At 42.1% G+C, this 70348-nt stretch overlaps 6 protein-coding genes across 21 annotated transcripts; all 6 read right to left on the reverse strand.

The window, feature by feature from the left end:
* Positions 1–13634: 13634 nt before the first annotated feature.
* LOC137372200 (gamma-crystallin S-1-like) lies at positions 13635–16228 on the reverse strand. 4 transcript variants are annotated; one of them, XM_068035803.1, is made up of 4 exons: positions 15235–15243; positions 14893–15135; positions 14294–14316; positions 13635–13905 (listed from the first exon to the last, which is right to left on the reverse strand). In XM_068035803.1, exons 1-4 carry the CDS (start codon positions 15241–15243, stop codon positions 13635–13637), a joined length of 546 nt encoding a protein of 181 aa, XP_067891904.1. The 4 variants fall into 4 exon arrangements, with proteins under 4 accessions (XP_067891904.1, XP_067891905.1, XP_067891906.1 ...); XM_068035804.1 differs by lacking the exons at positions 14294–14316; positions 15235–15243 and adding an exon at positions 16214–16228 and having other exon boundaries at positions 13635–13910; XM_068035805.1 differs by lacking the exon at positions 14294–14316 and having other exon boundaries at positions 13635–13910.
* A 6906-nt stretch (positions 16229–23134) lies between these two features.
* LOC137372199 (gamma-crystallin S-1-like) lies at positions 23135–25727 on the reverse strand. 4 transcript variants are annotated; one of them, XM_068035799.1, is made up of 4 exons: positions 24734–24742; positions 24392–24634; positions 23794–23816; positions 23135–23405 (listed from the first exon to the last, which is right to left on the reverse strand). In XM_068035799.1, the coding sequence occupies exons 1-4, from the start codon at positions 24740–24742 to the stop codon at positions 23135–23137; spliced, it is 546 nt and encodes a 181-aa protein (XP_067891900.1). The 4 variants fall into 4 exon arrangements, with proteins under 4 accessions (XP_067891900.1, XP_067891901.1, XP_067891902.1 ...); XM_068035800.1 differs by lacking the exons at positions 23794–23816; positions 24734–24742 and adding an exon at positions 25713–25727 and having other exon boundaries at positions 23135–23410; XM_068035801.1 differs by lacking the exon at positions 23794–23816 and having other exon boundaries at positions 23135–23410.
* Positions 25728–32633: 6906 nt separating this feature from the next.
* LOC137372202 (gamma-crystallin M2-like) lies at positions 32634–36204 on the reverse strand. Of its 5 annotated transcripts, XM_068035812.1 has the most exons (4): positions 34250–34258; positions 33908–34150; positions 33310–33332; positions 32634–32921 (listed from the first exon to the last, which is right to left on the reverse strand). In XM_068035812.1, exons 1-4 carry the CDS (start codon positions 34256–34258, stop codon positions 32651–32653), a joined length of 546 nt encoding a protein of 181 aa, XP_067891913.1. In that variant the 3' UTR covers positions 32634–32650. The 5 variants fall into 5 exon arrangements, with proteins under 5 accessions (XP_067891913.1, XP_067891911.1, XP_067891910.1 ...); XM_068035810.1 differs by lacking the exons at positions 33310–33332; positions 34250–34258 and adding an exon at positions 36189–36204 and having other exon boundaries at positions 32634–32916; positions 33904–34152; XM_068035809.1 differs by lacking the exons at positions 33310–33332; positions 34250–34258 and adding an exon at positions 35229–35243 and having other exon boundaries at positions 32634–32926.
* A 3929-nt stretch (positions 36205–40133) lies between these two features.
* On the reverse strand, positions 40134–41954 carry LOC137372201 (gamma-crystallin M2-like). Its single transcript, XM_068035807.1, has 3 exons — positions 41806–41954; positions 41464–41706; positions 40134–40482 (listed from the first exon to the last, which is right to left on the reverse strand). The coding sequence occupies exons 1-3, from the start codon at positions 41812–41814 to the stop codon at positions 40207–40209; spliced, it is 528 nt and encodes a 175-aa protein (XP_067891908.1). The 5' UTR covers positions 41815–41954; the 3' UTR covers positions 40134–40206.
* An 8343-nt stretch (positions 41955–50297) lies between these two features.
* On the reverse strand, positions 50298–55142 carry LOC137372204 (gamma-crystallin M2-like). 5 transcript variants are annotated; one of them, XM_068035817.1, is made up of 4 exons: positions 54149–54157; positions 51555–51797; positions 50957–50979; positions 50298–50568 (listed from the first exon to the last, which is right to left on the reverse strand). In XM_068035817.1, exons 1-4 carry the CDS (start codon positions 54155–54157, stop codon positions 50298–50300), a joined length of 546 nt encoding a protein of 181 aa, XP_067891918.1. The 5 variants fall into 5 exon arrangements, with proteins under 5 accessions (XP_067891918.1, XP_067891915.1, XP_067891916.1 ...); XM_068035814.1 differs by lacking the exons at positions 50957–50979; positions 54149–54157 and adding an exon at positions 55128–55142 and having other exon boundaries at positions 50298–50573; XM_068035815.1 differs by lacking the exon at positions 50957–50979 and having other exon boundaries at positions 50298–50573.
* A 9566-nt stretch (positions 55143–64708) lies between these two features.
* Positions 64709–66659, reverse strand: LOC137372205 (gamma-crystallin S-1-like). Of its 2 annotated transcripts, none has more exons than XM_068035820.1 (3): positions 66651–66659; positions 66312–66554; positions 64709–64984 (listed from the first exon to the last, which is right to left on the reverse strand). In XM_068035820.1, the coding sequence occupies exons 1-3, from the start codon at positions 66657–66659 to the stop codon at positions 64709–64711; spliced, it is 528 nt and encodes a 175-aa protein (XP_067891921.1). The 2 variants fall into 2 exon arrangements, with proteins under 2 accessions (XP_067891921.1, XP_067891922.1); XM_068035821.1 differs by having other exon boundaries at positions 64709–64974; positions 66308–66554.
* Positions 66660–70348: the final 3689 nt, after the last annotated feature.

A 70348-nucleotide genomic window follows, 5' to 3' on the forward strand; every position in this document is an offset into this window, starting at 1 on the left:
GTCAAAATGACATAGGGTGTTAGAAGAGTCATGGATGTAAGTGAGAACAGACTGGACCAGGAGAGAAAAGATAGAGTCAAGATAGGAAGAAATAAGTTCAGTGGGGCAGGAACAGGCTGAAACAATGGGTTTACCGGGACAGTCCTGTTTGTGGATTTTAGGAAAGAGGTAGAAGTGGGCTGTCCAGGGTTGTGGAACTGAGGTTGGAATCTGTTTGTTTACTTTTCCACAATTTAGAGGTCAATTTTCCTCCCATTTTCCAAATTTCTGATTTGTCTGGTGGATCAGATCCTGGCTTCGAGCCCCCAGTTTGTTATGGCCACATGGTGAGGGGTGTGGGTAGTTCCCACTGTTCAGCTTCCACCTGACCGCAGCAAGTGTTTGTTGTTGTTAGGGTTTAACCCTTTTGTGTTTTATTTGTCAAATAAACAGACAGAGACAGGTTTTATTGTAGATTTAAAACAGAAGATTAATTCTTTATTGAGCAATATGCTTTATCCCGAAATTGTTGCAACTGCATAAACTCATGCATTCACTCACACACACACACACACACACACACATACACAAGATACAGATAGAGAAGTGTTTTTTTAAAGTGAGGTATGGTATACCTGTTGAATTCTCTCAGAGGTCAAGTTCTCTTTAGGCCTGAGGTGCTTGTAGATTTCGCTCTTGGTTGAAAGTTGAGCTTGAAGGCAGAGAGTCACTTTCAAATCACGGCTGCACAAGTTGAAAATGTAGAATTCACAGCAGGGCCCCCTACATCTTGGCTTGTAGGAATGTTTCCCAGCTCTTAGCTAGACAAGCTTTTCATGGCGCTTCTTACTGGTTTCCCTCTCTTTCTCTTCAGGGAGCAAGCATTAAAGCTCAAAAATTGTTTCACACCTTTTCCTTTGTTGGGAGACAGATTTTCTTCCCTGTGGTGACTGACAATGGCCAGTATCTGGCTACTTCACACCTTCTTTGTTTCAAAAGAACCCATTCAATTCAAAAATGTCCCTTGATGGGTTTAGGATGGGTGCAATTGACACCTCTTAGCTTTGAAGGTATTCTTTTGTTCATACCAACCAGTAGACAGTTTGAATATACAGAGCCAGAATTTGAACCTTCAGTGGCCATTTTGAAGCATCTTGTTCAGTTTTTAAAAACAAAGGTCCATTTTTATGCCTCTTCAGGTTGATCTCTTGTAGTTTCAATCACTGCACTTTATGTGAGCATTACAATAATCAGCAGACTATTATATTGTAATTTACCATCTCCTCTCTCAACCCCTCCACTGCCATTGGTTTTTCACACTGCTTGACTGTTCCAATGCACTCCTGGCTGTCTCCCATCTTCCATTTTTCATAAACATCAACTCATCCAAAGCCCTGCTTCCCATTCCCTAACTCGCACCAAGTCCCATTCACCCATCACCCTTGTGCTCAAAGACCTGCATTGACTCCCAGTCCAGCAAAGCTGCAACTTTAAAACTCTCACCCTTTTTGTAAATTCCTCCATGTCTTTGCCCCTCAAAGTGCTAAAACTCAGATAGCCAGGTGGTGAATGATGGAACTGGAACTTAATCTTTATACACTTACAAGCTGTTATTTACAGACACACATAATATATGGTGCATCTGCAAACCAACAACCACAGTTTCAGCCTGCTCCAATAGATTTGAGCACAGGTGAGTCCCCAATTAATGCCCACCACCTGAATACAAATAAACACCCAATTAATATGCCATTAACACTTATCTCTATAATTTCCTGCAGCCTGGAAATATCCAAGATCTCTGAATCCTCCTATTTCTGGCCGCTTCTGCATACTCCATTTTAATCACTCCATCATTAGGAGCCAGGCCTTCAACTACATAGGCCATAAGCTCTAGAATTCCCTTCCTAAACCGCTCCACCTCTCTACCTCCCTCTCCTCCTTTAAGACACCCTGTAAAAGCTATCTCTTACCCAGCTTTTGGTCATCAGCCCTAATATCATTTATATTGCTTGATGTCAAATTCTGTTTGATAACGTTCCTGTGAAGCACCTTGGAATGGTACTATGTTAAATGTGCTATATGAATGCAGCTTATGGTTGGTATGTATAAGCACCAAAAAGAGTTGCTGAGAATCCAAATAAAATATTAACTTTTTTTTCTTGTACTTGTGCTGGGGAACTGATACTTTTGTTTGTTTCAGGCAACATCATTACTTGTTACTTACAACCAGGTGATCCTCCCCAGTAGTCTGACTATATTGTATATATTTCCACAATTAAATGCTAAGAACCCGAAGGAAAATGCTAGCATCTCACATTGAAATTGAGAATAAAACGTGACAGGTTTCCCAAAGATTAATCCTAAAGATTTTTGAAGAATTCTGAAGAGACTTCAAAACGTTTTAATGGTTGGACCTTATGTTTATGCCTTTGCAACTGGAACTGCAGTGATTTATTTTCGATGATACATTCATTTAGTGAAGTCCGTCTATATTTCTATCAGCTTTACATGTTTGGAATGAGTTACGGTCTGCAAAATAACAGTGGTTTTGCTTCCATGGTAATGGAACATATTGAAACTGGAAGAGTCCTAACGTGCTGAATAATTGTAAGACATGACCTTAAGAATGCTTTACTTTTGCAGAAAATATGCACTTGATTCTATAGACCATACTTATATATGTTCTATCTCCTTGAGTTCAGAAGCAAAAAACTGGAACATAAGAACAGTTGACACAGGTGCAGATAGTCTCTATTTCTGGATTTGATTGGATTAGTATATGACCTGTATTAGAGGGAGCTCACATTTAAGTCAAAGGAATACTGTCAAGTGGAGAGAATAGAAAGCTGAAGTCATAATGACTTTAGATGGTAAGATTGGAACATACCAAGTTCCTTCAAGGAGAATAAAAATCATCTTACCAACCTAATATTCTTCAGTTCCTTTAGATTATGCATTTGACCAGATAAATCAGGGTATTAAAGGCTTAGATTAACCAATGTATCTGAAATTGGAAACAGTCTCAGAAAAAACAGGGAAATTAATCTGACTGTACATCAAAGGCACAATAATTTCTTTCATTTGAAGGTAAATGGGAAAGATACTTTAGAAATAAAATCAGACTCCATCTCATGGCAATGAATGAGCAGGGGATTTGATGCATCTGAAATAATGATACCAGATTTCCAGGGCAATTGGCAGATTAGATATAACGTGCAGATAAGGAGGAAAAATTCATGAAAGTTTAGATGTTCGAATAAAAAGGATACCTGGAAATTTGGGTAAAAGGGACAGATCTTTAAATATATGTGTTGAGGTGGAATTTGGGGCTAAGAATTAACTGTGTTGCCATGGGACTACTGTCATGAATCTCCTATACTTCCTCAGTGTTTAGGTGACTTTGGCAAAGTAAGAGAAGACAATTAGGCTGCTGAAGGAAGAATTTATTGCCAAATTTCACAGAGAAATCATGTTCTCTGAGTATTCCCAGCAGGTGGGTTTCTGACAGCTCTGAGGCCATCAATTGAAAAAATGAACAGACCTGTGTATCACAGTCTGGACTTTTCATCAACACTGTTGTCATGTCCTCAAATTTTCACAAGTAAACTGAATTCTTGAACTGAACTGAAAATTATGTCTTTTCTGCTGCTGAGTGTAGTTTGGGTTTAACCAAATCATGGCACATCACTTACTGGAGAATATATGGGATACCCAGCATAATCTACCATTGCATCCGAAGGCAGAAAAATAACAAATCACTAGACCAAGCTGTGAATAGTACTTGGGCAGATTTATTTGTAGCTAAAACAATGAAGCAAAAATACATCGCAAGGTATTAATACAGTACTATAGCCAAACATGCTGATATAAAGACTGGTATAACTGTTCAAAATGAAGAAAGACAAAGTCCTCAATGTTCACTGACCTTTTAAGCAAGTTCTTGGTAACATCAAATGTGCATTTTCTTTACAACTTTGTTTTTCCAGCTAGATTAATGAGACTCTCTTCTTCCATGGCTAACATAGGAACTAATCTTGCCTCTGAAAGAAACAAAGTTCACAAATCTGGATGGGGAAAACAAAGACTTCAAACCTGTGGAAACACATATGAAATATTTATTTTGTAATGAGAAAAAATATCACATCAAAGGGTGCATTCTCCTCCTCACTGCCCAGTCATAACTCTGGTGGTGTGGTTTGCCTGTCATTAATAGAACCGGTTTGATCGTTGGGTGAGATCTATAAAGAGCAGGCAATTTGCTCTTCCAGATGATGACCCAGGCAAGGAAGATGTAAATCTACCCCTAAGCTTCCATCTTTTGATACAGTACATGAAGTTTCCCCTTCCAAGCTCATGGAATCTGGGGTGTAGTCAGAGGTTGCAACTGGTCTGATTTTACAGTTCTCTACCAATTAGAGAATGTCCTGTAAGTTATAACATGAAAGGGGAATTGGGTAAAAGGAGGGTGGGTTTGTGGTGAAATTGGGCTCGGTAGTGCCTCTTTGTTAGTGGAGGTGCGCGGAAAACATATTTGTAAAGGAGTATGCGCATGGGCACCTAATGTCTGCCAACAGCATGCAGAACAAACTGGTCATGACGCCAATCAACATGTAATGCTGTTTTGATGCCAGTGCTGCTGTTTTCAAGCTCTGCATTTCAGCCCATGACCTCTCTTAATCTCAGCTGATCAGCAGCATGAAGGGCACCCATCAGTGCGATTTAAATTACTTACAGCTTAGTTACTGGTTTATTTCTTCTGGCTGTTGCTGCAATTCTACAAGGTTTGGGTGCTTTCTATTGTTAGTTAAATTTTCAATAGTCTACAGTGAGTGATGTGGTAGATGTTGAAGTACTTTTTCACTGACTTAAAGGTTTCTACACAGACCAGTTGCTCTCAGACACGGGTGGAGATGTAACCCTTCCTCTTGGCTTTGAGCATGACTGGGAGAATGAAGCGAGGCCATGAAGAGCAGGGAAAACTGCTGGAAGAAGACGGAGGAGAAGGGGGAGATGAGCTCTCAGTCAGGGGCCATATCCACAGATGGTGCTCAGAGAGATATTCTCTTACCTAACCCTCATCCATGAACAATGTTTGAGATATCTGTGCTTCAGTAAGGAGGTCCATGCTGAAATCTGCTACCTGCTGCAGTCACGACTGCAACCTCATAGCAGGTCAAGTACTGTTTTGTCTGTGGCTGTCAAGGTGACCGTAACTGTGAACTTGTACGCATCTGGAAGATAGGAGCATAGGAAATAAGAGCAGGAGTAGGTCATTCACCCCCTCGGGCCTGCTCCACCATTCAACTAGATCATGGTTGATCTTCCACTTCAACACCATTTTCCCGCACTATCCCCATATCCTTTGATATCTTTGATATCTAGAAATCTATCAATCTCTGTCTTAAATATAATCAATGACTGAGCCTCCAGAGCACTTTGGGGTAGAGAATTCTGAAGAGTCACGGCTATCTGAGAGAAGAGATTCCTTCTCATCTCAGTCCTAAATGGCCTACCCTTTATTCTGCGTCCCTTGGTTCTAGACCGCGAGCCAGGGGAAACATCCTCCCTGCATCTACCCTGTCGAGCCCTGTAAGAATTTTGTATACCTCAATGAGATCACCTCTCATTCTTCGAAACTCTAGAGAATTTAGGCCCAGTTTCCTTCATCTCTGCTCATAGGACAGTCCTGTCATCCCAGGGAATAGTCTGGTGAACCTCCATTGCACTCCCTCTATGGCAAGTATATCCTTCCTTAGGTAAGGAGACCAAAACTGTACACAAGACTCCAGGTGCAGTCTCACCAAGGCTCTATACAATTGCAGCAAGACTTCTTTACTCCTGTACTCAAATCCTCTTGCAATAAAGGCCAACATACCATTTGCCTTCCTAATTGTTTTCTGCACCTGCATGTTAGCTTTCAATGACTTACGAACAAGGATGTCCAGGTCCCTTTGGACATCAACACTTCCCAATCTCTCACCATTTAAGAAATACTCTGCATTTCTGTTTTTCCGACCAAAGTGGATAACTTCACATTCTTCCACATTATGTTCCATCTGCCATGTTCTTGCCCATTCTCTTAACCTGTCTAAATCTGCTTGAAGCCTTTTTGCATCCTCCTCACAACTCACATTCCAAACTAGTTTTATGTCATCAGAAAACTTGGAAATATTGCTTTTGATCCCCACATACAAATCATTTATATAGATTGTGAATAGATAGGACCCAAGCACTGATCCTTGCGGTACCCCATTAGTCACAGCCTGCCAATGTGAGAATTCCCATTAATTTCTCTGTTTTCTGTTTGTTTACCAATTCTCAAACCATACCAGTATATTACCCCTAATCCCACGTGCTCTAAAATAAAAACAGAAAGTCCTGGAAATACTCAGCAGGTCAGGCAGCATCTGTGGGCAGAGAAGCAGAGTTAATATCTCAGTTCTCTGACCTTTCATCAGAACTGGCAAAGGTTAGATAAGAATTAGGTTGTAAGCAAGTGAAGGGGGTGGAGTGGTTTGGTGGAGAAGAGAACAAAAGGGAAGGTGTGCGATAGAACAGAGGGCAGGAGAGATTAAGTAACAGAGATGTCATGAGACAAAGGCAAAGAGAGTGTTAATGCTCATGGTGAAAGACAAAGAGAGTGTTAATGACAGAATAATGAGTAGCTTTGCCCAAAAGCACATGAAAAACAGGCACATGGTTAAAAAATAAAATAAAATAAAATGATTTAAAATTTTTTTTTTTTTTTTTAAAGTCAGTCATGCTCTGAAAGTGTTGAACTCAAGGTTGAGTCCACAAGGCCTAATCAAAGATCAGATGCTGCTCCTTGAGCTTGCATTGATGTTCATTGGAACACAGCAGCAGGGCAAGGACAGAAATGTGGACATGAGAACACGGGGTGTGTTGAAATGGCAAGCAACTGGAAGCTCGGGGTCATGCTTTTGGACTGAGTGGAGGTGTTCCACAAAGCAGTCACCCAATCTATGTTTGGTCGCCCCAGTGTAGATGAGACAACATTGTGAGCAGCGAATACAGTATATTAAATTGAAGGAAGTATAAGTCAATCGCTGCTTCACCACAAATGAGTATGTTGGGCCTTGGATGGTGAGGAGAGAGTAGGTAAAAGGGCAGGTATTACACTTCCTGCGATTGCATGGGAACTGCCGTGGGAAGGAGACGAGGTGTCGGGGGTGATAGAGAAGTGGAGGGAATGATCCCTTCGGAACACTGACAGGAAACAGGAAGAGAAGATGCGGTTGGACGTGGCAGCAATGGCGGAGGATGATCCTTTGGATATGGAGGCTGGTGGGGTGGAAAGTGAGGATAAGGGGAAACCTTTTACGGTTCTGGGAGGGAGGGGAAGGTGTGAGGGCAGAAATGCGGGAAATGGGACAGACATGGTTGTGGGCCCTGCCAACCACAGTAGGGGTGGGGGGGAGTGGGGAATCTTTGGTTGAGGAAAAAGGAAGACATATCAGATGCGCTGTTGTGGAAGGTTACATCATCAAAACAGTTGTGTCAGAGATGGAGAAACTGGGAGAATGGAATGGAGTCCTTACAGGAAGCAGGAGAAACTGTAGTCAAGGTAGCCATGGGAGTCGGTGAGCTTACAATGAATATTAGTGGACAACCTATCCCCAGAGATGGTGACAGAGAAGTCAAGGAAGGGAAGGGAAGTGTTGGAGATAGACCATGTAAAGGTGAGAGAAGGATGGAAATTGGAAGCAAAGTTTTCCAGATCAGGGTGAGAGCAGGAAGCGGCACCAATACAGTCATCGATGTATCGGAGAAAGGGATGAGGGAGGGGACCACTTTCTACCATAAAGATACATGTGCCAATGTTCACGTGCATGGATACAAGCTAGTGCTTCCCGCTCTCCAGTAGAGTATTTACGTCCAGTTTCCAACAATCAGCATGGCACATAAGCTATTGGTCATTTGCATCTATCAATGGACTGTGAGAGTACAGCACCAATTGCAGTTCCCAACACATCTGTTGTGACATACATTTCCGCATGTGGGCTGAAATCTGCAAGAACTGATGGAGATGCTATTTTCGTCTTTTATGTTTCAAATGCTCTTTGCTGTGCTGCAGTCCATTTCCATTGAGCATCTTTATGCAGTAGCTTCTGAAGAGGCTCCACGATCTTTGCATACTTGGGAACAAATTTATGATAAAAGTTGGTTGTACCGAGGAACAATACCAACTCTTTCACGTTAGACGGTGTAGGAAGAGCATAAAGGGCTTTGACATTGTCGTGTGTTGGCTTTACTCCAGCTGCTCTCACTCTGTAACCTAGAAAATCAATCTTGGGTGCCGCAAATATGTATTTGCCCTTGTTGTGCGTCAAATTACGTTTTGCGAGTCAAATGAGCACTGCTGATAATCGTTGATCATGTTCAGCTTTGTCCCTTCCATGGACAATATCATCACTAGGTTGAGCATTCCCTCAACATCCAACAAGACTGAAGAAATGACCTTCTGGAATTCACAAGATGCTGAGCTTAGTCCTTACGGCATTCTTCAGTACTGAATCATACCTTAATGAGTAACAAACGCTGTAAGATATCGGCTTTGTTCTTTTAGAGGTATCTGAAGATAGCTCTGTCTCATATCAAGCTTTGTGAAGCTCTGTGGAGTCATGAAATGATGCTGACAGTTCTTGGATTGTAGAAAGTGGATACTTGTCTGGTACAATAGCTTTGTAGAGTCCTTAAAATGACCTGGTGCTTTAACTTTTGTGATGGTAAACACATGTTGTACCTCTCGCTCAGGAAAAGGCTCCCCAAAGTGTTGAACCAAATGAAGTCTTTTTCTTTGACGACCTGCACATCTTTGCAAAATGGTTCCACTTTAAGTGTGAGCTACACTATTTCCCTCGAGCTGGACATGGCATTGTGACTCAATGAACATTTCCACAATTTGGGCACAGTTTTACAGGTAACTGACCTTGATGGGACACATTTTGATGAGGTTGCTGAGATCTTCTCATCCGTAACCCTTGCACTGAAGCTGGTTGGGCAAGTTGTGTCTGCAACCCTGTAACTAAGGATTCATGTGTGTGTAACCTCTTTGAATCTAACATGGCAAATTTGATTTGGACTGCCAAGGTTGTGGCTTTTTCCAAGGTTAAATCACGATCCTCTATGAGGAACTGAAGTCTTTTCAATTAATTGGTAATGAATTAGTTTGTCTCTTAGTGTGCCAAATTTACATGTAGATGCCAATTGCTGCAATGCTATTGTTGAATGGCTTACCATGTCCCTGGGATCTCTGGCGGAGTGCGCATCACTCTATCATCACACTTTTCTTTGGTTCAAAGTATTTTTCGAGAGCACTTACTGCAGTATCAAATGTAAACATATCTTCTGTGAGCTACTGGAATATACGCTGGCATTCTTTTCAGAGACAATATGCAAGTATCACTTCTTTGTGGATCGCTGCTACATTTGGACTACCCATCCCAGTAGCGAGCAAGTAGACATCTCACAGGTGAAGCACTTTACCCCTCTAACTGACATTTCTAGCACGAATTAATAAATTAATTTAAAATAAATAAATACTTATTAAATCCTTACTAAATTGTTATAATTAACTATATTTCAGTGCTGTATCTCTAAAAAAAAAAGAACTGGAAGGTGTTAGAGGTGAAGGAAAAGAGAGACCTGCAGATGTATGTACACAAATCTTTGAAGGTGGTAGGCCAGGTTGAGAAGAAAAAAGGGCGGCACAGTGGCGCAGTGGTTAACACCACAGCCTCACAGCTCCAGTGACCCGGGTTCAATTCTGGGTACTGCCTGTGTGGAGTTTGCAAGTTCTCCCTGTGTCTGCGTGGGTCTCCTCCGGGTGCTCCGGTTTCCTCCCACATGCCAAAGACTTGCAGGTTGATAGGTAAATTGGCTATTATAAATTGCCCCTAGTATAGGTAGGTGGTATGGAAATATAGGGACAGGTGGGGATGTGGTAGGAATATGGAATTAGTGTAGGATTAGTATAAATGGGTGGTTGATGGTTGGCACAGACTCGGTGGGCCGAAGGGCATGTTTCAGTGCTGTATAACTAAACTAAACTAAACATTCTTTGATATCACATGGAGTGAAATGAGTTGGCTGAAGACTGGCATCTCTGTAGGTGGGGACTTCAGGTGGAGGCCAAGAAGAATCATTCACTCGGCACTTCTGGCTGACAATAGTTGTGAATGCTTCAGCTTTGTCTTTTACATTTACATGCTGGGCTCCCTGTCATTCAGAATGTGGATGTTCTTGGAGCCTCCTCCTCCTGTTAGTTGTTTAATTGTCCATCACCATTCATGATTGGATGTGGCAGGATTGCAGAGCTTTAATTTGATCTGTTCATTGTGGATTCTCTTAGCTCTCTCTATAGCATTCTGCTTCTGCTGTTCAGCATGCATGTAGTCCTGTGATGTAGCTTCAGTAGGTTGCCTCCTCATTTTTCGGCATGCCTGGTGCTGCTCCTGGCATGCTCTCCTACACTTCGTGCCGCTTCTTTGCTTGAGAGTATTGGTAGAATATGGGATATGCCAGGCCATGAGGTTGCAGATTGTGATGAAATGCATATCTGCTGCTGCTGATGGCCCAAAGTGCCTCTTGGATATCCAGTTTTGAGCTGCAAATCTGGTCTGAATCTATCTCATTTAGCATGGCGGTAGTGCCACACACAACAATGGAGGGTGTCCTCAGTGTGAAGATGGGACTTCATCTTGCCATGCATACAAGAAGTGCGATGATGAAAAATGATGGACTAAAATGAAAGTTATCAAAATTGGCTTTGTCTTTTAAAAAATGGACCTTTCTTTTAAAAAATGAACAATGTGCTCCAAAATGGCCACTGAAGGTAAAAGACTTGGCCTTTAGATATTCAAACTGTCTGAGAGGGACAAAGGAAAATCTTCAAAGTGAAGAGGTGTCAATTACACTAATCCCACACCCATCCTGACATCTTCCTGAATTGAATGGTTCTTCTGAAACAATGAAGGTGTGAAGTGGAAACAGCATAACTGGATTATCATCATCCTGAACCCATCAAAAGACACATTGAATTGAATGGGTTCCTCTGAAACAAAGAAGGTGTGGACTAGCCACATCCTAGGCCATTGTCAGTCACCACAGGGAAGAAAATGCTTGTCTCCCATCAGAGGTGAGATGTAACACATTTTTACCTTGAATAGCAATGCCAGACAGAGAGAGGGAGACCAGAAAGAAGCATCCAAGAAGCTTTTCCAGTTATGAGGCTCGGAGAATTCCAGCAAGCCAGAAGGCACACCCCTGCAAGAGAATTCTACATCTACACTTAAACAGCAGTGAATTAGAAGTGATCCACTGACTTCAACTGAACTTTCAACCAAGAGAGAAACCTACAAACACCTCAGGCCTGCAACCGATGAGAGCTTGACTTCCGAGAGAATTCAACAGCTTTACCCTGATCCCCGAAACCTAGCCCCACTTACCATCACTTACCCTTTTCCTCACTATCTGTCTCTTCTTATATATGTGCACTGGAGAGAAAGCATGAGTGGATGCAGTTGCGAGAATTTCGCGTTAAGGCGTATGTAGTGTGATTGCCTTAAAGCATAACTTACTTTTCAGATCTTAGTATGCTAATGAGCCAAGTACCAAGACATAGTCATGTGACTACATGCCTGTCTTTCACTGCTGCTGCACCACAAAGAGGTAACGTCCTGTAATAGTTGACTGTGTACTGCATATATTAGTTGGCTGTTTAATAAACCTGTTTTGAGATCTTCAATCATCTTCAACTCCATGCATCTCATTTATGTTGCATCAGACAACATAAAAAAGCTCCTCATTGCAGCGTATTGATCAATAAATAAATGATTTTCTGTTTTAACCCTACAAGAATACCAGTCACTTTCCGTTTATTTGACAAATAAAACGCAAAGGGATAAACTCTAATAACAAAAAATGCTTGCTGCGGTCAGGTGGGACTGGAACAGTGGGAACCGCCCAAATCCCTCACCACATTGCCATAGTAATCTCCACAAGGAGAGTAGTGGTCACTCCTACCTATACTGTCATGGACAGATACATCTGCGACAGGTAGATTGGTGAGGACAAGGTTGTAGTGTTCTTCTGTGTTCTTAAGTGTTCATTAAATTAAAACCGTAGACTGTATATTTGGATTCAACATAAACACTATTTATAGTCTCAGTCATCTACATTGCATGATCTCAGGTCCAGGTCTTTTACTCACAAGTGTGTTTGTACTCTCTGCAAGACATGTGTTGAAAGTGCCTCTCAAAATGATGTCTCCTATTAAATATGATGTCATCAGTTGCATCAGAGGTCTGATCTCTTAAAGGTACGGTTTTCTTAAAGGTGAAGTCCTCTTTACACTACATCACAGACATGAAGTAAGATTTTTCTTTATGTTGCCACAAGTCCAGTCTGCCAGATATGTCCTTCAGGACGAGGCTGGTTAACTCAGTACTGGTGTAACCAAGACACTCTTGGTGATGGACATTGAAGTCCTCCATCTACAGTAAATTCTGTGCCTTTGCAACTCTCAGTGTCTCTTCCAAGTTGTGTTCAGCATGGAAGAGCACCATTTCATCTATTGAGAGAAGGCCATAGGCGGTAGATAGGTACTGGTACAAAAGAAAGAAAGATTTGCATTTATATAGCAGCTTTCACAATCTTAGGATGTCTCAAGTCGCTTCAGATGTGTATTTCAAGAAATAGATATATAGACTAATAGCAGAAAAAGATAATTTTCTTTAAAAAAACTGCTTGAGATATTTTTGTCATGTGATATGCTTCCCAGTGTGTTTTTCATTTAATGAGTCACATTCTCTTGGTGTATTCACTGGTTGCTCCTGCCCCACTTCCCCAAGACCACAAGGCCAAACTTCCTCTGACGATCTCCACTGCTCCGGCCCTGATCTTGCATCTTTCTCTAATTTCTCTCCTATCACCCCTCATGCCCTCTCTAAGCTCTTCTTGTCCATGAGAACAACCTCCTGATCCCTTGCCCTATTCTCACTAAATTGCTGAACATCAGACTTCTCTTCTTGGCTCCTATGTCAACTGATATTCTTAATAGTTCTGTCTCATTGGATACTATCTTCCTTTCCTTCGAATGTGCCGTCATCAATCCTGTGTTCAAGAAAACCTCAGTTGAGCTGCAGGTGGGGACTAGGGATGTTGCACATTCCCGCTTTTCCAGTCTACAAATGCACTGGTGGAGCACTGGAGAATATTAGGCCCGGTGAACTGAAGTATACCAGCCTCAGAAAGGTGGAAGTATTCCTTATTGGAAGACGTTCAGGCCTAGAAAGCCTATAGACCCATACAAATGGCATAATCTATTGAGTGCACAAATTCCATGAAGATCAGCAGTGGATGGTGCTATTGGCCCATTCACAGCTTTTCTGGCAGTCTCTTGACCCACACATTTTCTACTTCTCCATTTAATCACTTCAATGATAATCATATAGCTGAGATCATTGTGGTAAAATATTCTGCATGAGACTACCAGATACCAGCACTGTTTTGGACAATTTGTATGAGGATCCAAAAATAAGTGAATTAAACAAGAAGACAATGTAATAGAGAGTATTTTATTATGTTGATAAATGATTCAACAAAATCAGGTCATGTGTTACAATGACAGACTAGAAATCCCTCATACATCTGAAAGACCCGATAGTTGAGTTGTAGCCGCCCCAGTCACTGTATCTCCTGTATTCACCGGGTCTCATGAAGTACTGTCGGCCTCTGTAGTTGGGATGTTCATAGAAGATCCAGTAACCGTCCATCACATGGCTGGAGTGAATATCACGGTAACGGAAACGATCAGAGACGGATGGGCAGTCATCCTGGAATTCCATCATCTGTCCTCCAAAGTCAGGCCTCTCATAAATCTTCATTCTGTAGGAGCCTCCCCTGTACTGTAATAGAAATGAAATGACATTAGTGATAAAACTGCAAATATACATTTGGTATATGTAGAAAAAGAGAAACTTTGTAAAGGAAGGAATCTAATGGGGCCCAATGACGACATCAACAATGAGAGCAAAGCTGAGATGATTTATTCACATCGATTCAATAGGTTAATTATGTTTGAGACTTGTTAACAGCAAGCAGCTTCGGCAATTTTATACTAAATCAGTGAATTATCTGTAATAGTGTACATTGGACTGATATTAGTTGGTGCATGCAGGTGGAGGTTTATCAATATCAATAAAAATCTAAATGTTATTCTAGTTCCCACTGTGATGAGGTTCCTTCTCTGTGTGGAGCAGCTTTATCTTTCCTACAATTAAAGTAAGACGAATGGGGTGGGTGCAAACATGTCTGTCAGCACGTTGTAGCCAGTCATAGAGTCATTCAGCCCATCAAGTCCATGCTGGCTCTCTACAGAGCTATCTAGTCAGTATCACACCCCCATTCGATCCACACCTTAGTCTAGCTGCAGATGAATTTATTACTTCCTACACTGTCAATGCTCCAATTTGGCTTTTGGTTCTGAATATCTGATTAATTATGAACAAATGCATCCAATTATATCTCAGATATTCAGGACTTTGCAATCGGCGACCATCGTACGACACTTAGAACTTCCTTCCCAGTTGATGCAATTATTGACTTAAGAACCAACCTGCATAAGTTAACTGCAGGTACAAAATTACAAGGGCTGATGGTTAATTTCTGGCAGTGCCACAAATGGGTGGTAGTGGATCAGTAAATCAGGCAGGATGTGTGACAGGCAGACAATCCACGACCTGTTAATCACCACCGCTGAAAGTTAAAATCAGTCCTGTGGAAACAGCTGATAACTCTTCACTGCTGATGCACAGAAACTCAAATGTCACTGATCATTTTCGAAGTGTCAGTTTGGGTAGAACATCTAAGCCACCAAAGGTAACTCACATATGGGTAGCTGCGACATGACCTGATGCTGTCATTGAATCCCATCCAGCGCTGGTAGTCAGGATATTCGCCCCTGCTCAGAACATACTGGTATCCCATGTAATTGGGTCTCTCATACAGCACCCACCAGTCACTGTCAACACGGATGGAGTTACAGCGGCTGAAGTAAGAGTGCAGGTCAGCACAGTCACTACTGCACTCATAGTGCTGACCCTGGAAGTTCCTGTCCTCGTAAAAGATAATCTGTGGAAAGACATAGGTTTGTAAATTCATAATTTCTCAAACTTGGCAATACTGGATGAAGAATTCCAATACAATATATAAACTCTGTGTTTTCCTTACCTTTCCCATTTTGAGATCACAGTTAGCTTGTAACTAGCTGAATGTTTCACTGCTTCACACAGCTTGGTATTTATATGTTGGGTAAAATGGCTTTACTGAGCTCTTCTTTTGTTATTTTAATGATTGCAATGGTTTGAAATCAGCATAAAAGCAGCAAAACACATGACATATACACTCATTGTAAAGAAAATGAATTTAAGGCACCTATGTCCCATTGATTGCATTTTGCCTTCATGTCTTTTTAATTGTGTGACAATACATTGGAAGCCATTGTGCTCCCTACACTCTGCTTCCACTGAAATTCTCAAACAGTTGTCATTGCACATTCAACCAGGTATTTTTCCAGCATTTCAGTGTAATGGCTGAAGTTTACTCCAAAACTGGTCAAAATGCAGGTGTACATATCCAGAACAAGTTGCTTTCTACATAATCGACAGAAGTATAACTGTCTGTGTATTTAGATTTGAGAATGTGCTTCAAAGTTCATGAGCTTTTATCACTGCATGTATTTATTTGGTGACATTGCCACTGCAATTTTGAGGGTGGTATTTATTGACACCGGTCACAGCCCATTCACGGTTTCATATTTTAATCAGCGATATTTTGTTATGTACTACCTTTCACTTTGTTATAAATTTCAGTTTTGCTGAAGTCATATCAGAACAGTAAAGAGGATAATAGAAAGGCAGATGGTCGTGTAATCAAAATAATTTGTAGAATGTGCATACTGGGGGAGGGTAGTTGGATTCTTTAGTGGGTACTAAATAAAAAGGAGAAAAGAGACTCTGGGATGACCCTGTTCAAGGGATACAAATCAATTGCAATCTAATACATTTTTGACATAATCACAAATATGCTTACTGTCATGAAGATCCCCACCTGCCAAGAATGAGGCATATTAATTTCATCATCTGAACATTAATTTTTAAACTGTTGCTGGAGTGAAGAAATTACTTTTTAAAAAGCGATAACCAGACACTTGGCTGGAGGACATTTGCATACTAAGAGACAGTGCTTCGAGATATGAAAAAATGCTCACTGTTTCAATTAACAGAGATTGGGCTGGGTAATGATGATCCACATCTTGTCAGGGTAAGAGACAGCACTACACCCTCCAAACAAGAGCTTTGGAATCCACAAAGGCAAGAGTGGTTATGATCGCTGGTCACATGACTAACTGGCTGGTCCAGGCAGTTTGAACTAGACACAGGGCAGTTTGAATTCAGACTGCAGATTGCAACTGAACCTGGAACAAGAGTGCTTATCTCTTGGCTGGCTCTCTCTCTCGCTTTCTCACAAGCCTCCAGACACACTGAAAACACATAAACCTCAAGAGAGAAAAGACTCCGCCATCGAAACAAGTTAAAGCATGCACTGGGCCCCAACGACCAGCAAGACTTACCGGCAACCAAGGTCTTCACATTGAACTCAAAAGACCATAAATAACTACCAGATATTGCCTCAAACATTTCCCATTTATTCCTTCTACTTTTTCTGTCTCTATCTGCGTGTGTGTTTATCGCGTATGCATGCGAGCGTGGTCGCATTGTGTATTCGTAGCCGTTACCCAAACTAGTGTTTAAGATTAATAACTTTCATCTTTCTTGTCTAAATCTAATAAAACCTGTCTGATTTATTTGCCTTACAATTGGAAAACAGTGAACAAGGAGTCACTGAAGGGGAGTTAAAACACGGTGTTTTTAAAATTAAATCCTGTCACAGTGAGACCAGGCAAAGGATGAGAGGGAACACCTGGACCCCCATCTCAACTGGTCATAAACAAAAATAGGATAAAAGCAAAGATCCCAGTGACTGGGAAAGATACAAAGAACAGCAAAGGATGACAAACCAGACAGTAAGTGCTACAAAAAAGAAACTTGTAAGGGATATCAAGATCAAAACAAAAATGTGTCATGTAGTGATTGATTGATTAGTCTGTCCATTGATCAGTATTCACTGTGTTTGATTGCTTAAGCCTATGGTTGGAGCTGAAGAGTTGAAACTGAAACCAAAAGATAGAGAGCTAAAATGTTTTACAAAACAGAGACTGTTCAGGAGAAGACATGTACCTTGTAAGAGGTACCTTGTAAGACCTTGTAAGAACTGAGATATTTTAAAGTCCTGTAAATAAACCAGTTGGTGGTTTAATAGTAGTGTGGTATCTGCATTGCTCTGAGATAAATCAGATGTACGTAATATATCCAGCAATCCGGCGTAAACATAACAAAAACGAGGCTACGAGGATGATTCCGCAGAGTTCATTGTTATCAACTCCAGAACCATTTGTTTCAATGGTGGGAAATCCTCCCATGTGCTAGGAGCGATGGATTTCAGGGTTCAAGATGTACTTGCTCACTACAAGGACAGACAGCCCAGATATAGAAGTGAACCAGAAGAAAATGATACTTGTACATTGTCTAGGAGCAGAAGGCCAGTGTATATTCGAGCAGGTCACAGAAGATACCTCTAAGTTTGATACAGTGGTAAATGCTCTCAAAAAATACTTTGGGCCAGAGGAAAGTGTGATGAAAGAGCAATGCGCATTACGTCAGAGATCCCAGGGACTTGGTGAGCCCATTAAACAAAAGTGACAGCATTGCAGTGATTGGTGGCTACATGTAAATTTGGCACACTAACCAATAAATTAATTTGTGACCAATTGATTGGAAAGACTTCAATTCCGCAAATTAGGGAATGTCTCCTCATGGAGGATGATGATTTGACCTTGGAAAATGTCATCACCTGAGCAGTTCAGATTGAATCTGCCATGTTTTGAAGTGGTTACAAACACATGCACTCTTAGACTCACAGTTACAGATACAGCTTGCCCAACCAGCTGCAGTGCAAGGGTTTGGGACAAGAAGAACTCAGCAACCTCATCAAATTGTGTCCCATTAAGGTAAGTTACCTTCAAAACTGTGCCGAAATTGTGGAAATGCTCATTGAGTCACAATGCCATGTCCAGCTCAAGGGAAAAAGTGTAATTCAAGGCCAAGTATGTTTTCCCCTCTTGTTGGTTCCCTCACCACCTGCCGCATACCCAGTCTAGCAGATATGTCCTTTAGGACTCGGCCAGCTCGGTCAGTAGTGGTGCTACCGAGCCACTCTTGGTGATGGACATTGAAGTCCCCCACCCAGAGTACATTTTGTGCCCTCGCCACACTCAGTGCTTCCTCCAAGTGCTGTTCAACATGGAGGAGTATGACTCATCAGCTGAGGGAGGGCGGTAGGTGGTAATCAGCAGGAGGTTTCCTTGTCCATGTTTGACCTGATGCCATGAGACTTCATGGGGTCCAGAGTCGATGTTGAGGACTCCCAAGGCAACTACCTCCCTACTGTATACCACTGTGCCACCACCTCTGGTGGGTCTGCCCTGCTGGTGGGACAGGACATACCCGGGGATGGTGGTGGCAGTGTCTCGGACATTGTCTGTGAGGTATGATTCCGTGAGTATGACTATGTCAGGCTGTTGCTTGACTAGTCTGTGGGACAGCTCGCTCAACTGTGGCACAAGCCCCCAGATGTTAGTAAGGAGAACTTTGCAGGGTCGACAGGGCTGGGTTTGCCGTTGTCGTTTCCGGTGCCTAGGTCGATGCCGGGTGGTCCGTCCGGTTTCATTCCTTTTTATTGACTTCATAGCGGTTAGATACAAATGAGTGGCTTGCTAGGCCATTTCAGAGGGCATGTAAGAGTCAACCACATTGCTGTGGGTCTGGAGTCACGTGTCGGCCAGACCAGGTAAGGACAGCAGATTTCCTTCCCTAAAGAGCATTAGTGAACCAGATGGGTTTTTCCAACAATCGACAATGGTTTCATGGCCATCATTAGATTAGCTTTTAATTCCAGATTTATTAATTGAATTCAAATTCCACCTTCTGCTGTGGTGGGATTTGAACCCATATCCCCAGAGCAATACCCTGGGTCTCTGGGTTACTAGTCCAGTGACAATACCACTACGCCACTGCCTCCCCCTGAATGATGGGGCCGTAATTGGCCGGGTTGGACTTGTCCTGCTTTTTGTGTATAGGACATGCCTGGGCAATTTTCCACATTGCTGGGTAAATGCCAGTCTTGCAGCTGTACTGGAACAGCTTGGCTAGGGGCCTGGCAAGTTTAGGAGCACAGGTCTTCAGTACTATTGCCGTAATGTTATCAGGGCCCACAGCCTTTGCAGTATCCCGTGCCTTCAGTCGTTTCTTGATATCATGCGGAATGAATTGAATTGGCTGAAGACTGGCATCTGTGATGCTGAGGACTTCAGGAGGAGGCCGAGATGGATCATTAAGTTGACACTTCTGGCTGAAGATTGTTGCAAATGCTTCTGCCTTATCTTTTGCACTGATGTGCTGGGCTCCCCCATCATTGAGGATGGGGATATTTGTGGAGCCACCTATTCCAGTTAGTTGTTTAATTGACCACCACCATTCACAACTGGCATCTCTGAAGCTGGGACTTCAGCTGCAGGCCAAGCAGGATCAATCACTAGGCACTTCTGGCTGATGATAGTTGTAAATGCTCAAGCTTTCTCTTTTGCATTTACTTTCTCAGCTCCCTATCATTCAGAATGGGGATGTTCTTGGAGCCTCCTCCTCCTGTTAGCTGTTTAATTGTCTGCCACCATTCATGACTGGATGTGGCAGGGCTGCAGAGCATTGATTTGATCTGTTCATTGTGGAATCATTTAGCTCTCCCTATAGCATTTTGCTTCTGCTGTTCAGCATGCATGTAATCCTGTGTTGTAACTTCACCAGGTTGGCACCTCATTTTCAGATATGCCTGATGCTGCCCCTGGCATGTTCTCCGACACTATTCGACAGTTACTTGGCTTGAGGGTACTGGTAGAATGAGGGATATGCTGGGCCAAGATGTTACAGATTGTGGTGAAATGCATATGTGCTGCTGCTGATGGCCCAAAGTGCTTCATGGATACCCAGTTTTGAGCTGCTAGATCTGTAATGAGTCTATCCCATTTGGCATGATGGTAGTGCCACACAACACAATGGAGGGTGTCCTCAGTGTGAAGATGGGACTTCATCTTGCCATGTGTACAAGAGGTGCGATGATGAAAAATGATGGACTAAAACAAAAAGTTATAAAAATTGGCTTTGTTTTTACAAAATGGACCTTTATTTTAAAAAGTGAACAATGTGCTCCAAAATGGCCACCGAAGGTAAAAAACTTGACCTTAGCTTATTCAAATTGTCTGACAGGGACAAAGGAAAATCTTCAAAGCTAAGAAGGGGTCAGTTGTACCCATCCCACACCCATCCTGAAATCTTCCTGAGTTGAATGGTTCTTCTGAAACAAAGAAGGTGTGAAGTGGAAACAGCATAAACCTGATTATTATCATCCTGAACCCATCAAAAGACACCATTGAATTGAATGGGGGGGGTTCTTCTAAAATAAAGAAGGAGTGGAGTGGCCACATCCTAGGCAATTGTCAGTCACTACAGGGAAGCAAATGCCTATCTCCCAGCAGAGGTGAAATGTCACGCAATTTTACCTTAAATGGGAGGTCTAGAGAGAGATAGACCAGAAAGAAGCATCCAAGAAGCTTTTCCAGCTAAGGGTCTGGGAGAATTTCAGCAAGCCAGAAGTGACATTCTCTGCTGTAGAATTCTACATCTGCACTTAAACAGCAGTGAATCAGAAGTGATCCACTGGCTTCAACTGAACTTTCAACCGAGAGAAGCCTACAAACACCACAGGCCTGCAACCAATGCGGGCTTGACTTCCGAGAGAACTCAACAAGTTTACCGTGACCCTTGAAACCTAGCCCCACTTACCATCGCTTACCCCTTTTCCTCTCTATCTGTCTCTACTTATGTGTGTGCGCATGAACGAATGTGTGAGTGGATGCAGTTGGGAGAATTTCGGGTTAAGACATATGTTGTGTGATTTCCTTTAAGAGTAATGTACCTTTAAGATCTTAGTATGCTAATGAGCCAAGTGCCAGAATGTAGTCATTTGGCAACATGCCAGTTTCTGCTCCTGTAACACCAAGAGGCAAGGTCCTGTAATAGTTGGCTCTGTACTGTATATATTAGCTGCTTCATAAACCTGTTTTGAGATCTTCAAACAACCTGAACTCCACGTATATTTACGCTGCATCAGACAACATCAAAAAAGATTCTCACTGCAGCGTATTGATCGATAAGTAAATGATTTCCTGTTTTAACCCCACAAGAAAACCAGTAGCTGGCTTTTTTTGACAAATAAAACACAAAGGGATAAACCCAAATAAAGGGATAAACCCCCAGTCAGCTGGGGGTGGAACAGTAACCATACCGATCTCCACAAGGAGATTGGTGGTCACTCCTACCAATGCTGTTGTGGACAGATGCATCTGCGACAGGTATATTGGTGAGGATGAGGCTGTAGTGTTGTTCTGTGTTCTTAAGTCTTCATTAAATTATAATTGTAGGCTTTTTATTCAGATTCAACACAAACACTATTTATTGTCTTACTCATCTATATTGCATGAACTCAGGTCCAGGTCTTTTAATCATGTGTGTGTGTGTGTGCTCTCTGCAAACCATGTGTTGAATGTGCCTCTCAAAATGATGGCTCCTGCATTTGTGGGCTGATCTCTTAAAGGTGTGGTTTTCTTAAAGGTGAAGTCCTCATTACAGTGCATTACAGAGGACAAGTACATTTTTTTCTTTATGTTGCCACAAGTCCAGTCTGCCAGATATGTCATTTGGACTCAGCCAGCTTACTCAGTACTGATGGACATAAGTCCTCCACCTAAAGTACATTCTGTGCCCTTGCAACCCCACAGTGTCTTTTCCAAGTTATGTTCAGCATGGAGGAGTACTAATTCATCTGTTGAGAGAAGGCCATAAGTGGTAGATAGTCACTGCTAATAAAGAAAGAAAGATTTGCATTTATATAGCAGCTTTCACACTCTCAGGATGTCTTAAGGCTCTTCAGATGTGTAATATAAGAAATAGATATATAGACTCACAGCAGAAATAGATAATTTTCTTTAAAAAAAACTGCTTGAGATATTTTTGTCATGTGATATGCTTCCTAGTGTGTTTTTCATTTGATGTGTCACATTCTCTTGACACATTCACTGTGTGGTTGCTCCTGCCCCACTTCCCCTAGGCCACAAGACCAAACATCCTCTGACGATCTCCCCTGCTCTGGTCCTGATCTTGCATCTTTCTCTAATTTCTCTCCTATCACCCCTCATGCCTTCTCCAAGCTCTTCTTGTCCATGGGAACCATCTCCTGATCCCTTGATCCTATTCTCACTAAATTGCTGAGCACCAGACTTCCCTTCTTGGCTCCTATGTTAGCTGATATTCTTAATGGTTCTCTCTCATTGGATTTTGTCTTCCTTTCCTTTGTATCTGTCTTTATCAACCCTGTGTTCAAGAAAACCTCAGATGAGGCAGTGTTGCAGGTGGGGACTATGTATGTTGCAAATTCCTATTTTTCAGTCGACAAATGCACTGGTGGAGCACTGGAGACTGATAGGCCAAGGGAATTGAATCATCACAGCCTCCGGAAGTGGAAGTATTCCTTATCGGAGGACATTCAGGCCAAGAATAGGTGCCTAAAGGCCCCATACAAATGACATAATCTATTGAGTGCACAAACTCCAGCAACACCAGCAGTGGATGGTGCTATTGGCCCATTCACAGCTTTTCTGGCAGTCTCATGGCCCACACATTTTCTGCTTCTCTATTTATTCACTTTAATGATAATCATATAGCTGAAATCATTGTGGTAAAATATTCTGCATGAGACTACCAGATACAAGCACTGTTTTGGACAATTTGTATGAGGATTCAAAAATAAATCAATTGAACAAGAAGACAATGTAATAGAGAGTATTTTATTATGTTCATAAATAATTCAACAAAATCAGGTCATGTGTTACAATGACAGACTAGAAATCCCTCATACATCTGAAAGACCCGATAGTTGAGTTGTAGCCGCCCCAGTCACTGAATCTCCTGTATTCACCGGGTCTCATGAAGTACTGTCGGCCTCTGTAGTTGGGATGTTCATAGAAGATCCAGTAACCGTCCATCACATGGCTGGAGTGAATGTCACGGTAACGGAAACTATCATCGACGGATGGACAGTCATCCTGGAATTCCATCATCTGTCCTCCAAAGTCAGGTCTCTCGTAAATCTTCATTCTGTAGGAGCCTCCCCTGTACTGTAATAGAAATGAAATGACATTAGTGATAAAACTACAAATATACATTTGGTATATGTAGACAAAGAGAAACTTGGTAAAGGAAGGAATCTAATGGGGCCCAATGATGACATCAACAATGAGAGCAAAGCTGAGATGATTTATTCACATCGATTCAATAGGTTAATTATGTTTGAGACTTGTTAACAGCAAGCAGCTTTGGCAATTTTATACTAAATCAGTGAATTATCTATAAGAGTGTACATTGGACTGATATTAGTTGGTGCATGCAGGTGGAGGTTTAGCAATATCAATAAAAATCTAAATGTTATTCTAGTTCCCACTGTGATGAGGTTCCTTCTCTGTGTGGAGCAGCTTTATCTTTCCTACAATTAAAGTAAGACGAATGGGGTGGGTGCAAACATGTCTGTCAGCACGTTGTAGCCAGTCATAGAGTCATTCAGCCCATCAAGTCCATGCTGGCTCTCTACAGAGCTATCTAGTCAGTATCACACCCCCATTCGATCCACACCTTAGTCTAGCTGCAGATGAATTTATTACTTCCTACACTGTCAATGCTCCAATTTGGCTTTTGGTTCTGAATATCTGATTAATTATGAACAAATGCATCCAATTATATCTCAGATATTCAGGACTTTGCAATAGGCGACCATCGTACGACACTTAGAACTTCTTTCCCAGTTGATGCAATTATTGACTTAAGAACCAACCTGCATAAATTAACTGCAGGTACAAAATTACAAGGGCTGATAGTAATTTCTGGCAGTGCCACAAATGGGTGGTAGTGGATCAGTAAATCAGGCAGGATGTGTGACAGGCAGACAATCCACTACCTGTTAATCACCACCGCTGAAAGTTAAAATCAGTCCTGTGGAAACAGCTGATGACTCTTCAGTGCTGATGCACAGAAACTCAAATGTCACTGATCATTTTCTAAGTGTCACTTTGGGTAGAACATCTAAGCCACCAAAGGTAACTCACATATGGGTAGGTGCGACATGACCTGATGCTGTCATTGAATCCCATCCAGCGCTGGTAGTCAGGATATTCGCCCCTGCTCAGAACATACTGGTATCCCATGTAATTGGGTCTCTCATACACCACCCACCAGTCACTGTCAACACGGATGGAGTTACAGCGGCTGAAGAAAGAGTGCAGGTCAGCACAGTCAGTACTGCACTCATAGTGCCGACCCTGGAAGTTCCTGTCCTCGTAAAAGATAATCTGTGGAAAGACATAGGTTTGTAAATTCATAATTTCTCAAACTTGGCAATACTGGATGAAGAATTCCAATACAATATATAAACTCTGTGTTTTCCTTACCTTTCCCATTTTGAGATCACAGTTAGCTTGTAACTAGCTGAATGTTTCATTGCTTCACACATCTTGGTATTTATATGTTGGGTAAAATGGCTTTGCTGAGCTCTTCTTTTGTTATTTTAATGATTGCAATGGTTTGAAATCAGCATAAAAGCAGCAAAACACATGACATATACACTCATTGTAAAGAAAATGAATTTAAGGCACCTATGTCCCATTGATTGCATTTTGCCTTCATGTCTTTTTAATTGTGTGACAATACATTGGAAGCCATTGTGCTCCCTACACTCTGCTTCCACTGAAATTCTCAAACAGTTGTCATTGCACATTCAACCAGGTATTTTTCCAGCATTTCAGTGTCATGGCTGAAGTTTACTCCAAAACTGGTCAAAATGCAGATGTACATATCCAGAACAAGTTGCTTTCTACATAATCGACAGAAGTATAACTGTCTGTGTATTTAGATTTGAGAATGTGCTTCAAAGTTCATAATCTTTTATCACTGCATGTATTTATTTGGTGACATTGCCACTGCAATTTTGAGGGTGGTATTTATTAACACCGGTCACAGCCCATTCACGGTTTCATATTTTAATCAGCGATATTTTGTTATGTACTACCTTTCACTTTGTTATAAATTTCAGTTTTGCTGAAGTCATATCAGAACAGTAAAGAGGATAATAGAAAGGCAGATGGTCGTGTAATCAAAATAATTTGTAGAATGTGCATACTGGGGGAGGGTAGTTGGATTCTTTAGTGGGTACTAAATAAAAAGGAGAAAAGAGACTCTGGGATGACCCTGTTCAAGGGATACAAATCAATTGCAATCTAATACATTTTTGACATAATCACAAATATGCTTACTGTCATGAAGATCCCCACCTGCCAAGAATGAGGCATATTAATTTCATCATCTGAACATTAATTTTTAAACTGTTGCTGGAGTGAAGAAATTACTTTTTAAAAAGCGATAACCAGACACTTGGCTGGAGGACATTTGCATACTAAGAGACAGTGCTTCGAGATATAAAAAAATGCTCACTGTTTCAATTAACAGAGATTGGGCTGGGTAATGATGATCCACATCTTGTCAGGGTAAGAGACAGCACTACACCCCCCAAACAAGAGCTTTGGAATCCACAAAGGCAAGAGTGGTTATGATCGCTGGTCACATGACTAACCGGCTGGTCCAGGCAGTTTGAACTAGACACAGGGCAGTTTGAATTCAGACTGCAGATTGCAACTGAACCTGGAACAAGAGTGCTTCTCTCTTGGCTGGCTCTCTCTCGCTTTCTCACAAGCCTCCAGACACACTGAAAACACATAAACCTCAAGAGAGAAAAGACTCCGCCATCGAAACAAGTTAAAGCATGCACTGGGCCCCAACGACCAGCAAGACTTACCGGCAACCAAAGTCTTCACATTGAACTCAAAAGACCATAAATAACTACCAGATATTGCCTCAAATGTTTCCCATTTATTCCTTCTACTTTTTCTGTCTCTATCTGCGTGTGTGTTTATCGCGTATGCATGCGAGCGTGGTCGCATTGTGTATTCGTAGCCATTACCCAAATTAGTGTTTAAGATTAATAACTTCCATCTTTCTTGTCTAAATCTTATAAAACCTGTCTGATTTATTTGCCTTACAATTGGGAAACAGTGAACAAGGAGTCACTGAAGGGGAGTTAAAATACGATGTTTTTAAAATTAAATCTTGTCACAGTGAGACCAGGCAAAGGATGAGAGGGAACACCTGGACCCCCATCTCAACTGGTCATAAACAAAAATAGAATAAAAGCAAAGATCCCAGTGACTGGGAAAGATACAAAGAACAGCAAAGGATGACAAACCAGACAGTAAGTGCTACAAAAAATAAGCATGAAAAGAAACTTGTAAGGGATATCAAGATCAAAACAAAAATGTGTCATGTAGTGATTGATTGATTAGTCTGTCCATTGATCAGTATTCACTGTGTTTGATTGCTTAAGCCTATGGTTGGAGCTGAAGAGTTGAAACTGAAACCAAAAGATAGAGAGCTAAAATGTTTTACAAAACAGAGACTGTTCAGGAGAAGACATGTACCTTGTAAGAGGTACCTTGTAAGACCTTGTAAGAACTGAGATATTTTAAAGTCCTGTAAATAAACCAGTTGGTGGTTTAATAGTAGTGTGGTATCTGCATTGCTCTGAGATAAATCAGATGTACGTAATATATTCAACAATCCGGCGTAGACATAACAAAAATGTGGCTACGAGGATGATTCCGCAGAGTTCATTGTTATCAACTCCAGAACCATTTGTTTCAATGGTGGGAAATACTCCCATGTGCTAGGAGCGATGGATTTCAGGGTTCAAGATCTACTTGCTCACTACAAGGACAGACAGCCCAGATATAGAAGTGAACCATAAGAAAACGATACTTATACATTGTCTAGGAGCAGAAGGCCAGTGTATATTCGAGCAGGTCACAGAAGATACCTCTAAGTTTGATACAGTGGTAAATGCTCTCAAAAAATACTTTGGGCCAGAGGAAAGTGTGATGAAAGAGCAATGCGCATTACGTCAGAGATCCCAGGGACTTGGTGAGCCCATTAAACAAAAGTGACAGCATTGCAGTGATTGGTGGCTACATGTAAATTTGGCACACTAACCAATAAATTAATTTGTGACCAATTGATTGGAAAGACTTCAATTCCGCGAATTAGGGAATGTCTCCTCATGGAGGATGATGATTTGACCTTGGAAAATGTCATCACCTGAGCAGTCCAGATTGAATCTGCCATGTTAGTTTTGAAGTGGTTACAAACACATGCACTCTTAGACTCACAGTTACAGATACAGCTTGCCCAACCAGCTGCAGTGCAAGGGTTAGGGACAAGAAGAACTCAGCAACCTCATCAAATTGTGTCCCATTAAGGTAAGTTACCTTCAAAACTGTGCCGAAATTATGGAAATGCTCATTGAGTCACAATGCCATGTCCAGCTCAAGGGAAAAAGTGTAATTCAAGGCCAAGTATGTTTTCCCCTCTTGTTGGTTCCCTCACCACCTGCCGCATACCCAGTCTAGCAGATATGTCCTTTAGGACTCGGCCAGCTCGGTCAGTAGTGGTGCCACCGAGCCACTCTTGGTGATGGACATTGAAGTCCCCCACCCAGAGTACATTTTGTGCCCTCGCCACACTCAGTGCTTCCTCCAAGTGCTGTTCAACATGGAGGAGTATGACTCATCAGCTGAGGGAGGGCGGTAGGTGGTAATCAGCAGGAGGTTTCCTTGTCCATGTTTGACCTGATGCCATGAGACTTCATGGGGTCCAGAGTCGATGTTGAGGACTCCCAAGGCAACTACCTCCCTACTGTATACCACTGTGCCACCACCTCTGGTGGGTCTGTCCTGCCGGTGGGACAGGACATACCCAGGGATGGTGATGGCTGTGTCTGGGACATTGTCTGTGAGGTATGATTCCGTGAGTATGACTATGTCAGGCTGTTGCTTGACTAGTCTGTGGGACAGCTCGCTCAACTGTGGCACAAGCCCCCAGATGTTAGTAAGGAGAACTTTGCAGGGTCGACAGGGCTGGGTTTGCCGTTGTCGTTTCCGGTGCCTAGGTCGATGCCGGGTGGTCCGTCCGGTTTCATTCCTTTTTATTGACTTCGTAGCGGTTAGGTACAAATGAGTGGCTTGCTAGGCCATTTCAGAGGGCATGTAAGAGTCAACCACATTGCTGTGGGTCTGGAGTCACGTGTCGGCCAGACCAGGTAAGGACAGAAGATTTCCTTCCCTAAAGAACATTAGTGAACCAGATGGGTTTTTCCAACAATCGACAATGGTTTCATGGCCATCATTAGACTAGATTTTAATTCCAGATTTATTAATTGAATTCAAATTCCACCTTCTGCTGTGTCCCCAGAGCAATACCCTGGGTCTCTGGGTTACTAGTCCAGTGACAATACCACTACGCCACTGCCTCCCCCTGAATGATGGGGCCGTAATTGGCCGGGTTGGACTTGTCCTGCTTTTTGTGTATAGGACATGCCTGGGCAATTTTTCACATTGCTGGGTAAATGCCAGTCTTGCAGCTGTACTGGAACAGCTTGGCTAGGGGCCTGGCAAGTTTAGGAGCACAGGTCTTCAGTACTATTGCCGTAATGTTATCAGGGCCCATAGCCTTTGCAGTATCCCGTGCCTTCAGTCGTTTCTTGATATCATGCGGAATGAATTGAATTGGCTGAAGACTGGCATCTGTGATGCTGAGGACTTCAGGAGGAGGCCGAGATGGATCATTAAGTTGACACTTCTGGCTGAAGATTGTTGCAAATGCTTCTGCCTTATCTTTTGCACTGATGTGCTGGGCTCCCCCATCATTGAGGATGGGGATATTTGTGGAGCCACCTATTCCAGTTAGTTGTTTAATTGACCACCACCATTCACAACTGGCATCTCTGAAGCTGGGACTTCAGCTGCAGGCCAAGAAGGATCATTCACTAGGCACTTCTGGCTGATGATAGTTGTAAATGCTCAAGCTTTCTCTTTTGCATTTACTTTCTCAGCTCCCTATCATTCAGAATGGGGATGTTCTTGGAGCCTCCTCCTCCTGTTAGCTGTTTAATTGTCTGCCACCATTCATGACTGGATGTGGCAGGGCTGCAGAGCATTGATTTGATCTGTTCATTGTGGAATCATTTAGCTCTCCCTATAGCATTTTGCTTCTGCTGTTCAGCATGCATGTAATCCTGTGTTGTAACTTCACCAGGTTGGCACCTCATTTTCAGATATGCCTGATGCTGCCCCTGGCATGTTCTCCTACACTACACGACAGTTACTTGGCTTGAGGGTACTGGTAGAATGAGGGATATGCTGGGCCAAGATGTTACAGATTGTGGTGAAATGCATATGTGCTGCTGCTGATGGCCCAAAGTGCTTCATGGATACCCAGTTTTGAGCTGCTAGATCTGTAATGAGTCTATCCCATTTGGCATGATGGTAGTGCCACACAACACAATGGAGGGTGTCCTCAGTGTGAAGATGGGACTTCATCTTGCCATGTGTACAAGAGGTGCGATGATGAAAAATGATGGACTAAAACAAAAAGTTATAAAAATTGGCTTTGTTTTTACAAAATGGACCTTTATTTTAAAAAGTGAACAATGTGCTCCAAAATGGCCACCGAAGGTAAAAAACTTGACCTTAGCTTATTCAAATTGTCTGACAGGGACAAAGGAAAATCTTCAAAGCTAAGAAGGGGTCAGTTGTACCCATCCCACACCCATCCTGAAATCTTCCTGAGTTGAATGGTTCTTCTGAAACAAAGAAGGTGTGAAGTGGAAACAGCATAAACCTGATTATTATCATCCTGAACCCATCAAAAGACACCATTGAATTGAATGGGGGGGGTTCTTCTAAAATAAAGAAGGAGTGGAGTGGCCACATCCTAGGCAATTGTCAGTCACTACAGGGAAGCAAATGCCTATCTCCCAGCAGAGGTGAAATGTAACGCAATTTTACCTTAAATGGGAGGTCGAGAGAGAGATAGACCAGAAAGAAGCATCCAAGAAGCTTTTCCAGCTAAGGGTCTGGGAGAATTTCAGCAAGCCAGAAGTGACATTCTCTGCTGTAGAATTCTACATCTGCACTTAAACAGCAGTGAATCAGAAGTGATCCACTGGCTTCAACTGAACTTTCAACCGAGAGAAGCCTACAAACACCACAGGCCTGCAACCAATGCGAGCTTGACTTCCGAGAGAACTCAACAAGTTTACCGTGACCCTTGAAACCTAGCCCCACTTACCATCGCTTACCCCTTTTCCTCTCTATCTGTCTCTACTGATGTGTGTGCGCATGAACGAATGTGTGAGTGGATGCAGTTGGGAGAATTTCGGGTTAAGACATATGTTGTGTGATTTCCTTTAAGAGTAATGTACCTTTAAGATCTTAGTATGCTAATGAGCCAAGTGCCAGAATGTAGTCATTTGGCAACATGCCAGTTTCTGCTCCTGTAACACCAAGAGGCAAGGTCCTGTAATAGTTGGCTCTGTACTGTATATATTAGCTGCTTCATAAACCTGTTTTGAGATCTTCAAACAACCTGAACTCCACGTATATTTACGCTGCATCAGACAACATCAAAAAAGATTCTCACTGCAGCGTATTGATCGATAAGTAAATGATTTCCTGTTTTAACCCCACAAGAAAACCAGTAGCTGGCTTTTTTTGACAAATAAAACACAAAGGGATAAACCCAAATAAAGGGATAAACCCCCAGTCAGCTGGGGGTGGAACAGTAACCATAACGATCTCCACAAGGAGATTGCTGGTCACTCCTACCAATGCTGTTGTGGACAGATGCATCTGCGACAGGTAGATTGGTGAGGATGAGGCTGTAGTGTTGTTCTGTGTTCTTAAGTCTTCATTAAATTATAATTGTAGGCTTTTTATTCAGATTCAACACAAACACTATTTATTGTCTTACTCATCTATATTGCATGAACTCAGGTCCAGGTCTTTTAATCATGTGTGTGTGTGTGTGCTCTCTGCAAACCATGTGTTGAATGTGCCTCTCAAAATGATGGCTCCTGCATATATGATGTCATTAGCTGCATCTGTGGGCTGATCTCTTAAAGGTGTGGCTTTCTTAAAGGTGAAGTCCTCATTACAGTGCATTACAGAGGACAAGTACATTTTTTTCTTTATGTTGCCACAAGTCCAGTCTGCCAGATATGTCATTTGGACTCAGCCAGCTTACTCAGTACTGATGGACATAAGTCCTCCACCTATAGTACATTCTGTGCCCTTGCAACCCCACAGTGTCTTTTCCAAGTTGTGTTCAGCATGGAGGCGTACTAATTCATCTGTTGAGAGAAGGCCATAAGTGGTAGATAGTCACTGCTAATAAAGAAAGAAAGATTTGCATTTATATAGCAGCTTTCACACTCTCAGGATGTCTTAAGGCTCTTCAGATGTGTAATATAAGAAATAGATATATAGACTCACAGCAGAAATAGATAATTTTCTTTTAAAAAAACTGCTTGAGATATTTTTGTCATGTGATATGCTTCCTAGTGTGTTTTTCATTTAATGTGTCACATTCTCTTGACACATTCACTGTGTGGTTGCTCCTGCCCCACTTCCCCTAGGCCACAAGACCAAACATCCTCTGACGATCTCCCCTGCTCTGGTCCTGATCTTGCATCTTTCTCTAATTTCTCTCCTATCACCCCTCATGCCTTCTCCAAGCTCTTCTTGTCCATGGGAACCATCTCCTGATCCCTTGATCCTATTCTCACTAAATTGCTGAGCACCAGACTTCCCTTCTTGGCTCCTATGTTAGCTGATATTCTTAATGGTTCTCTCTCATTGGATTTTGTCTTCCTTTCCTTTGTATCTGTCTTTATCAACCCTGTGTTCAAGAAAACCTCAGATGAGGCAGTGTTGCAGGTGGGGACTATGTATGTTGCAAATTCCTATTTTTCAGTCGACAAATGCACTGGTGGAGCACTGGAGACTGATAGGCCAAGGGAATTGAATCATCACAGCCTCCGGAAGTGGAAGTATTCCTTATCGGAGGACATTCAGGCCAAGAATAGGTGCCTAAAGGCCCCATACAAATGACATAATCTATTGAGTGCACAAACTCCAGCAACACCAGCAGTGGATGGTGCTATTGGCCCATTCACAGCTTTTCTGGCAGTCTCATGGCCCACACATTTTCTGCTTCTCCATTTATTCACTTTAATGATAATCATATAACTGAGATCATTGTGGTAAAATATTCTGCATGAGACTACCAGATACCAGCACTGTTTTGGACAATTTGTATGAGGATTCAAAAATAAATCAATTGAACAAGAAGACAATGTAATAGAGAGTATTTTATTATGTTCATAAATAATTCAACAAAATTAGCTCATGTTTTACAATGACAGACTAGAAATCTCTCATTCGTCTGAAAGATCCAATTGTCGAACAAGAGGCACCCCAGTCACTGAATCTCCTGTATTCACCGGGTCTCATGAAGTACTGTCGGCCTCTGTAGTTGGGATGTTCATAGAAGATCCAGTAACCGTCCATCACATGGCAGGAGTGAATGTCACGGTAACGGAAACGATCATAGACGGATGGACAGTCATCCTGGAATTCCATCATCTGTCCTCCAAAGTCAGGTCTCTCGTAAATCTTCATTCTGTAGGAGCCTCCCCTGTACTGTAATAGAAATGAAATGACATTAGTGATAAAACTGCAAATATACATTTGGTATATGTAGAAAAAGAGAAACTTTGTAAAGAAAGGAATCTAATGGGGCCCAATGATGACATCAACAATGAGAGCAAAGCTGAGATGATTTATTCACATCGATTCAATAGGTTAATTATGTTTGAGACTTGTTAACAGCAAGCAGCTTTGGCAATTTTATACTAAATCAGTGAATTATCTATAAGAGTGTACATTGGACTGATATTAGTTGGTGCATGCAGGTGGAGGTTTAGCAATATCAAAAAAAATCTAAATGTTATTCTAGTTCCCACTGTGATGAGGTTCCTTCTCTGTGTGGAGCAGCTTTATCTTTCCTACAATTAAAGTAAGACGAATGGGGTGGGTGCAAACATGTCTGTCAGCACGTTGTAGCCAGTCATAGAGTCATTCAGCCCATCAAGTCCATGCTGGCTCTCTACAGAGCTATCTAGTCAGTATCACACCCCCATTCGATCCACACCTTAGTCTAGCTGCGGATGAATTTATTACTTCCTACACTGTCAATGCTCCAATTTGGCTTTTGGTTCTGAATATCTGATTAATTATGAACAAATGCATCCAATTATCTCTCAGATATTCAGGACTTTGCAATCGGCTACCATCGTACGACACTTAGAACTTCCGTCCCAGTTGATGCAATTATTGACTTAAGAACCAACCCGTATAAATTAACTGCAGGTACAAAATTACAAGGGCTGATAGTAATTTCTGGCAGTGCCACAAATGGGTGGTAGTGGATCAGTAAATCAGGCAGGATGTGTGACAGGCAGACAATCCATGACCTATTAATCACCACCGCTGAAAGTTAAAATCAGTCCTGTGGAAACAGCTGATGACTCTTCACTGCTGATGCACAGAAACTCAAATGTCACTGATCATTTTCGAAGTGTCAGTTTGGGTAGAACATCTAAGCCACCAAAGGTAACTCACATATGGGTAGGTGCGACATGACCTGATGCTGTCATTGAATCCCATCCAGCGCTGGTAGTCAGGATATTCGCCCCTGCTCAGAACATACTGGTATCCCATGTAATTGGGTCTCTCATACACCACCCACCAGTCACTGTCAACACGGATGGAGTTACAGCGGCTGAAGAAAGAGTGCAGGTCAGCACAGTCAGTACTGCACTCATAGTGCCGACCCTGGAAGTTCCTGTCCTCGTAAAAGATAATCTGTGGAAAGACATAGGTTTGTAAATTCATAATTTCTCAAACTTGGCAATACTGGATGAAGAATTCCAATACAATATATAAACTCTGTGTTTTCCTTACCTTTCCCATTTTGAGATCACAGTTAGCTTGTAACTAGCTGAATGTTTCACTGCTTCACACAGCTTGGTATTTATATGTTGGGTAAAATGGCTTTACTGAGCTCTTCTTTTGTTATTTTAATGATTGCAATGGTTTGAAATCAGCATAAAAGCAGCAAAACACATGACATATACACTCATTGTAAAGAAAATGAATTTAAGGCACCTATGTCCCATTGATTGCATTTTGCCTTCATGTCTTTTTAATTGTGTGACAATACATTGGAAGCCATTGTGCTCCCTACACTCTGCTTCCACTGAAATTCTCAAACAGTTGTCATTGCACATTCAACCAGGTATTTTTCCAGCATTTCAGTGTAATGGCTGAAGTTTACTCCAAAACTGGTCAAAATGCTGGTGTACATATCCAGAACAAGTTGCTTTCTACATAATCGACAGAAGTATAACTGTCTGTGTATTTAGATTTGAGAATGTGCTCCAAAGTTCATTAGCTTTTATCACTGCCTGTATTTATTTGGTGACATTGCGACTGCAATTTTGAGGGTGGTATTTATTAACACCGGTCACAGCCCATTCACGGTTTCATATTTTAATCAGCGATATTTTGTTATGTACTATCTTTCACTTTGTTATAAATTTCAGTTTTGCTGAAGTCATATCAGAACAGTGAAGAGGATAATAGAAAGGCAGATGGTCGTGTAATCAAAGTAATTTGTAGAATGTGGATACTGGGGGAGGGTAGTTGGATTCTTTAGTGGGTACTAAATAAAAAGGAGAAAAGAGACTCTGGGATGACCCTGTTCAAGGGATACAAATCAATTGCAATCTAATACATTTTTGACATAATCACAAATATGCTTACTGTCATGAAGATCCCCACCTGCCAAGAATGAGGCATATTAATTTCATCATCTGAACATTAATTTTTAAACTGTTGCTGGAGTGAAGAAATTACTTTTTAAAAAGCGATAACCAGACACTTGGCTGGAGGACATTTGCATACTAAGAGACAATGCTTCGAGATATAAAAAAATGCTCTCTGTTTCAATTAACAGAGATTGGGCTGGGTAATGATGATCCACATCTTGTCAGGGTAAGAGACAGCACTACACCCCCTGAACAAGAGCTTTGGAATCCACAAAGGCAAGAGTGGTTATGATCGCTGGTCACATGACTAACCGGCTGGTCCAGGCTTTTTGAACGAGACACAGGGCAGTTTGAATTCAGACTGCAGATTGCAACTGAACCTGGAACAAGAGTGCTTCTCTCTTGGCTGGCTCTCTCTCTCGCTTTCTCACAAGCCTCCAGACACACTGAAAACACATAAACCTCAAGAGAGAAAAGACTCCGCCATCGAAACAAGTTAAAGCATGCACTGGGCCCCAACGACCAGCAAGACTTACCGGCAACCAAAGTCTTCACATTGAACTCAAAAGACCATAAATAACTACCAGATATTGCCTCAAACATTTCCCATTTATTCCTTCTACTTTTTCTGTCTCTATCTGCGTGTGTGTTTATCGCGTATGCATGCGAGCGTGGTCGCATTGTGTATTCGTAGCCGTTACCCAAACTAGTGTTTAAGATTAATAACTTTCATCTTTCTTGTCTAAATCTAATAAAACCTGTCTGATTTATTTGCCTTACAATTGGAAAACAGTGAACAAGGAGTCACTGAAGGGGAGTTAAAACACGGTGTTTTTAAAATTAAATCCTGTCACAGTGAGACCAGGCAAAGGATGAGAGGGAACCCCTAGACCCCCATCTCAACTGGTCATAAACAAAAATAGAATAAAAGCAAAGATCCCAGTGACTGGGAAAGATACAAAGAACAGCAAAGGATGACAAACCAGACAGTAAGTGCTACAAAAAATAAGCATGAAAAGAAACTTGTAAGGGATATCAAGATCAAAACAAAAATGTGTCATGTAGTGATTGATTGATTAGTCTGTCCATTGATCAGTATTCACTGTGTTTGATTGCTTAAGCCTATGGTTGGAGCTGAAGAGTTGAAACTGAAACCAAAAGATACAGAGCTAAAATGTTTTACAAAACAGAGACTGTTCAGGAGAAGACATGGACCTTGTAAGAGGTACCTTGTAAGACCTTGTAAGAACTGAGATATTTTAAAGTCCTGTAAATAAACCAGTTGGTAGTTTAATAGTAGTGTGGTATCTGCATTGCTCTGAGATAAATCAGATGTACGTAATATATTCAACAATCCGGCGTAGACATAATAAAAATGTGGCTACGAGGATGATTCCGCAGAGTTCATTGTTATCAACTCCAGAACCATTTGTTTCAATGGTGGGAAATACTCCCATGTGCTAGGAGCGATGGATTTCAGGGTTCAAGATGTACTTGCTCACTACAAGGACAGACAGCCCAGATATAGAAGTGAACCATAAGAAAACGATACTTATACATTGTCTAGGAGCAGAAGGCCAGTGTATATTCGAGCAGGTCACAGAAGATACCTCTAAGTTTGATACAGTGGTAAATGCTCTCAAAAAATACTTTGGGCCAGAGGAAAGTGTGATGAAAGAGCAATGCGCATTACGTCAGAGATCCCAGGGACTTGGTGAGCCCATTAAACAAAAGTGACAGCATTGCAGTGATTGGTGGCTACATGTAAATTTGGCACACTAACCAATAAATTAATTTGTGACCAATTGATTGGAAAGACTTCAATTCCGCGAATTAGGGAATGTCTCCTCATGGAGGATGATGATTTGACCTTGGAAAATGTCATCACCTGAGCAGTCCAGATTGACTCTGCCATGTTAGTTTTGAAGTGGTTACAAACACATGCACTCTTAGACTCACAGTTACAGATACAGCTTGCCCAACCAGCTGCAGTGCAAGGGTTAGGGACAAGAAGAACTCAGCAACCTCATCAAATTGTGTCCCATTAAGGTAAGTTACCTTCAAAACTGTGCCGAAATTGTGGAAATGCTCATTGAGTCACAATGCCATGTCCAGCTCAAGGGAAAAAGTGTAATTCAAGGCCAAGTATGTTTTCCCCTCTTGTTGGTTCCCTCACCACCTGCCGCATACCCAGTCTAGCAGATATGTCCTTTAGGACTCGGCCAGCTCGGTCAGTAGTGGTGCTACCGAGCCACTCTTGGTGATGGACTAAAACACAAAGTTATAAAAATTGGCTTTGTTTTTACAAAATGGACCTTTATTTTAAAAAGTGAACAATGTGCTCCAAAATGGCCACCGAAGGTAAAAGACTTGACCTTAGCTTATTCAAATTGTCTGACAGGGACGAAGGAAAATCTTCAAAGCTAAGAAGGGGTCAGTTGTACCCATCCCACACCCATCCTGAAATCTTCCTGAGTTGAATGGTTCTTCTGAAACAAAGAAGGTGTGAAGTGGAAACAGCATAAACCTGATTATTATCATCCTGAACCCATCAAAAGACACCATTGAATTGAATGGGGGGGGTTCTTCTAAAATAAAGAAGGTGTGGAGTGGCCACATCCTCGGCAATTGTCAGTCACTACAGGGAAGCAAATGCCTATCTCCCAGCAGAGGTGAAATGTCACGCAATTTTACCTTAAATGGGAGGTCTAGAGAGAGATAGACCAGAAAGAAGCATCCAAGAAGCTTTTCCAGCTAAGGGTCTGGGAGAATTTCAGCAAGCCAGAAGTGACATTCTCTGCTGTAGAATTCTACATCTGCACTTAAACAGCAGTGAATCAGAAGTGATCCACTGGCTTCAACTGAACTTTTAACCGAGAGAAGCCTACAAACACCACAGGCCTGCAACCAATGCGAGCTTGACTTCCGAGAGAACTCAACAAGTTTACCGTGACCCTTGAAACCTAGCCCCACTTACCATCGCTTACCCCTTTTCCTCTCTATCTGTCTCTACTTATGTGTGTGCGCATGAACGAATGTGTGAGTGGATGCAGTTGGGAGAATTTCGGGTTAAGACATATGTTGTGTGATTTCCTTTAAGAGTAATGTACCTTTAAGATCTTAGTATGCTAATGAGCCAAGTGCTAGAATGTAGTCATTTGGCAACATGCCAGTTTCTGCTCCTGTAACACCAAGAGGCAAGGTCCTGTAATAGTTGGCTCTGTACTGTATATATTAGCTGCTTCATAAACCTGTTTTGAGATCTTCAAACAACCTGAACTCCACGTATATTTACGCTGCATCAGACAACATCAAAAAAGATTCTCACTGCAGCGTATTGATCGATAAGTAAATGATTTCCTGTTTTAACCCCACAAGAAAACCAGTAGCTGGCTTTTTTTGACAAATAAAACACAAAGGGATAAACCCAAATAAAGGGATAAACCCCCAGTCAGCTGGGGGTGGAACAGTAACCATAACGATCTCCACAAGGAGATTGCTGGTCACTCCTACCAATGCTGTTGTGGACAGATGCATCTGCGACAGGTAGATTGGTGAGGATGAGGCTGTAGTGTTGTTCTGTGTTCTTAAGTCTTCATTAAATTATAATTGTAGGCTTTTTATTCAGATTCAACACAAACACTATTTATTGTCTTACTCATCTATATTGCATGAACTCAGGTCCAGGTCTTTTAATCATGTGTGTGTGTGTGTGCTCTCTGCAAACCATGTGTTGAATGTGCCTCTCAAAATGATGGCTCCTGCATTTGTGGGCTGATCTCTTAAAGGTGTGGTTTTCTTAAAGGTGAAGTCCTCATTACAGTGCATTACAGAGGACAAGTACATTTTTTTCTTTATGTTGCCACAAGTCCAGTCTGCCAGATATGTCATTTGGACTCAGCCAGCTTACTCAGTACTGATGGACATAAGTCCTCCACCTAAAGTACATTCTGTGCCCTTGCAACCCCACAGTGTCTTTTCCAAGTTATGTTCAGCATGGAGGAGTACTAATTCATCTGTTGAGAGAAGGCCATAAGTGGTAGATAGTCACTGCTAATAAAGAAAGAAAGATTTGCATTTATATAGCAGCTTTCACACTCTCAGGATGTCTTAAGGCTCTTCAGATGTGTAATATAAGAAATAGATATATAGACTCACAGCAGAAATAGATAATTTTCTTTTAAAAAAACTGCTTGAGATATTTTTGTCATGTGATATGCTTCCTAGTGTGTTTTTCATTTAATGTGTCACATTCTCTTGACACATTCACTGTGTGGTTGCTCCTGCCCCACTTCCCCTAGGCCACAAGACCAAACATCCTCTGACGATCTCCCCTGCTCTGGTCCTGATCTTGCATCTTTCTCTAATTTCTCTCCTATCACCCCTCATGCCTTCTCCAAGCTCTTCTTGTCCATGGGAACCATCTCCTGATCCCTTGATCCTATTCTCACTAAATTGCTGAGCACCAGACTTCCCTTCTTGGCTCCTATGTTAGCTGATATTCTTAATGGTTCTCTCTCATTGGATTTTGTCTTCCTTTCCTTTGTATCTGTCTTTATCAACCCTGTGTTCAAGAAAACCTCAGATGAGGCAGTGTTGCAGGTGGGGACTATGTATGTTGCAAATTCCTATTTTTCAGTCGACAAATGCACTGGTGGAGCACTGGAGATTGATAGGCCAAGGGAATTGAATCATCACAGCCTCCGGAAGTGGAAGTATTCCTTATCGGAGGACATTCAGGCCAAGAATAGGTGCCTAAAGGCCCCATACAAATGACATAATCTATTGAGTGCACAAACTCCAGCAAGATCAGCAGTGGATGGTGCTATTGGCCCATTCACAGCTTTTCTGGCAGTCTCATGGCCCACACATTTTCTGCTTCTCTATTTATTCACTTTAATGATAATCATATAGCTGAAATCATTGTGGTAAAATATTCTGCATGAGACTACCAGATACCAGCACTGTTTTGGACAATTTGTATGAGGATTCAAAAATAAATCAATTGAACAAGAAGACAATGTAATAGAGAGTATTTTATTATGCTCATAAATAATTCAACAAAATTAGCTCATGTTTTACAATGACAGACTAGAAATCTCTCATTCGTCTGAAAGATCCAATTGTCGAACAAGAGGCACCCCAGTCACTGAATCTCCTGTATTCACCGGGTCTCATGAAGTACTGTCGGCCTCTGTAGTTGGGATGTTCATAGAAGATCCAGTAACCGTCCATCACATGGCTGGAGTGAATGTCACGGTAACGGAAACTATCATAGACGGATGGACATTCATCCTGGAATTCCATCATCTGTCCTCCAAAGTCAGGTCTCTCGTAAATCTTCATTCTGTAGGAGCCTCCCCTGTACTGTAATAGAAATGAAATGACATTAGTGATAAAACTACAAATATACATTTGGTATATGTAGAAAAAGAGAAACTTGGTAAAGGAAGGAATCTAATGGGGCCCAATGATGACATCAACAATGAGAGCAAAGCTGAGATGATTTATTCACATCGATTCAATAGGTTAATTATTTTTGAGACTTGTTAACAGCAAGCAGCTTCGGCAATTTTATACTAAATCAGTGAATTATCTGTAAGAGTGTGCATTGGACTGATATTAGTTGGTGCATGCAGGTGGAGGTTTAGCAATATCAATAAAAATCTAAATGTTATTCTAGTTCCCACTGTGATGAGGTTCCTTATCTGTGTGGAGCAGCTTTATCTTTCCTACAATTAAAGTAAGACGAATGGGGTGGGTGCAAACATGTCTGTCAGCACGTTGTAGCCAGTCATAGAGTCATTCAGCCCATCAAGTCCATGCTGACTCTCTACAGAGTTATCTAGTCAGTATCACACCCCCATTCGATCCACACCTTAGTCTAGCTGCAGATAAATTTATTACTTCCTACACTGTCAATGCTCCAATTTGGCTTTTGGTTCTGAATATCTGATTAATTATGAACAAATGCATCCAATTATATCTCAGATATTCAGGACTTTGCAATCGGCTACCATCGTACGACACTTAGAACTTCCTTCCCAGTTGCTGCAATTATTGACTTAAGAACCAACCTGTATAAATTAACTGCAGGTACAAAATTACAAGGGCTGATAGTAATTTCTGGCAGTGCCACAAATGGGTGGTAGTGGAGCAGTAAATCAGGCAGGATGTGTGACAGGCAGACAATCCACTACCTGTTAATCACCACCGCTGAAAGTTAAAATCAGTCCTGTGGAAACAGCTGATAACTCTTCACTGCTGATGCACATAAACTCAAATGTCACTGATCATTTTCTAAGTGTCAGTTTGGGTAGAACATCTAAGCCACCAAAGGTAACTCACATATGGGTAGCTGCGACATGACCTGATGCTGTCATTGAATCCCATCCAGCGCTGGTAGTCAGGATATTCGCTCCTGCTCAGAACATACTGGTATCCCATGTAATTGGGTCTCTCAAACACCACCCACCAGTCACTGTCAACACGGATGGAGTTACAGCGGCTAAAGAAAGAGTGCAGGTCAGCGCAGTCAGTACTGCACTCATAGTGCCGACCCTGGAAGTTCCTGTCCTCATAAAAGATAATCTGTGGAAAGACATAGGTTTGTAAATTCATAATTTCTCAAACTTGGCAATACTGGATGAAGAATTCCAATACAATATATAAACTCTGTGTTTTCCTTACCTTTCCCATTTTGAGATCACAGTTAGTGTTGGAGAATTTTCTGAGCTTTGCTAATTATTTCTTAACTTTGTAAAAATAGAGAAACGGGACGCAGCTTGTAGCTAACCAAACCAATGATCAGGAAATGTAGACAGAGCAACTGACCACAATCATCTGGCTTAGGAAGGGACAGAGCTCATGATGGATTTTGGGGAAGTGAAAGCAGAATATTCGTCACTGACTCTTCCGCTTTTATCATATTTGTGCAACCTAGCCAGAAGTAACGGCCAAATATAGTACCTGGAGTGTGTACGTTAAATAGGGAACAATAGCTTGTTATGCTCGAACTAACGCTCTACTGACATCGGACATTGCAAAGGGCACAGAGCTGCAGGTGGTCTTGTGGTTGTCCTGTGGTTTATGCTTAATTGTGAAACTGCTAGCTCTGCTTCTTTTATACTATATAAGTCCACGGCGACTTGTAGTTGGCGGGAGCAGCACTGGACTGCATTTAGGTAAGGTGTGCACCCCCATGATATCATGCAATAAAAAGTTTGTTCTCAACGTCTGAGTCCGGAGAATTTGTTCAACAATTGGGCACAATCTGGATTTTCTTCAACAGTTAGCTTGTAACGAGCTGAATGTTTCACTGCTTCACACAGCTTGGTATTTATATGTTGGGTAAAATGGCTTTGCTGAGCTCTTCTTTTGTTAGTTTAATGATTGCAATGGTTTGAAATCAGCATAAAAGCAGCAAAACACATGACATCTACACTCATTGTAAAGAAAATGAATTTAAGGCACCTATGTCCCATTGATTGCATTTTGCCTTCATGTCTTTTTAATTGTGTGACAATACATTGGAAGCCATTGTGCTCCCTACACTCTGCTTCCACTGAAATTCTCAAACAGTTGTCATTACACATTCAACCAGGTATTTTTCCAGCATTTCAGTGTAATGGCTGAAGTTTACTCCAAAACTGGTCAAAATGCAGATGTACATATCCAGAACAAGTTGCTTTCTACATAATCGACAGAAGTATAACTGTCTGTGTATTTAGATTTGAGAATGTGCTTCAAAGTTCATAAGCTTTTATCACTGCATGTATTTATTTGGTGACATTGCCACTGCAATTTTGAGGGTGGTATTTATTAACACCGGTCACAGCCCATTCACGGTTTCATATTTTAATCAGCGATATTTTGTTATGTACTACCTTTCACTTTGTTATAAATTTCAGTTTTGCTGAAGTCATATCAGAACAGTAAAGAGGATAATAGAAAGGCAGATGGTCGTGCAATCAAAATAATTTGTAGAATGTGCATACTGGGGGAGGGTAGTTGGATTCTTTAGTGGGTACTAAATAAAAAGGAGAAAAGAGACTCTGGGATGACCCTGTTCAAGGGATACAAATCAATTGCAATCTAATACATTTTTGACATAATCACAAATATGCTTACTGTCATGAAGATCCCCACCTGCCAAGAATGAGGCATATTAATTTCATCATCTGAACATTAATTTTTAAACTGTTGCTGGAGTGAAGAAATTACTTTTTAAAAAGCGATAACCAGACACTTGGCTGGAGGACATTTGCATACTAAGAGGCAGTGCTTCGAGATATAAAAAAATGCTCACTGTTTCAATTAACAGAGATTGGGCTGGGTAATGATGATCCACATCTTGTCAGGGTAAGAGACAGCACTTCACCCCCTGAACAAGAGCTTTGGAATCCACAAAGGCAAGAGTGGTTATGATCGCTGGTCACATGACTAACCGGCTGGTCCAGGCTTTTTGAACGAGACACAGGGCAGTTTGAATTCAGACTACAGATTGCAACTGAACCTGGAACAAGAGTGCTTCTCTCTTGGCTGGCTCTCTCTCGCTTTCTCACAAGCCTCCAGACACACTGAAAACACATAAACCTCAAGAGAGAAAAGACTCCGCCATCGAAACAAGTTAAAGCATGCACTGGGCCCCAACGACCAGCAAGACTTACCGGCAACCAAAGTCTTCATATTGAACTCAAAAGACCATAAATAACTACCAGATATTGCCTCAAACATTTCCCATTTATTCCTTCTACTTTTTCTGTCTCTATCTGCGTGTGTGTTTATCGCGTATGCATGCGAGCGTGGTCGCATTGTGTATTCGTAGCCGTTACCCAAATTAGTGTTTAAGATTAATAACTTCCATCTTTCTTGTCTAAATCTAATAAAACCTGTCTGATTTATTTGCCTTACAATTGGGAAACAGTGAACAAGGAGTCACTGAAGGGGAGTTAAAACACGGTGTTTTTAAAATTAAATCCTGTCACAGTGAGACCAGGCAAAGGATGAGAGGGAACCCCTGGACCCCCATCTCAACTGGTCATAAACAAAAATAGAATAAAAGCAAAGATCCCAGTGACTGGGAAAGATACAAAGAACAGCAAAGGATGACAAACCAGACAGTAAGTGCTGCAAAAAAGAAACTTGTAAGGGACATCAAGATCAAAACTAAAATGTGTCATGTAGTGATTAATTGATTAGTCTGTCCATTGATCAGTATTCACTGTGTTTGATTGCTTAAGCCTATGGTTGGAGCTGAAGAGTTGAAACTGAAACCAAAAGATACAGAGCTAAAATGTTTTACAAAACAGAGACTGTTCAGGAGAAGACATGTACCTTGTGAGAGGTACCTTGTCAGACATTGGAAGAACTGAGATAGTTTAAAGTCCTGTAAATAAACCAGTTGGTGGTTTAATAGTAGTGTGGTATCTGCATTGCTCTGAGATAAATCAGGTGTACGTAATATATCCAGCAATCCGGCGTAAACATAAAAAAAACGTGGCTACGAGGATGATTCCGCAGAGTTCATTGTTATCAACTCCAGAACCATTTGTTTCAATGGTGGGAAATCCTCCCATGTGCTAGGAGCGATGGATTTCAGGGTTCAAGATCTACTTGCTCACTACAAAGACAGACAGCCCAGATATAGAAGTGAACCATAAGAAAACGATACTTGTACATTGTCTAGGAGCAGAAGGCCAGTGTATATTCGAGCAGGTCACAGAAGATACCTCTAAGTTTGATACAGTGGTAAGCGCTATCAAACAATACTTTGGGCCAGGGAAAAGTGTGATGAAAGAGCAATGCGCATTACGTCAGAGATCCCAGGGACTTGGTGAGCCCATTAAACAAAAGTGACAGCATTGCAGTGATTGGTGGCTACATGTAAATTTGGCACACTAACCAATAAATTAATTTGTGACCAATTGATTGTAAAGACTTAAATTCCACGAATTAGGGAATGTCTCCTCATGGAGGATGATGATTTGACCTTGGAAAATGTCATCACCTGAGCAGTCCAGATTGAATCTGCCATGTTAGTTTTGAAGTTGTTACAAACACGTGCACTCTTAGACTCACAGTTACAGATACAGCTTGCCCAACCAGCTGCAGTGCAAGGGTTAGGGACAAGAAGAACTCAGCAACCTCATCAAATTGTGTCCCATTAAGGTAAGTTACCTTCAAAACTGTGCCGAAATTGTGGAAATGCTCATTGAGTCACAATGCCATGTCCAGCTCAAGGGAAAAAGTGTAATTCAAGGCCAAGTATGTTTTCCCCTCTTGTTGGTTCCCTCACCACCTGCCGCATACCCAGTCTAGCAGATATGTCCTTGAGGACTCGGCCAGCTCGGTCAGTAGTGGTGCTACCGAGCCACTCTTGGTGATGGACATTGAAGTCCCCCACCCAGAGTACATTTTGTGCCCTCGCCACACTCAGTGCTTCCTCCAAGTGCAGTTCAACATGGAGGAGTATGACTCATCAGCTGAGGGAGGGCAGTAGGTGGTAATCAGCAGGAGGTTTCCTTGTCCATGTTTGACCTGATGCCATGAGACTTCATGGGGTCCAGAGTCGATGTTGAGGACTCCCAAGGCAACTACCTCCCTACTGTATACCACCTCTGGTGGGTCTGTCCTGCCGATGGGACAGGACATACCCGGGGATGGTGATGGCTGTGTCTGGGACATTGTCTGTGAGGTATGATTCCGTGAGTATGACTATGTCAGTCTGTTGCTTGACTAGTCTGTGGGACAGCTCGCCCAACTGTGGCACAAGCCCCCAGATGTTAGTAAGGAGAACTTTGCAAGGTCGACAGGGCTGGGTTTGCCGTTGTCGTTTCCGGTACCTAGGTCGATGCCGGGTGGTCCGTCCGGTTTCATTCCTTTTTATTGACTTCGTAGCGGTTAGATACAAATGAGTGGCTTGCTAGGCCATTTCAGAGGGCATGTAAGAGTCAACCACATTTGCAGTGGGTCTGGAGTCACGTGTCGGCCAGACCAGGAAAGGACAGCAGATTTCCTTCCCTAAAGAACATTAGTGAACCAGATGGGTTTTTCCAACAATCGACAATGGTTTCATGGCCATCATTAGACAGGCTTTTAATTCCAGATTTATTAATTGAATTCAAATTCCACCTTCTGCTGTGGTGGGATTTGAACCCATATCCCCAGAGCAATACCCTGGGTCTCTGGGTTACTAGTCTAGTGACAATACCACTACGCCACTGCCTCCCCCTGACTGATGGGGCAGTAATTGGCCGGGTTGGACTTGTCCTGCTTTTTGTGTATAGGACATGCCTGGGCAATTTTCCACATTGCTGGGTAAATGCCAGTCTTGCAGCTGTACTGGAACAGCTTGGCTAGGGGCCTGGCAAGTTCAGGAGCACACGTCTGCAGTACTATTGCCGTAATGTTATCAGGGCCCATAGCCTTTGCAGTATCCCGTGCCTTCAGTCGTTTCTTGATATCATGCAGAATGAATTGAATTGGCTGAAGACTGGCATCTGTGATGCTGAGGACTTCAGGAGGAGGCCGAGATGGATCATTAAGTTGACACTTCTGGCTGAAGATTGTTGCAAATGCTTCTGCCTTATCTTTTGCACTGATGTGCTGGGCTCCCCCATCATTGAGGATGGGGATATTTGTGGAGCCACCTATTCCAGTTAGTTGTTTAATTGACCACCACCATTCACAACTGGCATCTCTGAAGCTGGGACTTCAGCTGCAGGCCAAGAAGGATCATTCACTAGGCACTTCTGGCTGATGATAGTTGTAAATGCTCAAGCTTTCTCTTTTGCATTTACTTTCTCAGCTCCCTATCATTCAGAATGGGGATGTTTTTGGAGCCTCCTCCTCCTGTTAGCTGTTTAATTGTCTGCCACCATTCATGACTGGATGTGGCAGGGCTGCAGAGCATTGATTTGATCTGTTCATTGTGGAATCACTTAGCTCTCTCTATAGCATTTTGCTTCTGCAGTTCAGCCTGCATATAATCCTCTGTTGTAACTTCACCAGGTTGGCACCTCATTTTCAGATATGCCTGATGCTGCCCCTGGCATGTTCTCCTACACTACACGACAGTTACTTGGCTTGAGGGTACTGGTAGAATGAGGGATATGCTGGGCCAAGATGTTACAGATTGTGGTGAAATGCATATGTGCTGCTGCTGATGGCCCAAAGTGCTTCATGGATACCCAGTTTTGAGCTGCTAGATCTGTAATGAGTCTATCCCATTTGGCATGATGGTAGTGCCACACAACACAATGGAGGGTGTCCTCAGTGTGAAGATGGGACTTCATCTTGCCATGTGTACAAGAGGTGCGATGATGAAAAATGATGGACTAAAACAAAAAGTTATAAAAATTGGCTTTGTTTTTACAAAATGGACCTTTATTTTAAAAAGTGAACAATGTGCTCCAAAATGGCCACCTGAACGTAAAAGACTTGACCTTAGCTTATTCAAATTGTCTGACAGGGACAAAGGAAAATCTTCAAAGCTAAGAAGGGGTCAGTTGTACCCATCCCACACCCATCCTGAAATCTTCCTGAGTTGAATGGTTCTTCTGAAACAAAGAAGGTGTGAAGTGGAAACAGCATAAACCTGATTATTATCATCCTGAACCCATCAAAAGACACCATTGAATTGAATAGGGGGGGTTCTTCTAAAATAAAGGAGTGGAGTGGCCACATCCTAGGCAATTGTCAGTCACTACAGGGAAGCAAATGCCTATCTCCCAGCAGAGGTGAAATGTAACGCAATTTTACCTTAAATGGGATGTCTAGAGAGAGATAGACCAGAATGAAGCATCCAAGAAGCTTTTCCAGCTAAGGGTCTGGGAGAATTTCAGCAAGCCAGAAGTGACATTCTCTGCTGCAGAATTCTACATCTGCACTTAAACAGCAGTGAATCAGAAGTGATCCACTGACTTCAACTGAACTTTCAACCAAGAGAGAAACCTACAAACACCACAGGCCTGCAACCAATGCGAGCTTGACTTCCGAGAGAGCTCAACAAGTTTACCGTGACCCTTGAAACCTAGCCCCACTTACCATCGCTTACCCCTTTTCCTCTCTATCTGTCTCTACTTATGTGTGTGCGCATGAACGAATGTGTGAGTGGATGCAGTTGGGAGAATTTCGGGTTAAGACATATGTTGTGTGATTTCCTTTAAGAGTAATGTACCTTTAAGATCTTAGTATGCTAATGAGCCAAGTGCCAGAATGTAGTCATTTGGCAACATGCCAGTTTCTGCTCCTGTAACACCAAGAGGCAAGGTCCTGTAATAGTTGGCTCTGTACTGTATATATTAGCTGCTTCATAAACCTGTTTTGAGATCTTCAAACAACCTGAACTCCACGTATATTTACGCTGCATCAGACAACATCAAAAAAGATTCTCACTGCAGCGTATTGATCGATAAGTAAATGATTTCCTGTTTTAACCCCACAAGAAAACCAGTAGCTGGCTTTTTTTGACAAATAAAACACAAAGGGATAAACCCAAATAAAGGGATAAACCCCCAGTCAGCTGGGGGTGGAACAGTAACCATAACGATCTCCACAAGGAGATTGCTGGTCACTCCTACCAATGCTGTTGTGGACAGATGCATCTGCGACAGGTAGATTGGTGAGGATGAGGCTGTAGTGTTGTTCTGTGTTCTTAAGTCTTCATTAAATTATAATTGTAGGCTTTTTATTCAGATTCAACACAAACACTATTTATTGTCTTACTCATCTATATTGCATGAACTCAGGTCCAGGTCTTATACTCATGTGTGTGTGTGTGTGCTCTCTGCAAACCATGTGTTGAATGTGCCTCTCAAAATGATGGCTCCTGCATATATGATGTCATTAGCTGCATCTGTGGGCTGATCTCTTAAAGGTGTGGTTTTCTTAAAGGTGAAGTCCTCATTACAGTGCATTACAGAGGACAAGTACATTTTTTTCTTTATGTTGCCACACGTCCAGTCTGCCAGATATGTCATTTGGACTCAGCCAGCTTACTCAGTACTGATGGACATAAGTCCTCCACCTATAGTACATTCTGTGCCCTTGCAACCCCACAGTGTCTTTTCCAAGTTGTGTTCAGCATGGAGGAGTACTAATTCATCTGTTGAAAGAAGGCCATAAGTGGTAGATAGTCACTGCTAATAAAGAAAGAAAGATTTGCATTTATATAGCAGCTTTCACAATCTCAGGATGTCTTAAGGCTCTTCAGATGTGTAATATAAGAAATAGAAATATAGACTCACAGCAGAAATAGATAATTTTCTTTAAAAAAAACTGCTTGAGATATTTTTGTCATGTGATATGCTTCCTAGTGTGTTTTTCATTTAATGTGTCACATTCTCTTGACACATTCACTGTGTGGTTGCTCCTGCCCCACTTCCCCTAGATCACAAGACCAAACATCCTCTGACGATCTCCCCTGCTCTGGTCCTGATCTTGCATCTTTCTCTAATTTCTCTCCTATCACCCCTCATGCCTTCTCCAAGCTCTTCTTGTCCATGGGAACCATCTCCTGATCCCTTGATCCTATTCTCACTAAATTGCTGAGCACCAGACTTCCCTTCTTGGCTCCTATGTTAGCTGATATTCTTAATGGTTCTCTCTCATTGGATTTTGTCTTCCTTTCCTTTGTATCTGTCTTCATCAACCCTGTGTTCAAGAAAACCTCAGATGAGGCAGTGTTGCAGGTGGGGACTATGTATGTTGCAAATTCCTATTTTTCAGTCGACAAATGCACTGGTGGAGCCCTGGAGACTGATAGGCCAAGGGAATTGAATCATCACAGCCTCCGGAAGTGGAAGTATTCCTTATCGGAGGACATTCAGGCCAAGAATAGGTGCCTAAAGGCCCCATACAAATGACATAATCTATTGAGTGCACAAACTCCAGCAACACCAGCAGTGGATGGTGCTATTGGCCCATTCACAGCTTTTCTGGCAGTCTCCTGGCCCACACATTTTCTGCTTCTCTATTTATTCACTTTAATGATAATCATATAACTGAGATCATTGTGGTAAAATATTCTGCATGAGACTACCAGATACCAGCACTGTTTTGGACAATTTGTATGAGGATTCAAAAATAAATCAATTGAACAAGAAGACAATGTAATAGAGAGTATTTTATTATGTTCATAAATAATTCAACAAAATTAGCTCATGTTTTACAATGAGAGACTAGAAATCTCTCATTCGTCTGAAAGATCCAATTGTCGAACAAGAGGCACCCCAGTCACTGAATCTCCTGTATTCACCGGGTCTCATGAAGTACTGTCGGCCTCTGTAGTTGGGATGTTCATAGAAGATCCAGTAACCGTCCATCACATGGCAGGAGTGAATGTCACGGTAACGGAAACTATCATAGACGGATGGACAGTCATCCTGGAATTCCATCATCTGTCCTCCAAAGTCAGGTCTCTCGTAAATCTTCATTCTGTAGGAGCCTCCCCTGTACTGTAATAGAAATGAAATGACATTAGTGATAAAACTACAAATATACATTTGGTATATGTAGACAAAGAGAAACTTGGTAAAGGAAGGAATCTAATGGGGCCCAATGATGACATCAACAATGAGAGCAAAGCTGAGATGATTTATTCACATCGATTCAATCGGTTAATTATGTTTGAGACTTGTTAACAGCAAGCAGCTTTGGCAATTTTATACTAAATCAGTGAATTATCTATAAGAGTGTACATTGGACTGATATTAGTTGGTGCATGCAGGTGGAGGTTTAGCAATATCAATAAAAATCTAAATGTTATTCTAGTTCCCACTGTGATGAGGTTCCTTCTCTGTGTGGAGCAGCTTTATCTTTCCTACAATTAAAGTAAGACGAATGGGGTGGGTGCAAACATGTCTGTCAGCACGTTGTAGCCAGTCATAGAGTCATTCAGCCCATCAAGTCCATGCTGGCTCTCTACAGAGCTATCTAGTCAGTATCACACCCCCATTCGATCCACACCTTAGTCTAGCTGCAGATAAATTTATTACTTCCTACACTGTCAATGCTCCAATTTGGCTTTTGGTTCTGAATATCTGATTAATTATGAACAAATGCATCCAATTATATCTCAGATATTCAGGACTTTGCAATAGGCTACCATCGTACGACACTTAGAACTTCTTTCCCAGTTGATGCAATTATTGACTTAAGAACCAACCCGTATAAATTAACTGCAGGTACAAAATTACAAGGGCTGATAGTAATTTCTGGCAGTGCCACAAATGGGTGGTAGTGGATCAGTAAATCAGGCAGGATGTGTGACAGGCAGACAATCCATGACCTGTTAATCACCACCGCTGAAAGTTAAAATCAGTCCTGTGGAAACAGCTGATGACTCTTCACTGCTGATGCACATAAACTCAAATGTCACTGATCATTTTCTAAGTGTCACTTTGGGTAGAACATCTAAGCCACCAAAGGTAACTCACATATGGGTAGCTGCGACATGACCTGATGCTGTCATTGAATCCCATCCAGCGCTGGTAGTCAGGATATTCGCCCCTGCTCAGAACATACTGGTATCCCATGTAATTGGGTCTCTCATACACCACCCACCAGTCACTGTCAACACGGATGGAGTTACAGCGGCTGAAGAAAGAGTGCAGGTCAGCGCAGTCAGTACTGCACTCATAGTGCCGACCCTGGAAGTTCCTGTCCTCGTAAAAGATAATCTGTGGAAAGACATAGGTTTGTAAATTCATAATTTCTCAAACTTGGCAATGCTGGATGAAGAATTCCAATACAATATTTTTTTTTTTATTTCCAAAATATACTTTATTCATAAAAATCTGTAAAAATTACATTGCCAAACAGTTTCCAAACAGCACCAAAAAATACAAACATTGCAAGGGAGATCAGTTTCCTTCAATACTGTCATGAGTTTCTTCCCAACCCTTCCATTTCACAATTGTCATGTCAATTACAGTTTTACATTTACAGCAATTCAGAATATTAACGATACAGTTCGAGGGGTTTCCCATTGATCCAGCCCCTCAGTCCAGCTTGGTGGGGGAACCTTACACTGTGGTCTTTCCCCATTGAGCCTTTGCTGCGGCTGCCCCAAGCTTTAGTGCATCCCTCAGCACGTAGTCCTGGACCTTGGAATGTGCCAGTCTGCAACATTCGTTGGTGGACAACTCTTTGCGCTGGAAGACCAGCAAGTTTCGGGCAGACCAAAGGGCGTCTTTCACCGAATTTATCGTCCTCCAGCAGCAGTTGATGTTTGTCTCGGTGTGCGTCCCTGGGAACAGCCCGTAGAGCACAGACTCCTGTGTTACAGAGCTGCTTGGGATGAACCTTGACAAAAACCACTGCATCTCTTTCCACACCTGCTTTGCAAAGGCACATTCCAGGAGGAGGTGGGCGACCGTCTCTTCCCCACCACAGCCAACGCGGGGGCACTGTGCGGAGGGGGCGAGACTTCGGGTGTGCATGAAGGATCTGACGGGGAGGGCCCTTCTCACCACCAGCCAAGCTACGTCTTGGTGCTTGTTTGAAAGTTCTGGTGATGAGGCATTCCGCCAAATGACTTTGACGGTCTGCTCGGGGAACCATCCGACAGGATCCACCGTTTCCTTTTCCCGTAGGGCCTTGAGGACATTCCGTGCAGACCACTGCCTGATGGACCGGTGGTCAAAGGTGTTTTTCCGCAGAAACTGCTCCACGAAGGATAGGTGGTACGGCGCCGCCCAACTGCATGGTGCGTTCCGCGGCAATGTGACCAGGCCCATCCTTCGCAACACCGGGGACAGATAGAACCTCAGCACGTAGTGACACTTGGAGTTTGCGTACTGGGGATCTACACATAGCTTGATGCAGCCGCACACGAAGGTGGTCATCAGGATGAGGGCCACGTTGGGTACATTTTTCCCACCCATGTCCAGAGATTTGAACATCGTGTCCCTCCGGACCCGGTCCATTTTAGATCCCCAGACGAAGCGGAAAATGGCTCGGGTGACTGCCACGGCGCAGGAGTGGGGTATGGACCAGACCTGCGCCACGTAGAGCAACAACGTGAGCGCCTCGCACCTGATGACCAGGTTCTTACCCACAATGGAGAGAGATCGCTGCCCCCACATGCCCAACTTTTGTCGTACCTTGGCTACTCGCTCCTCCCATGTCTTGGTGCACGCCCCGGCACTTCCGAACCATATCCCCAGCACCTTCAGGTAATCTGACCTGACGGTGAAGGGGACAAAGGATCGGTCAGCCCAGTTCCCAAAGAACATGGCCTCGCTCTTGCCGTGGTTAACTTTGGCTCCCGAGGCCAGTTCGAACTGGTCGCAGATGCTCATCAGTCTGCGCACGGACAGCGGATCCGAGCAGAAGACGGCGACGTCATCCATGTACAGGGAGGTTTTGACCTGAGTGCCTCCGCTGCCTGGGATTGTCACCCCTCTTATGCTCGCATCCTTCCTAATAGACTCAGCAAAGGGTTCAATACAGCAAACAAACAAGACCGGGGACAGAGGACAGCCCTGTCTGACTCCAGATTTGATCGGGAAACTTTCAGATTCCCACCCGTTGATTGACACTGCGCTACTGATGTTTGTGTAGAGCAGTTGGATGCAATTGCAGATTCCCTCCCCAAACCCCATTTTGGAAAGCACGTCCATCATGTAGGTGTGCGATATCCTGTCAAAAGCCTTCTCCTGGTCCAGGCCGATGAGGCAGGTGTCCACCCTCCTGTCCCGTACGTAGGCGATCGTATCCCTGAGTAGCGCGAGACTATCAGAGATCTTCCTGCCGGGTACAGTACAGGTCTGATCGGGGTGAATCACCAACTCCAGAGCAGACCTGACTCGACTGGCTATGACTTTGGACAGAATCTTGTAATCAACATTAAGCAGTGAGATGGGCCGCCAATTTCTGATTTCTGCCCTCTCCCCCTTCTGCTTGTAAATGAGGGTGATGATGCCTTTTCTCATGGTCTCTGACATGCTGCCGGCCAGGAGCATACTCTCGTATACTTCCAGCAGGTCCGGGCCGACAATACAATATATAAACTCTGTGTTTTCCTTACCTTTCCCATTTTGAGATCACAGTTAGCTTGTAACTAGCTGAATGTTTCATTGCTTCACACATCTTGGTATTTATATGTTGGGTAAAATGGCTTTGCTGAGCTTTTCTTTTGTTATTTTAATGATTGCAATGGTTTGAAATCAGCATAAAAGCAGCAAAACACATGACATATACACTCATTGTAAAGAAAATGAATTTAAGGCACCTATGTCCCATTGATTGCATTTTGCCTTCATGTCTTTTTAATTGTGTGACAATACATTGGAAGCCATTGTGCTCCCTACACTCTGCTTCCACTGAAATTCTCAAACAGTTGTCATTACACATTCAACCAGGTATTTTTCCAGCATTTCAGTGTCATGGCTGAAGTTTACTCCAAAACTGGTCAAAATGCAGATGTACATATCCAGAACAAGTTGCTTTCTACATAATCGACAGAAGTATAACTGTCTGTGTATTTAGATTTGAGAATGTGCTTCAAAGTTCATAATCTTTTATCACTGCATGTATTTATTTGGTGACATTGCCACTGCAATTTTGAGGGTGGTATTTATTAACACCGGTCACAGCCCATTCACGGTTTCATATTTTAATCAGCGATATTTTGTTATGTACTACCTTTCACTTTGTTATAAATTTCAGTTTTGCTGAAGTCATATCAGAACAGTGAAGAGGATAATAGAAAGGCAGATGGTCGTGTAATCAAAGTAATTTGTAGAATGTGCATACTGGGGGAGGGTAGTTGGATTCTTTAGTGGGTACTAAATAAAAAGGAGAAAAGAGACTCTGGGATGACCCTGTTCAAGGGATACAAATCAATTGCAATCTAATACATTTTTGACATAATCACAAATATGCTTACTGTCATGAAGATCCCCACCTGCCAAGAATGAGGCATATTAATTTCATCATCTGAACATTAATTTTTAAACTGTTGCTGGAGTGAAGAAATTACTTTTTAAAAAGCGATAACCAGACACTTGGCTGGAGGACATTTGCATACTAAGAGACAGTGCTTCGAGATATAAAAAAATGCTCACTGTTTCAATTAACAGAGATTGGGCTGGGTAATGATGATCCACATCTTGTCAGGGTAAGAGACAGCACTACACCCCCCAAACAAGAGCTTTGGAATCCACAAAGGTAAGAGTGGTTATGATCGCTGGTCACATGACTAACCGGCTGGTCCAGGCTTTTTGAACGAGACACAGGGCAGTTTGAATTCAGACTGCAGATTGCAACTGAACCTGGAACAAGAGTGCTTCTCTCTTGGCTGGCTCTCTCTCGCTTTCTCACAAGCCTCCAGACACACTGAAAACACATAAACCTCAAGAGAGAAAAGACTCCGCCATCGAAACAAGTTAAAGCATGCACTGGGCCCCAACGACCAGCAAGACTTACCGGCAACCAAAGTCTTCACATTGAACTCAAAAGACCATAAATAACTACCAGATATTGCCTCAAATGTTTCCCATTTATTCCTTCTACTTTTTCTGTCTCTATCTGCGTGTGTGTTTATCGCGTATGCATGCGAGCGTGGTCGCATTGTGTATTCGTAGCCATTACCCAAATTAGTGTTTAAGATTAATAACTTCCATCTTTCTTGTCTAAATCTTATAAAACCTGTCTGATTTATTTGCCTTACAATTGGAAAACAGTGAACAAGGAGTCACTGAAGGGGAGTTAAAATACGATGTTTTTAAAATTAAATCTTGTCACAGTGAGACCAGGCAAAGGATGAGAGGGAACACCTGGACCCCCATCTCAACTGGTCATAAACAAAAATAGAATAAAAGCAAAGATCCCAGTGACTGGGAAAGATACAAAGAACAGCAAAGGATGACAAACCAGACAGTAAGTGCTACAAAAAATAAGCACGAAAAGAAACTTGTAAGGGATATCAAGATCAAAACAAAAATGTGTCATGTAGTGATTGATTGATTAGTCTGTCCATTGATCAGTATTCACTGTGTTTGATTGCTTAAGCCTATGGTTGGAGCTGAAGAGTTGAAACTGAAACCAAAAGATACAGAGCTAAAATGTTTTACAAAACAGAGACTGTTCAGGAGAAGACATGTACCTTGTAAGAGGTACCTTGTAAGACCTTGTAAGAACTGAGATATTTTAAAGTCCTGTAAATAAACCAGTTGGTGGTTTAATAGTAGTGTGGTATCTGCATTGCTCTGAGATAAATCAGATGTACGTAATATATCCAGCAATCCGGCATAAACATAACAAAAACGTGGCTACGAGGATGATTCCACAGAGTTCATTGTTATCAACTCCAGAACCATTTGTTTCAATGGTGGGAAATACTCCCATGTGCTAGGAGCGATGGATTTCAGGGTTCAAGATCTACTTGCTCACTACAAGGACAGACAGCCCAGATATAGAAGTGAACCAGAAGAAAACGATACTTGTACATTGTCGAGGAGCAGAAGGCCAGTGTATATTCGAGCAGGTCACAGAAGATACCTCTCAGTTTGATACAGTGGTAAGTGCTCTCAAAAAATACTTTGTGCCAGGGGAAAGTGTGATGAAAGAGCAATGCGCATTACGTCAGAGATCCCAGGGACTTGGTGAGCCCATTAAACAAAAGTGACAGCATTGCAGTGATTGGTGGCTACATGTAAATTTGGCACACTAACCAATAAATTAATTGTGACCAATTGATTGGAAAGACTTCAATTCCGCAAATTAGGGAATGTCTCCTCATGGAGGATGATGATTTGACCTTGGAAAATGTCATCACCTGAGCAGTCCAGATTGAACCTGCCATGTTAGTTTTGAAGTGGTTACAAACACATGCACTCTTCGACTCACAGTTACAGATACAGCTTGCCCAACCAGCTGCAGTGCAAGGGTTAGGGACAAGAAGAACTCAGCAACCTCATCAAATTGTGTCCCATTAAGGTAAGTTACCTTCAAAACTGTGCCGAAATTGTGGAAATGCTCATTGAGTCACAATGCCATGTCCAGCTCAAGGGAAATAGTGTAATTCATGTTTGAAGTGGAAACATTTTGCAAAGATGTGCAGGTCGTTGAAGAAAAAGTCTCCATCAGTTCGACATGTGGGGGAGTCTCTTCCTGAGAGTGTGGTACAACATGTATTTACCATCACAAAAAATAAAGCACCAGGTCACTTTAAGGAGAGCTCTGTCAAGATCGCAGGCATTTCAGTGTCACATCTTATCGATATTGGTGCGAAAATATTGTTAAGCCAATATGTTTTGTTGAAAATTGTCTCTAATCCATTGACTGGAGATATGAATTTATATATTTTTTTAAAAAGACAAGCTGCCAGCAAATTCATCCTTTAGATTAAAAGGATCACCAATTTGCTACACTGTATCCTACACTGCAATGCTTGTGAAGGGAGAGATGAACTGTCGGTTAATATCCCAGCAAGAACCAAGACCCAGGAAGTTTAAAGGAACTACCTGTTCTCTCAGGAAGCAGAGAAATACTGCTAATTGCTATGTTTGAATGACTGGTTGACTGTCATGTGACATGCCCCACACCATCTCTGGTTTTAAGCTGGTGCTTTTTTCTGCAGTAGAGGAAAAGCAGCTGGACTCTGACATGAGCAGGCCCTAAGTGGGGCTCCCTCGCTCTCTCTCCATTCCAGCTTGAAAGCTTTCAAATCCGACTTATTGACAGACCACCTTTGAATACTCCTGCTACTATCAGAAATCCTGTTTGAGGAAACCATCTGCATTGCTATCTCCAAGAGACTCACCAAACCAATATCTACCTCCTCAAACTATGGCCTCAGGACCATTGTATTTAGCTGGAAGCCAGCCAAATCAACAAGCCTCAGACTGTATACTTTTTTTTCAATGGACTCTAACTCAACCAATCTACCTTTCCCCACCTTGTAACGTATTTGTGTGCGTGCAAGCCTCCAAAATGTGTTTGAGTGAAAGTTCGCGCATTGTTTATTATTTTATTAGTTCAGTCTAGGTACGATTCAGTTAACCTCTTTCTTCAAGAAAACCTGTCTGATTGGTTCTTGTTATGATCATAGCAAGTAAGTAATCAAACACCTACTGAATTGACCAGTATATCCAGCTATCTATGAGAACAAGGAAATAGTTTCCATGTGAGAAAATTACAAGGTGAATTAGACACAGCTACAAATAGCAAAGGAGTATATCTCAATACCAACTATCTCAGACACTACTTTATAACACTTTTGTTTCTCCTTTAGAACCTAAACTTGAAACAAGCTGCAAGTGCCTGAAATTTGACACTAATGGAGATGCCAAAGAAAAGCTGAGCGAAACAGGAAAATGCTGCTCAAAATGTGTCAGAGGAAGGAGCTTCATTCTGTATCTAGTCTGTTCCCTTGTCAACCTATAAATGTTCAGAAAAAGTAGGTAAAGTAAGCAAAGGGGCCACTCCTTTTTTTGTCATCAGCAAGAATATAAGTGATGAATCCAGACACAATAATACAGATAAATTGAATGCTTTTTATTATCCATTGATATGGTAGCAGCTAAGCAGTTTCATTGTTTCAAGGTTTTCCAACCTGTTAGATTCATTGATCAATGACTCCATGCTGTGTTCTCGCTTGACGTCCCCGGCGAGTTCCACACAGCTCGAGAAATCCATGCGTTGACTGTTAAAAGTCAGAATCCTGGTTTAAAGGCATAATTGGATATTTCAATGACTGAGCTGACATCTCCATGGGGATTTCTCGCACACCTTGGAACATGTCCCATTAAAAGTTGGAAGTGAGCAGAATCATGTCTGGTTTCTGACACACCAACATTTTTTCAGGATTTAATTTCGCACCAACACCTGAACCTGCCCTGGCTTTGGCAATAAAAGTTCTGGCCAATTGCCATGCACTTAAACCGACTGAGAAAGCAATTTGCAATTTGAGTCTGTGCTGACCATCAACCACCCATTTATACTAATCCCATATTCCTACCACATCCCCACCTGTCCCTATATTTCCCTACCACCTACCTATACTAGGGGCAATTTATAATGGCCAATTTACCTAGCAACCTGCAAGTCTTTTGGCATGTGGGAGGAAACCAGAGCACCCGGAGGAAACCCACGTAGACACAGGGAGAACTTGAAAACTCCACACAGGCAGTACCCAGAATTGAACCTAGGTCGCTGGAGCTGTGAGGCTGCGGTGCTAACCACTGTGCCGCCACTGACTTGTGCCTTGTGGATGGTGAACAGGCTTTGGGAAGTCAGGAGGTGAGTTACTCACCACTGAAATTCCAGCCTCTGACCTGCTCATGTAGCCACAGTATTTTATCTGAATGGTCCAGTTAGGATTCTGGTCAATGGTGACCACCAGGATGTTGATGGTGGGAGATTCAGCAATTGTAAAGCTGTTAAATATCAAAGGGAGATATTTATATTCTCTGTTGTTGAAGATGGTCATTGCCTGGCATATGTGTGGCACGAATGTTACTTGCCACTTTTTCCAGGCTTGCTGCATGCAGGCACAGACTGCTTTATTATCTGAGGAGTTATAAATGGTACTGAATACTGTGCAATCATAGGCAAACATCCCCATTTCTGACCTTATGATGGAGGATAGATCATTGATAATGGCGCTGAAGATGGATGGGCCTAAGACACGAACTGAGCAACTCCTGCAGCCATGTCCTGGGGTTGGGATTCTTGGCCTTCGACAATCATAACCACCTTCCTTTGTGCTCGGGACAACTCCAGCCAGTGGCGGCTGTCCCCCTCATTCCCATTGAGTTCAATTTTGCTCGGGCTCCTTGATGTGACACTCAATCAAATGCTGCCTTGATGTCAAAGGCAATCACTCTCACCTCACCTCTGGAATTCATGTTTGTCCAAGTTTGGACCAATGCTGTAATGAGGTCTGGAGTCAAGTGGCCCTGGCAGAATGTAAGCTGATCATCAGTGGTCAGGTTGTTGCTGTTTAAGTGGCGCCTGATAGCACTGTCGATGACTCTTGCCATTACTTTGCTGATGATTGCGAGTAGACTGATGGGGCAGTAATTGGCTGGATTGCATTTGTCCTGCTTTATGTGGACAGAACATACCTGGGAAAACTTCCATATTGTTGGGCGGATGCCAATTTTGTAATTGTACTGGAACAGGATGGCTAGGGATACAGCTACTTCAGGAGCACAAGTTGTCAGCACTATAGCCAGGAAATTGTCAGGGGCCATAGCTTTTGCTGTGTCCATTCTGCTTAGCCATTTCTTGATATCACGTGGGGTGAATTGAGTTGGCTGAAGACGGGCATCTGTGAAGCTGCGAACTTCAGGTGGAGGCCAAGAAGGATCATTCACTTGGCGCTTCTGGCTGATGATAGTTGTAAATGCTGCAGCTTTGTCTTTTGCATTTACTTTCTCAGCTCCCCATCATTCAGAAATGGGGATCTTCTTGGAGCTTCCTCCTCCTGTTAGTTGTTTAATTGTCTGCCACCATTCGTAACTGGTTGTGGCAGAAATGCCGAGCATTGATTTGATCTGTTCATTGTGGATTCTCTTAGCTCTCTCTATAGTATTCTGCTTCTGCTGTTCAGCATACATATAGTCCTGTGTTGTAGCTTCACCAGGTTGGCACCTCATTTTTTGGTATGCCTGGTGCTGCTCCTGGGCATGCTCTCCTACACTTCTCGCCAGTTACTTGGCTTGAGGGTATTGGTAGAATAAGGGATATGCCAGGCCATGAGGTTACAGATTGTGGTGAAATGCATATCTACTGCTGCTGATGGCCCAAAGTGCCTCATGGATACCCAGTTTTGAGCTGCTAGATCTGTTCTGAATCTATCCCATTTAGTATGGTGTTAGTGCCTCACAATACAATGGAGGGTGTCCTCAGTGTGAAGATGGGACTTCATCTTGTCATGCAGTCAAGAAGTGAGATGATGAAAGATTACAGGCTAATATTAAAAAGTTATAAAAATTGACTGTTAAGAAATTGACCTTTCTTTTAAAAATTTAACAATCTGCTCCAAAGTGGCCACCAAAGGTAAAGGACTTGGCGTTTGTATATTCAAATTGTCTGACAGGGACAAAGGAAAATCTTCAAAGCCAAGGGGGGTCAATTGCATCCATCCTACACCCATCCTGAAATCCTGCTGAATTGAATGGTTCTTCTGAAACAAAGAAGGTGTGGACTAGCCACATCCTAGGCCATTGTCGATCACTACAGGGAAGAAAATGCCTGTCTGCCAGCAGAGGCCAGATGTTACACATTTTACCATAAAAGGGAGCTCTAGAGAGCGAAAGAGAGAGACCAGAAAGAAGCATCCAAGAAGCTTTTCCAGCTGGGAGAATTCCAGTAAGCCAGAAGGGACATGCCCTGCTGTAGAATTCTACATCTACACTTAAACAGCAATGAATTAGAAGTGATCCACTGACTTCAGCTGAACTTCAAGAGAAACCTACAAACACCACAGGCTTGCAACCAATAAGAGCTTGTCTTCCAAGAATATTCAACAGGTTTACCGTGACCCCCGAAACCTACCTGTGACTTACCATCGCTTACCCCTTTTCTTCTCTATCTGTCTCTTCTTATGTGTATGCACGCGAACGAATGCATGAGTGGATGCGATTGCAATAATTTCGGATTAAGGCGTATATTGTGTGATTGCCTTTAAGAGTACTGTACCTTTAAGATCTTAGTATGCTAATGAGGCAAGCACTAGGATATAGTCATATGACTACATGTCACTCTCTGCTACTGTAACACCAAGAGGCAAGGTCCTGTAATAGTTGGCTCTATACTGTATATATTAGTTAGCTGTTTAATAAACCTGTTTTGAGATCTTCAATCAACCTGAACTCAATACATCTCATTTATGTTGCATCAGACAGCAGAAAATAGGGTCTTATTGCAGCGAATTGATCAATAAATAAATGATTTTCTGTTTTAACCTGAGAAGAAAACCAGCTGCTGTCTGTTTATTTGACAAAAAAAACACAAAGAGGTTAAACTGTAGTATCATAAATGCTTGCTGCATTCAGACGGAGGTGGAACAGTGGAAACCACCCAAATCCTTCACCATGTAGCTGTAACTATTTCCACAAGGTGATTGGTGGTCACTCCTACCGTCATGCAGGCCCACACCTATTAATTTCGCCACATGGACATTAAAGTTCAAACTGTTGTTGAAATGAAGTAAAGGACTGACTTTTTAAAAAATTGCCAGATCTTGGCTGGACAGATATTCGCATATTAACAGACAGTGCTTGGAAAGGACAAAGGACCATTCCTTGACACATTCAACCCACAATGGACTTTTGATCACCAGACGTTGAAGGTGGGGGAGCTTGCATTTCAGGTTGACTGCTGAGATGGCCGAATACACAAACTGACATGGTCAAACCAGCTAGTCACACGACTAACCTGCTTGGCAACCTGAGTTCTTTGAATTTGTACAAACAGTTTGGACAGAAAGCAGAATGCTCCTGGACTGAGAAGAACTCTCCTGGCTCGCTCGCCACAGCCACTCCTGTCTGCCTGCTCTCATCTCTTTCTAACGGAACTCAAAATCCACTGAAGACACATGAACTCCAAGAGAGAAAAGTTTCCTACATCAAATAAGGTTTAAGAAGAATACTGGGCCCCAACTAAAAACAAGATCTACCTACAATAAAGGGCACTACAGTGAGCTCGAAGAACCGTAAAATATAACCTCGTCGGATATTGCCTCAAACTTTACCACTTTATTTCTTCTGTTTGCTTTCTGTCTCTATCTGCATGTGTATATCGCATGTGCATGCCAGCGTGGATGTGGCGTGTATCTGTAGTCATTAACTGAATGAGAGTTTAAGGTTAAGGTTAATAAAATCTCACCTTTCTTCTTTAAACCTAAGAAAGCCTGTTTGTGCTGGTGTCTTTTCCTTATAATTAGTAAGTGGTGAAAAAGGATTCACTAAGGGGGAGCTGAAAATACGGTGTGTTAAAAATCAAACTTTGGTTACAGTAAGACTGTAAGACAGATGCATCTGCGACAGGTAGATTGGTGAGGAAAAGGCTGCAGTATTGTGCAGTGTTATTAAGTCTTCATTCAATTTTAACGATAGGCTTTATGTTCAGATTCAACACAAATACTATTTATTGTCGTACTCATCCATATGGCATGATCTCAGGTCCAGGTCTTTTACTTGCTGGTGTGTGTGTGTGCTCACTGCAAAAAATGTGATGAATGTGCCTCTCAAAATGATGTCTCCTATAATGATGTCAGCAGTTGGATCAGAGGCCTGATCTCTTAAACGTACGTTTATCTTAAAAGGTGAAGTCCTCATTACACCACATTACAGATGTGAAGTTAGTTTTTTTCTTTATGTTGCCAAAAGTCCAGTCTGCCAGAGATGTCCTTCAGGACTCAGCCAGCTCGCTCAGTACTGTTGCTACCAAGCCACCCTTGGTGATGGACATTGAAGTCCTCCACCTACCGTACATTCTGTGCCCTTGCAACCCTCAGTATCTCTTCCAAGTTGTGTTCAGCATGGGGATTACGAATTCATCAGTTGAGAGAAGGCCATAGGCGGTAGATAGGTACTGGTACTAAAGAAAGCAAGATTTGCATTTATATAGCAGCTTTCACAATCGCAGGATGTCTCAAAGCTGTTCAGATGTGTAATGTAAGTAATAGATATATTGACTCATAGCAGAAATAGATATTTTCCGAAAACAAAAATTGCACGACATACTTTTGTCATGTGATATGCTTCCTAGTGTGTTTTTCGTTGAAAGAGTCACATTCTCTTGACACATTCACTGTGTGGCTGCCCCTGTCCATCTTCCCCGAGCCCACAAGACCAAAAATCCTCTGAAGATCTCCCCTGCTCTGGCCCTGATCTTGTATCTTTCTCTAATTTCTCTCCTATCACCCCTCATGCCCTCTCCAAGCTCTTCTTGTCCATGGGAACCATCTCCTGATCCCTTGATCCTATTCTCACTAAATTGCTGAGCACCAGACTTCCCTTCTTGGCTCCTATGTTAGCTGATATTCTTAATGGTTCTCTCTCATTGGATACTGTTTTCCTTTCCTTCGAATCTGTCTTCATCAACCCAGTGTTCAAGAAAACCTCAAATGAGGTGGTGCTGCAAGTAGGGACTATGTATGTTGCAAATTCCAGTTTATCCAGTCTAAAAATGCACTGGTGGAGCACTGGAGACTGTTAGAACTGGTGCATTGAAGAATACCAGCCACAGAAAGGTGGAGGTATTCCTTATCGGAGGATGTTCAGGCCAACAATAAGTGCCTGCAGCCCCATATCAATGAGATAATCTACTGAGTGCACAAACTCCAGCAAGATCAGCAGTGGATGGTGCTATTGGCCCATTCACAGCTTTTCTGGCAGTCTCCTGGCCCACACATTTTCTGCTTCTCTATTTATTCGCTTTAATGATAATCATATAGCTGAGATCATTGTGGTAAAATATTCTGCATGAGACTACCAGATACCAGCACTGTTTTGGACAATTTGTATGAGGATCCAGAAATAAGTGAATTGAACAAGATGACAATGTAATAGAGAGTATTTTATTATGTTCATAAATAATTCAATAAAATCAGATCATGTTTTACAATGACAGACTAGAAATCCCTCATTCGTCTGAAAGACCCGATAGTTGAATTGTAGCCGCCCCAGTCACTGTATCTCTTGTATTCACCGGGTCTCATGAAGTACTGTCGGCCTCTGTAGTTGGGATGTTCATAGAAGATCCAGTAACCGTCCATCACATGGCTGGAGTGAATGTCACGGTAACGGAAACGATCATAGACAGATGGGCAGTCATCCTGGAATTCCATCATCTGTCCTCCAAAGTCAGGCCTCTCGTAAATCTTCATTCTGTAGGAGCCTCCCCTGTACTGTAATAGAAATGAAATGACATTAGTGATGAAACTGCAAATATACATTTGGTATATGTAGAAAAAGAGAAACTTTGTAAAGGAAGGAATCTAATGGGGCCCAATGATGACATCAACAATGAGAGCAAAGCTGAGATGATTTATTCACATCAATTCAATAGGTTAATTATGTATGAGGCTTGTTAACAGCAAGCAGTTTCTGCATTTTATACTAAATCAGTGAATTATCTGTAAGAGTGTACATTGGACTGATATTAGTTGGTGCATGCAGATGGAGGTTTATCAATATCAATAAAAATCTAAATGTTATTCTGGTTCCCACTGTAATGAGGTTCCTTCACTGTGTGGAGCAGCTTTATCTTTCCTACAATTACAGCAAGACGAAAGGGATGGGTGCAAACATGTCTGTCAGCAGGTTTTAGCCAGTCATAGAGCCATTTACAGCACAGAAAGAGGCCATTCGGACCATCGAGTCCATGCCGGCTCTCTACAGAGCTACCCAGTCAGTTCCACTCCCTCTCTCAATCACCATCTTACTCTAGCTGTAGGTGACATTATTACTTCCTACATTGTCAATGCACCAATTTGGCTTTCAGTTCTGAATATCTGAATAATTATGAACAAATGTATCCAATTATATCCCCGATATTCAGGACTTTTGCAATAGGCTATTGTCGGCTAGGGCGGCACAGTGGCGCAGTGGTTAGCACCGCAGCCTCACAGCTCCAGCGACCCGGGTTCAATTCTGGGTACTGCCTGTGTGGAGTTTGCAAGTTCTCCCTGTGTCTGCGTGGGTTTTCTCCGGGTGCTCCGGTTTCCTCCCACAAGCCAAAAGACTTGCAGGTTGGTAGGTAAATTGGCCATTATAAATTGCCACTAGTATAGGAAGGTGGTAGGGAAATATAGTGACAGGTGGGGATGTGGCAGGAATATGGGATTAGTGTAGGATTAGTATATATGGGTGGTTGATGGTCGGCACAGACTCGGTGGGCTGAAGGGCCTGTTTCAGTGCTGTATCTCTAAACTAAACTAAACTAAACATCTCCGCCGAGAACTTTCTTCCCAGTTTGCGCAACTATTGACTTAAGAACCAACCCGTATAAATTAACTGCACGTACAAATGGGTGGTAGTGGATCAGTAAATCAGGCAGGATGTGTGACAGGCAGACAATCCACTACCTGTTAATCACCACCGCTGAAAGTTAAAATCAGTCCTGTGGAAACAGCTGATGACTCTTCACTGCTGATGCACATAAACTCAAATGTCACTGATCATTTTCTAAGTGTCACTTTGGGTAGAACATATAAACCACCAAAGGTAACTCACATATGGGTAGGTGCGACATGACCTGATGCTGTCATTGAATCCCATCCAGCGCTGGTAGTCAGGATATTCTCCCTTATTCAGAACATACTGGTATCCCATGTAATTGGGTCTCTCATACAGCACCCACCAGTCACTGTCAACACGGATGGAGTTACAGCGGCTGAAGTAAGAGTGCAGGTCAGCACAGTCAGTACTGCACTCATAGTGCCGACCCTGGAAGTTCCTGTCCTCGTAAAAGATAATCTGTGGAAAGACGTAGGTTTGTAAATTAATTTCTCAAACTAGGCTATACTGAATGAAGAATTCTAATACATTATATAAACTCTGTGTTTTCCTTACCTTTCCCATTTTGAGATCACAGTTAGCTTGTAACCGACTGAATGTTTCACTGCTTCACACAGCTTGGTATTTATGTGTTGGGTAAAAAGGCTTCGCTGGGCACTCCTTTTTGTTATTTTAATGATTGCAATGGTTTGAAGTCAGCACAAAAACAGCAAAACACATGACACATACACTGATTGTAAAGAAAATGAATTTAAGGCACCTATGTCCCATTGATTGCATTTTGCCTTCTTGTCATTTTAATTGTGTGAAAGAAGGCAACAATGCATTGGAGGCCATTGTGCTCCCCATAGTCTGCTTCCACTAAAATTCTCAAACAGTTGTCATTACACATTCAACCGGGTATATTTCCAGCAGTTCAGTGTAATGGCTGAAGTTTATTCCAAATTGGTCAAGTTGCAGGTGTGCATATCCAGATCAAGTTGCTTTCTACATAATCGACAGAAGTATAACTGTCCGTTTATTTAGATTTGAGAATGTGCTTCAAAGTTCATAAGCTTTATTTGATGGCATTGCCACTGCAATTTTGAGGGTGGTGTTTATTAACACCGATTACAGTCCATTCACAGTTTCATCTTTTAATCAATGAAAGTTTGATGTTTACTATCTTTCACTTTGTTATACATTTCAGGTTAGCTTAAATCATCTTTGAACACTAAACAGAATAATAGAAAGGCAGATGGTCATGTGTTCAAAGTCATTTGTAGCATGTACGTACTGGTGGAGGGGAGCAGGATTCTTTCGTGGGTTCGAAAAAAAAATTTACGACCAGGTGAGGCAGGGGTCTCGGGCTCCCCTCTCAGCCTTTTCCTGGTTTGTATGTAACAGGGTTTAATTTTTACAACACCGTGTTTTTAGCTTCTGCTCAGTGAGTCCTTGCTCATTGCTTTCTAATTGTAATTGTAAAGGAATCAAACAGAGACAGGTTTTCTCAGATTTAAACAAGAAAGGTGTAAATTTTTTAACCTTGAAACTCTAACTCAGTTAAACTATTAAGAATACGCAATGCAAGCACGCTCACATGCATATGCGATAAACACAGACACAAATAGAGACAAAGGAAAAGAAAGAACTAAGGGGGAAAGGTTTTAAGTAATAGATGGAGTTCAGTTACCTGATTCTGGGTTGGATGTAAAGTTTTTGATTGAAGTTAAGTCTTGCAATTCTCATTGGGGCCCAGTGCACACTTTCAAACTTGTTTAGCTGGTACCAGAAGGCTGCAGGAGTCTTCTGCCTTGAGGCTTGAGTTACTTCTGTGTGTCCTTGGAACTTTGCGTGAGAAAGAGAGAGAGACAGAGAGAGGGAGTGCTCTCTTCTTGAAGTTCAACTGCAGTCTCTTACAAAAACTGCTCTATGAACACAATTCAATTAACTCCAGGTGGCCAGCAGGTTAGTCATGTGACTAGCTTTTTTCTTGAGACAGCCTCACCTGCAAAGTTTGTGGATTCCTCACAGCTTACCAGACACTCTCAGTGGGAGGTGGAATGCTGGCTCTGACACATTCAATGACCCTCAGTGTATCTTGATCATCACTATTAACAAAACCCAGCTGGCTAATTGCATCAGGGAGTGTTCCCATTGTCTCTCCATGCAACTGTCCTTTAGAATGCAAATGTGCAGCCATGTTTTCAGCCACTGTTCTGTGGTCTTTTTAAACAAGTCATTTCAATGTCCAGTAAATGTTCAAATAATAATTTTCCATATGCCGAAATTAATATATTTCCATCTGAAAGGTGTGGTGTCCATCACACCTCCACATCCAGCAGAATGAAATGCGACATTTCATTATAAAAATAGATAGAAGAGAAAGTACAGGAAAACACACATGCATTCCTCTCAATCATTCCGAAATCTTAAAAATTGTTACAGTCTGTCTTTCCTTTGTAGCAGTGCTGCTTTAATCTGCCCCTTTTCCCGTGAGGTGGGTATGAGATAGTTATGTGTTGCCCACAGGGGTTTGAATTTTCTTCACTATCAGCGTGCAATATGTTGGGAGTGGGCACCCCCATAAATATGTGATTTTTGGGGAAGTTTGCAGTTTGCATAGTTCCATGACTGTCTGTCTAGGGTGCCTTTGTTCTTGTTGAGGTCTGCAGTGGGAAGGTTAGATTTTGTTGGCCTGGTTTGGAGTTCTGATCATGAGAATCAGCGGTGGGTGGATCCAGTCTGATCACTTTTTTGGTGCACTGATGAATCATGCAAGTGCTTTTCACTTTAGGGGATGTTTTTTTCCCTTTTTCATGACTGTGAGGGAGAATTCTTTACTAGTCTTCACTTTGTCCTCTGCAACATTCCTGCTTGCAGGTATTTGTCCAGATTCTACTGCACTTCCCTGCAGCACTTTGACTATGTGAGGCATCACCTTCACGGTTTCTCTGACCTCTTGAGGACTTTCTTTGTCCTTACAGGTTCCTGTAAATGTGGTCAGCAACTCTGGTTGGGTGCTTGTGGTGTCTGCATCTTGTTTGATCCTGCTGTTTTTGTTTTCAGGAAGTATGTGGTGTGCCTTTAAGGCTGTAAGGTTGCAATTGGATATAACCATGTGGAGATGGAACCAACCAGCTTTAAAAAATGCATCCTGGTTACCCGGCAACAGCCATTCAGAGACCAAGGACCAGATATACAATGTTGCAATTATCTTTTGAACTAGCTTTTTAGTTGAAACAGACTGTTCTAACTGGAGAAACAGACAGACAGCTCTGTGTTAGCACCTGAAAGGAGGGCTCTCAGACCATTTAAACTGAAGGAAGAGAATTCAATCTTTGTTTATTATTCCCTCTCAAAATTCTAAAACATCAAGCCAAAACAGAGATCTCTGATAATTTAAACTGAAGGAAGGGAAGTTAGACTGTGACAATCTTTTATCCCTCAAAAATTCTAAAGCCAAATTGATTCATTAAAATGAGTTTGCAAGTTATTAGTTGTTGAAATTCATCGCTGGAGATGGAGCAACAATTTCAACTTCTGAATTAGACTACGGACTATTCTACTGTTGAAGAACCTTTTTTTTCCATCCGACGGCTGTGGGATTTCAAGCAACCTTGGACTGTTCCACATCCGGCAGGAGTGTAAATCTGCAAGGTCTCTATTTTTTCCTCCTTTTAAATGCTGTTTATATCTTAGTAGTGTTTAAGAATTTAGTTTTTCTAATTAAACAGTTAATTTGTTGATTTAAAGACACCTGGTTTGGTTAGCCTCATTCGGGGGTTCATAGATGGTACAATTTGGCTGGGTCTTTCTTTAATTTGGAAAGTTTAAAATGATATGTGATGCAATCTGTGGAAAGACGGGATTGAATTAACAGTGCATTTCTCCCAACACAATCAGAATTATATATTTTGATTGGGGGCTTTGACTGGAGCAGTCAGTCATAACAATTTACATAGGAAGATGTGGGGTCCAATTTTTCAAAAACTTTGGGGTTGGCTGAATGGACAGTAGAGGTTTCCATTTGGGAATCCTCTCAGATCTCCTTTAACCCGCCCTTTTAGTCCCTGTTTTCCCTTTCCTCTCTAACTTCTTGCCAGCCCTGTGCCTGTTTGTCCTCTTTTGTTCTCGACAGTGGTCCCTTGCAATTCACCAGTCCTCTGCTGGGGGGGTCCTCCAAATGCCAGTACAGGATTTAGGGGTGCAGATGTCACTGTAGGATTGGCTTTCCCCTCAACCTGGCACATGTGGCAACTACTGCAGTACAC

This window comes from Heterodontus francisci, chromosome 7 (genome assembly GCF_036365525.1).
Source record: "Heterodontus francisci isolate sHetFra1 chromosome 7, sHetFra1.hap1, whole genome shotgun sequence".
In the NCBI taxonomy this organism is placed as follows: domain Eukaryota; kingdom Metazoa; phylum Chordata; class Chondrichthyes; order Heterodontiformes; family Heterodontidae; genus Heterodontus; species Heterodontus francisci.

Excerpts from the sequence above, each read along its gene's own strand:
- LOC137372200 (XM_068035803.1), bottom strand. Across the intron at positions 14,317-14,892 it reads CATGTCGCAGCTACCCATAT|ACATGTTTGCACCCACCCCA; the intron begins GTGAGTTACCTT and ends ACGTGCTGACAG. Across the intron at positions 13,906-14,293 it reads TGTTTGCACCCACCCCATTC|GGGAGGCTCCTACAGAATGA; the intron begins GTCTTACTTTAA and ends ATTACAGTACAG.
- LOC137372199 (XM_068035799.1), bottom strand. Across the intron at positions 23,817-24,391 it reads CATGTCGCACCTACCCATAT|ACATGTTTGCACCCACCCCA; the intron begins GTGAGTTACCTT and ends ACGTGCTGACAG. Across the intron at positions 23,406-23,793 it reads TGTTTGCACCCACCCCATTC|GGGAGGCTCCTACAGAATGA; the intron begins GTCTTACTTTAA and ends ATTACAGTACAG.
- LOC137372202 (XM_068035812.1), bottom strand. Across the intron at positions 33,333-33,907 it reads CATGTCGCACCTACCCATAT|ACATGTTTGCACCCACCCCA; the intron begins GTGAGTTACCTT and ends ACGTGCTGACAG. Across the intron at positions 32,922-33,309 it reads TGTTTGCACCCACCCCATTC|GGGAGGCTCCTACAGAATGA; the intron begins GTCTTACTTTAA and ends ATTACAGTACAG.
- LOC137372201 (XM_068035807.1), bottom strand. Across the intron at positions 40,483-41,463 it reads CATGTCGCAGCTACCCATAT|TACAGGGGAGGCTCCTACAG; the intron begins GTGAGTTACCTT and ends TTTCTATTACAG.
- LOC137372204 (XM_068035817.1), bottom strand. Across the intron at positions 50,980-51,554 it reads CATGTCGCAGCTACCCATAT|ACATGTTTGCACCCACCCCA; the intron begins GTGAGTTACCTT and ends ACGTGCTGACAG. Across the intron at positions 50,569-50,956 it reads TGTTTGCACCCACCCCATTC|GGGAGGCTCCTACAGAATGA; the intron begins GTCTTACTTTAA and ends ATTACAGTACAG.
- LOC137372205 (XM_068035820.1), bottom strand. Across the intron at positions 64,985-66,311 it reads CATGTCGCACCTACCCATAT|TACAGGGGAGGCTCCTACAG; the intron begins GTGAGTTACCTT and ends TTTCTATTACAG.